Source organism: Thalassophryne amazonica, chromosome 8 (assembly GCF_902500255.1).
Source record: "Thalassophryne amazonica chromosome 8, fThaAma1.1, whole genome shotgun sequence".
NCBI classification, from domain to species: domain Eukaryota; kingdom Metazoa; phylum Chordata; class Actinopteri; order Batrachoidiformes; family Batrachoididae; genus Thalassophryne; species Thalassophryne amazonica.
Window position 1 is genome coordinate 33,398,600 of NC_047110.1, and position 72,089 is coordinate 33,470,688.

General features: G+C 44.3%; 1 non-coding gene across 1 annotated transcript; it reads right to left on the reverse strand.

Moving 5' to 3' along the window:
• Positions 1-36,245: 36,245 nt before the first annotated feature.
• On the reverse strand, positions 36,246-36,316 carry trnag-gcc. Its single transcript has one exon. It is a non-coding gene; the product is annotated as a tRNA-Gly (tRNA).
• Positions 36,317-72,089: the final 35,773 nt, after the last annotated feature.

A 72,089-nucleotide genomic window follows, 5' to 3' on the forward strand; every position in this document is an offset into this window, starting at 1 on the left:
GTAGACAACAGGCGACCACATTTGAGCTGTTTGTGAAAAATGTCTAAGTGCCCCACTAGTGTGGCGTAATCTAGCAACACACGTGACTGTGTCGAATGCCCCCCGACAAACACACGGCATGAATCTAATATTGTCAGCTGTGGCTGAGGGCCCTGGAGTCCAGTTACTCTTCAATGCAGTGCGCTGCTGGAACAGCTGACCACTGTGGACGGCAACTGAGCTGGTGAACACACAATGCACATGTGTGGGCGAGTGCTCATGACCTGATCACATGCTGATAATTACATATCGACACGATCACATGCGGACCAGCCAGCGTCTGAGCACGTGGCATGGTGTAGAATTAATGAGTCAGCCGGGCAGGCTGATGACACTTCCACCATGTAAATTGTAATTTACATGACAGACAGAAAGAATGGAGATTAAATAACACAATAAGGGTAAAGGTATGAACTCATTAATTTGTGATCGCTTTGCTCATATGCTTTGCTGTGGACATACGGTGTCTGTCAGTTGACCACCGACTGTCGGATGTGACCGTGTATGCAAGGTGTTACATTACAAACAAAGCCCGGCTCTTCATGAGACGGGAGCTAACCCTTCATGACATGGGAGCCGGCCAGCCCTCTGTGAGACAAGTGTATCAGGTAATTCATGTAAAACATAAAAGGGAGAACAGTAATCCACATCATTTCATTACTTCCTGATGTATGTCTAAGTGGAGGCTAACTCCTCTCTTTATAAAAGCAATTAAGCATTATGAATTGTGGTGTTTTATTAATTTTTTGCTCCGATGCTGTGTGTGTGACTTTCCACATGCTCGCACTGTGTTCATGCATGCGAACACAAGCATGCATGAAACCATCGCCATGAAACCATTCTACCCCTTGGCCCTTCCCCTTACCCATTCCCCTCCGTTTTGCGCAGGCACGAGAGACAGAGTGGTGTCTCAATTCTCTTTTAGTAGTGAGGCGGAGGGGAAGGCGAAGGGCTACAAACCCCTCCATTTGGCGTGAATCTGGATGCACACTCCGTTGGGAGGGGTAGGAGGAGCTTACTGCTCTCTCCGAAAAAACAAACATGGCGCCGAAAGAGCCGCATAAATGAAGCGGCTTTCATTACAAATTACGCTGTTTAGAAAGTTATAACTTGCCAAAAAACTTTACAGACAGTTGTCTGTGACAGCAACATGTATGCTGCTGGATGCATGTTGCGTATATTGTCATTCTGAAGAATATCGTAACGTCGCTCGTGTGCTGAGGCATTAAAATGCACATACACAGGAACGCTACGATAAGACACTTTTATATCTCACAATGGAGAAAATCATGATAAAGGATAAGCACGTTAATTTGTATGTTCATAAATCTTTGCATAATATCAACCCCTGCTGTTGGATTTCAAGGTCTCTAATGTGTGTGTATTTAGTAAACAAACAGGAGCCCTGAACACATTCGACTCCTAATAAGAGAATGAGGCAGAAAATGAGGAGAAGTTTCATCAATGGAAATAAGTTGGAAAATATATACAGACGCACATGTATATGTGTAACACATAACCTGACGTCCTAATAGACTGCTATTATTTGTCAAGGAAATTTCTAAAGGAAATAGGGCTGGATGCAAAAAATGGGAGAATTTGAAAAAGAAATATAAGGTTAACAGAACTAGATGCAGCCCATAACATACATACAGGTGCTGCTCATATAATTAGAATATCATGAAAAAGTTGATTTATTTCAGTAATTCCATTCAAAAAGTGAAACTTGTATAATGTATACATTCATTGCACACAGACTGATATATTTCGTGTTTATTTATTTTAAATAAATAGTGTTCCTGTTTTATCATTAGTATTTTATGATTGTGTGTCTTTTTTATTATTTTTATTATTTTACTTATTTTACTTATTTATGTTTTAAAATTGTTTTATTTTTTTATTTAAAATTTTTTATTGTGTTTTAATCTTATTTCATTTTATTCTGCTTTTAAATTATGTTTGTGAAGCGCCTTGAGGCGATTAGTCATGATATAAATTAATAAATTATTATCATAAATTATTTTAATTACTAATTCATTAATTACTAATCAATCAATTAATGATTAATTAAAGAATATTAATTATTATTATTGATTAATTACTAGTATCATTAACATTAATAAAGTACTAATCACTTAATTAGTAATAATATGTATTATTATTATTATTATTATTATTATTATTATAAATTACAAATTAATTAAATTAAATGACATGACATGATTGCAATGCGTCAAAGAAATCTGCGACTTCTATTTCTTTGCATTTACACAGAAAGACGAGAAAATAAAAAGAGCAAACAGGCTACTGCAACCAGTTGCATTTCGGTTGCCATGTTAACAAAAAGTGAAGACGGCAGTTTGACACCGGCAGTTTTTTTTCTCCTAAGGCGGAGGGGTGTCTCAATTCATAGGGCTAGAGGCATACCTCTTCACCTTACCCCTTGTTTTAAAGGGGTAGGCGTAGGGGTAGGGGTAGGGCCAAGGGGAAGGGGAAGGGGTACAAAAGAGAATTGAGATTGGGGGACAGTATCTGTGTATAGGCTGGCTATGATGTCCAGTGAGTAGTCCAAACTGGGACCGGACTGAAGGAAATGCTTTGGAAAATCAACATGGGCTGCAAAGAAGCAATGCCAATATTTACTCTTGTGTTTTATGAGTACATGCAGGGCTACATTGCAGTCAATAGTTCACGTCTTGGGCATGAAGCCAAATGTTCCAGTCACTGAGCAGCAAGAGGCTCAAACTGAATCCTATTAAGAATAATCCTTGTTAGTGCCTTCCACTTCACAGAGCAGTGTGGCACCCTTATGTTAATTACAATCCATACTCTCTCTCTTTCCTTTCCAGATTCAGACAACAAGATTCTGACAAATCCTTTATTCCAATCTGTACAGATTATACCAGCCTCCCAGACTGAAACTAAATGTAATGTCATGAGAAGAGCAGCTTCACCTGCCTGGAGGAGCTTAGCTCCAACACCACACATCTCTGTAACTTTCCCCGCCTACAGCTATTTCAAGGTTCAAAGGTTCAAAGGTTCAAAAGGTTTATTGTCATATGTACAGTAAGAAACGTATTTCCCTGTGCAATGAAATTCTCTTCTTTGCTGCTCTCACCGGGTGTCTATAATAATAGTCAAAATAGGCATTAAAAAAAAGCATTAAAAAAAGCATTAAAAGCATTAAGCAGTAAAAAGTAAAGTAACAATAAAGGTGCAGTTACAGTATGAAGTGAAATGAAATAATGTGCAAATAGCAAAATTCAAGTATTAACAGTTAACAGTAAAGTAACAGTAAGGTGCAGTAACAGTGTGAAGTGACCCCAGGGGGTCTGCTCAGTCCTTAGCAGCATTCAGCAGTCTGATGGCAGTGGGGTAGAAAGAGTTTTTGAAGCGGGTGGTTTTGCATTTCACACTCCTGAACCTCCGTCCTGAAGGCAGCAGTGTGAACAGTCCGTATTGGGGGTGTGTAGGGTCTTTTATGATGGCGGCAGCTCTATTGTGGACTCTCCGATGGTAGATGCTCTGCAGAGATGGTAGTGGCGTCCTCGTGATCTTTGATGCGGTCTTCATTACTCTCTGCAGGAGTTTGCGGTCATTCACCATTGAGCTGCCATACCACGCAGTAATCGAGGTGGTGAGAATGGACTCAATGATGCAGCTGTAGAAGTTGCTGAGAATCTTGGGTGACATGCCAAATTTCCTCAGCCTCCTCAGGAAGTATAGCCGCTGCTGAGCCTTCTTTACCACCTGTGTGGTGTTGAGTGTCCAAGTGAGGTCACTACTGATGTGGACCCCCAGATATTTAAAGCTGCTCACTCTCTCCACCTCGCGGCCTTGGATAGACAGTGGCTGATGAGGTTCCCTCTCCCTCCTCATGTCCACTATCATTTCCTTGGTTTTATCTGTGTTCAGGGTGAGGTTGTTGACTCCACACCATGTCACCAGGCCTTCCACCTCCCTCCTGTAAGCTGCTTCGTCTCCGCCGGTGATGCGTCCAATCACAGCAGTGTCATCAGCAAACTTTATGATGGTGTTGTCGGGATGAGAGGCGGCACAGTCGTAGGTGAAGAGGGTGTAGAGAATAGGGCTGAGGACGCAGCCCTGCGGGGTACCGATGTTGGTGGTGATGCTGGCTGAGGTCCTATTCCCAATCTTGACAGACTGTGGTCTGCCAGTCAGAAAGTCCAGAAGCCAGTCACAGAGGGTGGGGTGGAGTCCAAGGGCAGACAATTTGTAGGTGAGTTTGTGAAGGATGACCGTGTTGAAAGCAGAGCTGTAGTCAATGAAAAGTACTCTGATGTAAGAGTCTTTATTTTCCAGGTGGGAGAGGGAGGCGTGCAGGGCGGCGGCAATGGCATCCGAGGTTGACCTGTTGTGCCTGTAAGCATACTGCAGGGGGTCTGTGATGTCCGGTATGCAGCCCTGAATGTATGACAGTACCACTCTCTCGAAACACTTCATAATGATTGGAGTGAGTGCCACTGGCCTATAGTCATTCAGGCAAGATGGGGGGTTCTTCTTGGGGAGGGGGATGATGGTGGTGGTCTTGTAGCAGGTGGGAACAGTGCATTGACTGAGGGAAAGGTTGAAGATGGAGGTAAGAATGTCAGTCAGCTCGTTGGCACACGCTCTGAGGACACGACCAGGTATGTTATCCGGGCCAACAGCTTTCCGGAGCCGATTACTCCTCAGTGCTCTGTGTACCTGGGCTGGTGTGATAACGAGAGGGGAGGAGGGAGGTTGGGCAGCCGAAGTGTGTGTATGATCTATGGATGTGGTACAGGTGGAGGTGGAGCTCTCAAAGCGTGAGTAGAACACATTGAGGTCTTCCAGGAGGCTGTCTGAAGAGCTGATGGTGGTGGTCCTGGAGCCGGTTCTGAAGTCTGAGATGTGGTTCAGACCTTGCCACATCCTCCTGGGGTCAGCATTGGAGTAGAAGTTCTCTGTCTTCTCTCTATGCTGCCTCTTGGCCGCTCTTATGGGTTTCTTCAGTCTATATTGTGCGGCTTTGCGCTCAGCCTCGTTGCCAGATTTAAATGCAGCAGTGTGAGCACGCAGTAAGCGCAGTACCTCGGTATTAATCCAGGGCTTCTGGTTGCGGAACTTCTTGAATTGTATGGTGGGTATGATGTTCTCAACACAGGTGCTGATATACCCAGATACATACTCAGCATATTCTACTACGCTAACAGAAGAATCCTCCTGGATGGCCGCGGTTCTAAACACATCCCAGTCTGTTTTAGCAAAACAGTCCTGCAGAGTGCTCTCAACCTCTGGTGACCATAGCTGCACCTGTCTGGTGACAGGATTCGATTGTTTAAGTCTCTGTCTGTAAGCTGGGTACAGGAACAAAGAGATGTGGTCAGAGCTGCCAAATGAGGGGCGTGGTGCTGCCCTCAGAGCGCCACGGATATTACTGTATGCGTGGTCCAATATATTTTTACCCCTGGTGGGAATGTCCACATGCTGGTAGTATTTGGGGAGTACAGTCTTTAGGTTGCCCTTGTTAAAATCTCCGACGATTATGCAAACGGCGTCTGGGTGAGCGGTCTCTGTCGCGCTGATGGCGTCATGCAGTTTACTGAGTGCTGTTGTGTAGTTAGCGCCCGGGTGGATGTAAACAGCGGCTAAAAATACACTGGTAAACTCCCTCGGTAGATAAAAGGGGCGACATTCCAGACCTTTCACGACCTTTACGATGTCACCAAGAAATGGTGGTTTACAATTGACTAAAGAATCAGTAATAATTATCCTGGCATCAGAAATGTCTGACATCCCAGCAAGAGGGTCAGCCACATACAACCCCAATTCCAATGAAGTTGGGACATTGTGTGAAATGTAAATAAGAATAGAATAGAATGATCTGCAAATCCTGTTCAACCTATATTCAAGTGAATACACCACAAAGATAAGATATTTAATAAAAAAGAAAAATAACTGGTGCAACACAGAAATAAGTGCCGGAAAGTTTAATAAGGTGCTGAAAACAAAAATATACAGCGGGACTAACGTTTCGATGTGAGAGCCACATCTTACTCAGTGTCCTGCAAAGACAAAGATGGTACAGCTTAAATACTAAAGAAGCAGGTGTCCTAATACTTTCAAAGGGGCATGATCATCCGTCAGACACAACACTCACTCAGTTGGTAATCAGTTCATGATTAGAAATACACTGTCCCAAAACACACAAAACTAAATCAAACTAAAAAACAGATATTAAAGAAAGCAAGTAAATTTTAGATCTTCATTCAGACGAAGAGGTTCCAAGGTGCCCAAAGTGTAAATCCAAAATGTTTCTCTACATAAAAGTTTTTTAATGATATCACCACCTCTGGGTGGAGCTGTGATTCTCTCAATCCCTCCAAATTTTAAGGATGCTGGGTAGCCATGACCGGCCTGTTTATTGTGCCTTGCCATGGCATAGGTTAGATTCTGAGTAGGGATTGCTGTTTTATGTTCAGCTATCCGTAATTTAAGAGGATGTTTTGTTTGGCCAATATATGCCAATCCACGAGGGGATTTTAAAAGATATACTACATGTGTGGTATTACAATTGATAAATGAAGAAATAGGATATTGCTTACCAGTGCGAAGATGAGAGAAATATGAAGCATTAGTGGAATTTGAACAATGTGCATAATTACCAGATCTAAAGAAAACTTTTGGTGGGCTGGAGGGCCAGGCAGTTGAGACGGGAGTAATCATATCTGAATGAACAAGTCTATCACGAATATTTCGGGCACACCTAAATAAAAATGTAGGCGGTTCAGCACAGATGTCTTTATGTATGGGATCACTCTTCAGAATGTGCCAATATTTATAAATTATGTTTTTTATTCTTTCCGCAAATGTAGTATAGCAGGTAGAAAAAAAAAAAAAAAACAATTTAGATGTTGAAGAAGATTTAGATTTTTTCTTAAGTAAAGAGGCACAATCAGTATTTAGAGCTCTGTCCCATGCTTTACCAATGTTAGTTCTACTATAACCACCTTGTTCAAACAGAGTTGCTAGATAGGCTGCTTTTGACATGAAATCCATGACTGAACTACAATTTCTTCAAACTCGCAAAACTGACCCACTGGTATGTTACGAACTAAATGGGGCGGATGATTACTATCAGCTCTCAATAAAGTATTTCTGCTAAGAGGTTTACGGTAAAGAGTTGATTGCAAAAAAATATTGGCATCCTTATAAATAGTGAGATCTAGAAAATCTATGAAATGAGGATTATACTTCATAGTAAAAGATAAATAATCAGTGGTGGAATTAATATAATTCAAAAATTGATGTAACTCGTCATATGTGCCCCTCCAAATTAAGAGGACGTCATCAATGTATCTATGCCATGATGATATTTTTGAGTGAAAAGGGTTATTTTCAGTACTAAAGATATGTTTCTCTTCCCAAAAAACCATCACTAAACAGGCATATGATGGAGCAAAAGCACTCCCCATAGCAGTCCCCTGTAGTTGTAGATAATATTTATCTGAGTATTTAAAAAAAAATATTCGATAAGACAATCTCAACCAATTTAATCCAAAAATCTGAAGGTGGAAGCACATCAATAGGACGTTCAGCAAGATAGAAGAAAATGGCTTCTAAGCCCGCGTGGTGAGGTATGCACGTATATAGGCATTTTACATCCAAAGACACAAGGATATCATCACTTGCACAATTCCAATTATTGATAAGATTTAGAGCATCAGTGGTATCCTCAAGATACGAAGGTAATTTATGAACAAACTTTGCCAGAAAGAAATCAACAAATTGTGAAAGGGGCTCAGTAAGACTCCCTATTCCAGAAACAATAGGCCATAACGGAGGGTCATCCAACTGTTTGTGAATTTTGGGTAAACCATAAAATACTGGACAACGATGGTATTCACTTAAAAGGAAGGCCGTCTCTTTTTCTGAGATGAATCAATAAATTCATGAATCATACTATTAATATTAGAAGTGGGATTGGAAGGTAAAAGTTGATAGTGTTTAGCACTATCAACTTTTTGAACATAAGATATTTAATGTTCAAATTGATAAACTTTGTTTTTGTGCAAATATCTGCTCATTTTGAAATGGATGCCTGCAACACGTTTCAAAAACGTTGGGACAGAAGACTGGGAAAGTTGATGAATGCTCAAAGAACACCTGTTTAGAACATTCCACAGGTGAGCAGGTTAATTGGAAACAGGTGAGTGTCATGCTTGAGTATAAAAGGAGCATCCCAAAAAGGCTCAGCCATTCACAAGCAAAGATGGGGCGAGGATCATCACCTTGTGAACTACTATATGAAAAAATAGACCAACAGTTTTTGCAAGGAATTCAGGTACTCCATCATCTACAGGCCATAATATAATCAGAAGATTCAGAGAACTTTCTATATGTAAGCAGCAAGGCCGAAAACAACATTGAATGCCCGTGACCTTCAATCCCTCAGGCGGCATTGCACTAAAAACCGACATCACTGTGTAAAGGATCTTACCGCGTGGGCTCAGGAACACTTCAGAAAACCATTGTCTGTTAACACAGTTCGTCGCTAAATGCCGCCGCCTTCTCTGGGCCCGAGCTCATTTGAAATGGACAGACACAAAGTGGAAAACTGTGCTGTGGTGTGATGAGACCACATTTCAAATTGTTTTTGTTACCAGCATTAAGTTCAAAAGCCAGCATCTGTGTTGGTGTGGGGGTGTGTTAGTGCCCATGACATGGGCAACTTACACATCTGTGATGGCACCATCAATGCTGAAAGGTACATCCAGGTTTTGGAGCAACACATGGTGCCATCCAAACAATGTGCTTTTCAGGGACATCCCTGCTTATTTCAGCAAGACAATGCCAAGCCACATTCTGCACGTGTTACAACAGCGTGGCTTCATAGTTAAAGAGTGAGGGTACTAGACTGGCCTGCTTGCAGTCCAGTCCTGTCACCCACTGAAAATGTGTGGCACATTATGAAGCACAAAATGCGACAACGAAGAACCCGTACATCAAGCAACAATGGGGAAAGAAATCCACCTACAAAGCTTCAACAATTAGTGTCCTCAGTTCCCAAACACTTATTGAGTGTTGTTAGAAGGAAAGGTGATGTAACACATTGGTAAACATATCACTGTCCCAACTTTTTTGAAACGTATTGCAGGCATCCATTTCAAATGAACACAAAGTATCAGACCTTTTTATTTTTTTCAAAAACCATATGGATTTGAATCATGTGTGATTGCATCAGCCAACCTTGAACCTTTGTGCGCATGCGTGAGTTTTTCACGCCTGTCGGTTGCGTCATTCGCCGGTGAGCAGGCTTTGTGTGAGCAGTGGTCCACCCCTCTGTCAGGTCCTGACTGTTTATGTATTCCGTTGCTGGGGTTTTGGATTGTTTTATTTTCTTCTTGCTTTTGTATTTCTTTTCTGTGTTTTCTGGGTTTGTGAGGTTTTGTTGCTGGGGCCTGTCTGTGGTTCTTTCTCTCTCTCAGGCCACGCCACTCTTCTGGTTCTTGCTGTGCACACCTGTGTGTAATTCATTGATTACCACCTGGGGCTTTATTAGCTCATAGCTTCTACCAGCTGTTTGCCAGTTTGTTGCGCCCTGTGCCTTCATACCAGCTCTTGTTCTTGTATCCTCTAGATCGGCCTGCTTCTGTGTTGACTCGACCTCCTGCATGTTTATACCAACCTCGTTTTTGCCTGATGTTTTTGGTACTGCTGCTGTATTTTTTGGACTGCCTTCCCGTGCACCGACCATTGCTTCCGTCCTCATTAAAGCGTATTTCCAATCTGTGTAAGTGTGTCCTGCAATTGTCTCCTACCTCACCAGCCCGACAGAACAAACTGGCCCACGATGGAGACAGCAGACACAGACCCGTTCCACCTGGCAGTTCGCCACCACAGCCAGCAGCTCGCACAACAGGGGGACAAGCTAGATACGTTAAGCTCTGGGTTTAGTGAGCTTGTTACTCGCCAAGAGACCTTTATGGCATCAGTTAGCGATCAAATGAACAAAATACTGTCCCGCCTCGATCATCAGGCTATGTCAGATGCAGCCACCAGCAATCCCAGCCAACCACCGGGACTGCCAGCTGTTTTGTTGGCCACCGTTCCGCCGCCAGTTGTGTGCAACCAGCTGTCACGTCCAGAATGTTTTTCAGGCGACTCAGGGGACGTTAGACCGTTCCTCACCCAATGTGAATTACACTTTAAACTCATGGCCTCAATGTTTCTGACTGACAGATCCAAGATAGCTTACATCATCACTCACCTTTCTGGTCGAGCAGCAGCCTGAGCCACAGCCGAGTGGGGGCGTCAATCACCCGCCTGTGCTTCGCTCCCGGCGTTCTCAAGAGCCTTCGAGCAGGTTTTCCAGCACACAGCCCCAGGACGTGAAGCAGCATGATCCCTCATCAAACTGAAACAAGGAAGCCGCCGAGTCGCAGATTACGCCGTAGACTTCCGGATCCTGGCGGAGAAAAGCGAATGGAACCCAGCTGCACTCCACTCCGCTTTTTTCCAGGGTTTGTCTGTAGACATCCAAGACCAGCTCGTGGCCGTAGACTTGCCGGAAGAGTTAGACGATCTGATTGCGCTCACCATCCGCACAGATCACCGCCTACAAGACCATCCTCGCCGTGGGAATCGCCATCCAGACTACTCCAACACGCCTCCTGTCCATTCCACCTCTTCCTTCCAAGCCCGGCCTGAGTCTTCCCAGCACAGCACTGAGGAGCCAATGCAGCTCGGGCGCATGCACCTCACTCCCGCTGAGCGACAGCGACACCGAGTGGACGGCCTCTGTTTTTACTGTGGTCAAGCAGGACATTTGATAGCCGATTGTCAAGCCAGGGGTTCCACCAAGCGGTCAAAGGCTGAATTGTGGGTGAGTCAAAATTCCAGCTCCGCTGTTCCAGCCAAATTAACGTCTGACCGTACCTCCATATCTGTTTCGGCTTTTATTGATTCTATCTCTGACGCCAACCTGATTCTCTCTTCTCTTGCCAGGTACCTGCGTCTGAAACTATATAGGATCACTCAGCCTCTGGTGGTACGTGCTGTGGACGGTCATGTCCTGGGCAAAATCACACATCATACTCAGTCTGTCAAATTACTGATTTCCCATACACATTCAGAGTCAATCAGTTTTCATGTGTTGGATAACATGACTCACTCACTAATCTTGGGGCATCCCTGGCTGCAACGGCACAGCCCGAATTTTGATTGGATCAAGGGCGAGATCACGTCCTGGGGTCCAGCCTGTAGCTACTCATGCCTGCCTAAACCCGAACGTTCTCCGCAGGACACTAATACTGACCTCGCGGGGGTACCCGAATGTTACCACGATCTAGCTGCTGTATTCAGTAAGGTAAGAGCCAAGTCCTTACCTCTGCATCCCGAATATGATTTTTGCCATAGAACTCCTCCCGGGGCGAGTCCGCCATGGGGAAAACTCTTTTCTCTGTCTGCACCTGAACGCCACGCGATGAATGATTACATACAGGAATCACTGGCAGCAGGACTAATTCGTCCCTCTTCCTCTCCTGCAGGGGCGGGGTTCTTTTTTGTTGAAAAGAAGGACAAGACGCTCCGTCCCTGTATCGATTACCGAGGCCTAAATGACGTCACCGTTAAGAACCGTTATTCGTTGCCACTCTTCTCCTCTGCATTCGAGTTGTTGGAGGGAGCCACAGTTTTCACTAAGCTTGACTTGCATAATGCTTATCATTTAGTCCGAATAAGACAAGGAGATGAGTGGAAAACAGCTTTTAACACCCCGTCCGGTCATTATGAATATTTAGTCATGCCTTTTGGTCTCACCAACGCTCCCGCCGTCTTTCAGAATTTAGTGAATGATGTGCTACGTAACTACCTGAATAAGTTTGTTTTCGTTTATCTGGACAATATACTCATTTTCTCTCAGGATTTAGCTGCACATCATGATCACGTACGCACCGTTTTACGAATCCTCCTTAATAACGGGCTCTTTGTGAAAGCAGAGAAATGTGAGTTTCACAGATCCACAATCTCCTTCTTGGGTTTCATTATTTCACAGGGTGAGATCAGGATGGATCCGGAAAAGTGGCAGCGGTGCGGGATTGGCCAGTACCCGTAACCCGTAAAGAGGTTCAACGTTTTTTAGGGTTCGCCAATTTCTATCGGAAGTTCATTCGGAATTTCAGTACAGTAGCAGCGCCACTGCATGTGGTCACCTGGTCCCTGCGTCCACTTACCTGGACCCTGTGTTGGGAAAGTGTAGGAACACAGACCCACAACAGGGGGCGCAAATGAACGGACAATGGAATAGGTCAAATAACAACACTTTACTGTTGCGAACGTGCACAACAAACACAACAAATTACAACAATGGACAAAGTTCAATTCACAAAGGTGTCGTGTGGGCAGGCTCGAAGATAGGAGACGCCTCTCCAAAGTAGAACCGGAACCACACGGTTTCCTCCGCCACAGGACCCCGGGAATACTGGAGCCGCCAAGTTCCGAACTCCCAGGTGGCCACTGCCTCCGCGTGTCGGACCTGGTACTGCTGACGAGGAACAAGAACACAATTAAACGTGGGCGCGTTTGCACCCAGCAACCTGCACGGCAGGGAAGCTACCTCCACCTCTCGTTGGAGAAAAAAGTCTGCAATCACTCACAAAAATCACAAAGGTTACTGTCAAGCAGTCAGCTGAGATTATTACCTTCCAGGTAGAACGATATCTCGGCGATGAGGTGGAGATGCCGTCCTGCTGATATACCCCAGTGATAATTGCCGTCAGCTGTCTCAGGTGATGGGTGACAGCTGTTACCGAGGCTGCTCCTGTGGGGCGGCGGCGCCCTCTGGTGCCTGGAGCCCGCACTCCAGGCAGGGCGCCCTCTGGTGGTGGTGGGCCAGCAGTACCTCCTCTTCAGCGGCCCACACAACAGGACCCCCCCCTCAACGGGCGCCTCCTGGCGCCCGACCGGGCTTGTCCGGGTGGCGACGGTAGAAGTCGGCCAGGAGGGCCGGGTCCAGGATGAAGCTCTTCTTCACCCAGGAGCGTTCTTCGGGACCATACCCCTCCCAGTCCACCAGATATTGAAAGCCCCGGCCCATCCGACGGACGTCCAACAACCGGCGCACTGTCCAAGCCGGCTCGCCATCGATGATCCGGGCAGGAGGTGGTGCCGGACCGGGTGTACAGAGGGGCGAGGTGTGATGGGGCTTGAGCTTCGACACATGAAACACAGGATGGATCCGCAGTGAGGCTGGAAGCTGAAGCCTCACTGCGGCGGGATTGATGACCTTGAGGATTTTAAACGGTCCTATGTACCTGTCCTGTAGTTTAGGGGAGGCCACTTGTAGTGGGATGTCCTTTGTGGACAACCACACTTCCTGCCCGGGGCAATACGTAGGGGCCGGGGTCCGCCGCCGGTCTGCATGGGTCTTCGCCCTCATCCGGGCCTTCAACAAAGCAGAACGGGCGGCGCGCCACACCCGACGGCACTTCCGCAGGTGGGCCTGGACCGAGGGCACACCGACCTCCCCCTCAACCACCGGGAACAACGGGGGCTGATACCCCAAACACACCTCAAAGGGGGAGAGGCCGGTGGCTGATGACACTTGACTGTTGTGGGCGTACTCGATCCAGGCCAGATGAGTACTCCAGGCCGCCGGGTGCGCGGCTGTCACACAACGCAGTGTTTGCTCCATTTCTTGATTGGCCCGCTCTGCTTGCCCGTTGGTCTGGGGGTGATACCCGGACGAGAGACTGACCGTGGCCCCCAGTTCCCGGCAAAAGCTCCTCCAGACATGCGAGGAGAACTGGGGACCGCGATCGGAGACGATGTCTGATGGTATCCCATGCAGGCGGACGACATGGTGGACCAGGAGGTCCGCTGTCTCCTGGGCCGTAGGGAGCTTCGGGAGGGCCACGAAGTGGGCCGCCTTGGAGAATCGGTCCACTATCGTGAGGATCACGGTGTTTCCCTGGGACGGCGGGAGGCCCGTGACAAAATCCAGGCCGATGTGGGACCAGGGGCGATGAGGCACGGGCAGCGGCTGTAGCAGTCCCGGAGCCTTGCGATGGTCGGCCTTGCCCCTGGCACAGGTGGTACAGGCCTGGATATAGTCCCGGACGTCGGCCTCCAGGGACGCCCACCAGAAGCGCTGCCGGACAACTGCCACGGTTCTTCGCACCCCTGGGTGACAGGAGAGCTTAGAGCCGTGACAGAAGTCCAGGACTGCAGCCCTTGCCTCTGGTGGGACGTAAAGTCTGTTCTTTGGTCCAGTCCCGGGGTCCGGGCTTCGTGCCAGGGCCTCCCCGACGGTTCTCTCTACGATAGTGGACTCCGGGATGATGGGTTCCGGTGGATCCGACAACTCCGCTTTGACCTCGTCTTCGTGTACCCGGGACAAGGCATCCGACTTCTGGTTCTTGGTCCCGGGCCGGTAGGTGATGCGGAAGTCAAAACGGCCGAAGAACAGTGACCAGCGGGCTTGCCTGGGATTCAGCCGCTTGGCGGTCCTGATATATTCCAGGTTCCGGTGGTCAGTGAAAACCGTGAATGGCACGGACGTTCCCTCCAACAGGAGTCTCCACTCTTCAAGAGCCTCTTTCACCGCAAGGAGTTCTCGGTTGCCGACGTCATAGTTCCGTTCAGCCGGGGTCAACCTGCGGGAAAAATAGGCACACGGATGAAGGACCTTATCGGTCTTCCCACTCTGGGACAGCACAGCTCCTATCCCTGAGTCCGAGGCATCCACTTCAACCACTAACTGGCGACTAGGATCGGGCTGCACCAGAACGGGTGCAGACGAGAAGCGCGGTTTCAACTCCTTGAACGCGGCATCGCAACGATCCGACCAGGTGAAGGGGACTTTTGGTGAGGTCAGGGCTGTCAGGGGGCTAGCAACCTGGCTGTAGCCCTTAATGAACCTCCTGTAGAAATTCGCAAAGCCGAGGAACTGTTGCAGCTTCCTACGGCTTGTGGGTTGGGGCCAGTCTCTCACCGCTGCAACCTTGGCCGGATCAGGAGCGACGGAGTTGGGGGAGATGATGAACCCCAGGAAGGACAAAGAGGTGCGGTGAAACTCACACTTCTCGCCCTTAACAAACAGCCGGTTCTCCAATAACCGCTGCAGGACCTGACGTACATGTCGGACATGGGTCTCAGGATCCGGAGAAAAGATGAGTATGTCGTCTAAATATACGAAGACGAATCGGTGCAGGAAGTCCCGCAAGACATCATTAACCAATGCTTGGAACGTCGCGGGAGCATTTGTAAGACCGAACGGCATGACCAGGTACTCAAAATGACCTAACGGGGTGTTAAATGCCGTCTTCCACTCGTCTCCCTTCCGGATCCGAACCAGGTGATACGCATTCCTAAGATCAAGCTTGGTGAATATCTTGGCTCCATGCAGGGGCATGAACACCGAATCCAACAAGGGTAAGGGGTATCGGTTACGAACCGTGATTTCGTTCAGCCCCCTGTAATCAATGCATGGACGTAATCCGCCATCCTTTTTCCCCACAAAAAAGAAACCCGCACCCATCGGGGAGGTGGAATTCCGGATCAACCCGGCAGCCAAAGAGTCCCGGATGTAGGTCTCCATTGATTCGCGTTCAGGTCGTGAGAGGTTGTACAGCCTGCTGGACGGGAACTCAACGCCTGGAACCAAATCAATGGCACAATCATACGGGCGGTGCGGGGGAAGGGTGAGTGCCAGATCCTTGCTGAACACCTCCGCAAGGTCATGGTACTGCACCGGCACCGTCCCTAGATTGGGCGGGGCTCTGACCTCCTCCCTGGCCTGGGAACCGAGGAACCTAAACATACCCGATGGCAGGTCTCGCTCCACTGGACCACTACCCCGGACGGCCAATCGATCCGGGGATTGTGTTTCAACATCCAGGGAAAACCTAAAATCACACGGGAGGTGGCCGGCGTTACAAAAAACTCGATCTCCTCCCGGTGATTCCCCGACACCACCAGAGTTACTGGTGGTGTCTTGTGGGTGATTGGAGGGAGTAGGGAGCCATCTAGTGCCCGTACCTGCACAGGCGAGGTAAGCGCCACCAGAGGGAACCCTATCTCCCTGGCCCATTTGCTATCAAGCAAATTCCCTTCTGAGCCCGTGTCCACCAGTGCTGGGGCCTTCAGGGTTAAATCCTCATAAAGGATTGTAACTGGGAGTCATGTGGCGATGTGGGTGTGTCCCACGTGAACGTCTCGGCCCCCCCCTAGCCCAGTGTCTAGGGGCGGGCGTTGGTGTTTAACTGCTCGGGGCAGTCTCTTACCTGATGCTCAATCGAGCCACAAACAAAACACGCTCCACGGGCCAGCCTCCTTTGTGTGACCGGTGCCCTAAATGTTGCCCTACTCGTGTCCATAGCTTCGTCAGCAGGGGGAGCTGTGATCGCACGGAGCGCAGGGGCCGTGGAGCGTGGGGAGGGCGGAACGCGGTTGGAACCGGAAGGGAGAGGGACGACGCGTGCCTGGCCACGCCCTTCGTCTCGTTCCCGACGGCGCTCATTTAACCGATTGTCTAATCGTATGACAAGATCGATAAGCCCATCCAAATCCCGCGGTTCGTCCTTAGCCACCAGGTGCTCCTTGAGGACCAATGACAGTCCGTTTACGAAGGCGGCGCGGAGGGCAGTGCTATTCCAGCCGGACCTCGCAGCCGCGATGCGGAAGTCGACTGCATAGGCAGCTGCGCTCCGGCGCCCCTGTCTCATTGACAGCAGCACGGCTGAAGCGGTCTCTCCTCTATTAGGGTGATCGAACACTGTTCTGAGCTCCCTCACAAACCCATCATATGTCAGAAGGAGCCGTGAACTTTGCTCCCAGAGCGCTGTAGCCCAAGCGCGTGCCTCACCACGAAGCAGATTTATCACATAAGCTACTTTGCTAGCGTCGGTCGCGTACATGACGGGACGCTGTGCGAAGACGAGCGAACACTGCATAAGGAAATCCGCGCACGTCTCCACACAGCCTCCGTACGGCTCTGGGGGGCTTATGTATGCTTCAGGGGATGGTGGGGGGGGGGTCGTTGGACAACCAGTGGAACGTCGCTGTCACACACAGGGTCTACGGGAGGGAGAGCCGCAGCGGCGCCTGGAGGGCGCGCTTCCACCTGCGCGGCGAGAGCCTCCACCCTGCGGTTCAGGAGGGCGTTCTGCTCGGCCATCAAGTCTAACCGAGTCGGGAAAGCGGTGAGGATCCGCTGCAACTCACCGATTACCCCTCCTGCGGACGCCTGTGCGCCTTGTTCTTCCATTGGCCGTTCAACAGCCGGTTGACGCCCCTCGGGATCCATGACGCTGGCCGAGATATCCTGTTGGGAAAGTGTAGGAACACGGACCCACAACAGGGGGCGCAAATGAACGGACAATGGAATAGGTCAAATAACAACACTTTACTGTTGCGAACGTGCACAACAAACACAACAAATTACAACAATGGACAAAGTTCAATTCACAAAGGTGTCGTGTGGGCAGGCTCGAAGATAGGAGACGCCTCTCCAAAGTAGAACCGGAACCACACGGTTTCCTCCGCCACAGGACCCCGGGAATACTGGAGCCGCCAAGTTCCGAACTCCCAGGTGGCCACTGCCTCCGCGTGTCGGACCTGGTACTGCTGGCGAGGAACAAGAACACAATTAAACGTGGGCGCGTTTGCACCCAGCAACCTGCACGGCAGGGAAGCTACCTCCACCTCTCGTTGGAGAAAAAAGTCTGCAATCACTCACAAAAATCACAAAGGTTACTGTCAAGCAGTCAGCTGAGATTATTACCTTCCAGGTAGAACGACATCTCGGCAATGAGGTGGAGATGCCGTCCTGCTGATATACAACCGTGATAATTGCCGTCAGCTGTCTCAGGTGATGGGTGACAGCTGTTACAGAGGCTGCTCCTGTGGGGCGGCGGCGCCCTCTGGTGGTGGTGGGCCAGCAGTACCTCCTCTTCAGCGGCCCACACAACACCCTGGAATGCGAGAAAGCATTCAAGACCTTAAAACATCGCTTTACCGCGGCCCCCGTGCTTCTCCTCCCTGACCCCGTTCGGCAGTTTGTGGTGGAAGTCGATGCCTCCAATATTGGGGTGGGGGCAGTGCTTTCATAGCGTAACCCCACAGACAATAGGTTGCATCCGTGCGCCTACTTGTCTAAAAAACTGTCGCTGGCGGAACAGAATTACAGCATCGGCGACCGCGAACTGTTGGTGGTCAAAGTGGCCTTAGAGGAGTGGCGGCACTGGTTGGAGGGGGCACAGGTACCATTCATTGTGTATATGGATCACAAGAACCTTGAGTACCTCCGGGCAGCTAAACGTCTAAACTCCTGTCAGGCCAGATGGGCTATTTTCTTTAGCCGATTTAATTTTACGCTGTTCTATCGACCAGGCTCCAAAAATGGGAAACCAGATGTATTATCCCGTCAGGGGGATTCAGATGACGCGCCGGCTGATCCCGACACCATACTACCCAAGTCCTGTTTTGTGTCCGCACTTACTTGGGACATTGAGTCGAGGATTAAATCAGCATTAGGTACGGATCCCACTCCCGCGGGGTGTCCATCGGGTCGTCTTTATGTTCCCACTGCGCTTCGGGGTGAGGTAATCCGATGGTGTCATGATAGCCGGTTATTCTGCCATCCGGGGATCAAGAAGACCATCTCTGTGATACAGCAGCGGTTTTGGTGGATAGGACTTGTCAGGGATGTGACAGAATATGTGAATGCCTGTCAGGTTTGCGCTACACAGAAATCTGCCAACCGTTCACCTGCAGGTGCACTATTACCGTTACCGGTTCCTACCCGTCCATGGTCGCACATCACCTTGGACTTTGTTAGTGGTTTCCCACCCTCAAAGGGTAACAAAGGGTGATTTTAAAAGTTGTCAATTGCCTGTCCAAGATGGTTCATTTTGTCCCGCTGCTACGCCTCCCGTCCGCTAAGGAGACGGCAGTAGTCATGTTAACACATATTTTCAAATTACATGGATTGCCACAGGATGTTGTGTCTGACTGGGGTCCACAGTTTGTGTCACATTTCTGGAGGGAGTTCTGCTGCCTTCTCGGGGTCACGTCAAGTTTAACCTCGGGCTACCATCCGCAAGCCAATGGGCAGTCGGAGCGGCTTAACCAGGAGTTAGAAAAGGGTCTCCGCATCCTCGCTTCCAAACATCCTGCATTCTGGTCATCACAACTTCCTTGGATCGAGTTTGCGCACAATAGTTTGCCTTCCGCGTCCTCCGGTTACTCCCCGTTCCAGGTGGTTTTCGGTCACCAACCTTTCGTTTTTCCCTCAATTAACAACAGCTCGTCTGTTCCTTCGGCCCATAGTCTTATCCTCCATTGCCAATGAACCTGGGAGCGGGCTAGGCGTGGTTTATTGCGTTCCTCCCCAGCCTATAAGACCGCCGCAGATTGCAAGAGGTCTGCCGCACCACCGTACGCTCTTGGACAGAAGGTTTGGTTGTCGACGCATCACTTGACCCTACGAGGGGTTCCCAAAAAGCTGACTCCCTGGTTCGTTGGTCCCTTCTTGGTGTCTAGGGTTGTTAATCCTGTTTCTGTGCATCTCCGCCTTCCCCGGTCCATGCGCGTCCATCCCACTTTCCACGTTAGTCAGGTCAAGCCGGTCCAATATAGTTCACTGTGCCCTCCTGCTGGTCCCCCTCCCACCGCCCAGTTCGTGGATGGTGGCCCGGTTTACGCTGTGCGTCGCCTTTTGGCCTCTCGCCGTTGTGGGCGTGGTTTACAGTATCTGGTTGATTGGGCGGGTTATGGCCCAGAGGAGCGGTCTTGGGTTCCCTCCCGGTTTGTTTAGAACCCTGGTCTCATTCAGGCCTTTCATGCGGCTCATCCATCCTCCCCTGGGCCGTTGGGGGTCGGCCGTGGGGGCGGGGGTACTGTCAGGTCCTGACTGTTTATGTATTCCGTTGCTGGGGTTTTGGATTGTTTTATTTTCTTCTTGCTTTTGTATTTCTTTTCTGTGTTTTCTGGGTTTGTGAGGTTTTGTTGATGGGGCCTGTCTGTGGTTCTTTCTCTCTCTCGGGCCACGCCCCTCTTCTGGTTCTTGCTGTGCACACCTGTGTGTGATTCATTGATTACCACCTGGGGCTTTATTAGCTCACAGCTTCTACCAGCTGTTTGCCAGTTTGTTGCGCCCTGTGCCTTCATACCAGCTCTTGTTCTTGTATCCTCTAGATCGGCCTGCTTCTGTGTTGACTCGACCTCCTGCCTGTTTATACTGACCTTGTTTTTGCCTGATGTTTTTGGTACTGCTGCTGTATTTTTTGGACTGCCTTCCCGTGCACCGACCATTGCTTCCGTCCTCATTAAAGCGTATTTCCAATCTGTGTAAGTGTGTCCTGCATTTGTCTCCTACCTCACCAGCCCGACACCCTCTCATCAGATTTTTATTGCGAATAAATGTCTGAACAATTTGGAGCTTTGCTGCATCAAATTTTTCCAGAAACTGTGAGAGACCTCCAGGTGGACACCATTCGGAAAATTCAGATGGCTTTCAGGGACGATTTTATGGGGATTACACAGATTAAGGAGTGCCTCAGCCAGTTTAAAGACCGCCCACAGCTGCTGAGAGCGCACCACACTCCAAGTGACGATTGACAGGCTCAAACCCCGCTGAATCAACCAGATCATTTCCAACGTGAAGGCTTTGTTGATCGTGGACATCGTCTGACTTCCACAAAAAGGCAGAAGGCGTGGACATCAGCACTTTTTCGGCACATTCCACTGTTACAGGAGTTTTTTTTTCATGGAAAGAGGAGCGGAGGGATGCGCCACCGTGCCGCTCATGGCGCAGCACAAAACCACCTCCGTGTTGGTCTCACAGGACGGTTTTCAGATGGCTTTCAGACGGCTTTTCAGTTATGTGACTATCCGAGAAATTGTGCATGAGGTAGACATGCCACAACATGTCCTGTGAGGCTTCATCACGGCATTGCTTTGCACCATGCAGCTCCGTCGCGATGCGCAGAATTCCTCTGCTCCTCTTTCCATAACAAAAACTCCTGTAACAGTGGAATGTGCCATTCATTTCCTAACTGGACGCTGTGTTGATCCTGGATGTCTTCTGACTAGCACAGGAATTGCGGAAGACGTGGACATCAGCATTTTTTCAGCACATTGAGACAGACATGCACAGGAATTCCACGCGTCGCGACGGAGCTGCATGGAGCAAAGCAACGCCGTGATGAAGCCTCACAGGACATGTTGTGTCATGTCCAGCTCATGCACAATTTCTCGGATAGTCACAGGACTGAAAAGCCGTTTGAAAGCCATCTGAAAACCGTCCTGTGAGACCAACACGGAGGTGGTTTTGTGCCGCGCCATGAGCGGCATGGTGGCGCATCCCTCCGCTCCTCTTTCCATAAAAAAAACTCCTGTCACAGTGGAATGTGACAAAAAAGTCCTGTTGTCCACGCCTTCTGCCTTTTTGTGGAAGTCATACGACGTCCACGATCAACAAAGCCTTCACGTTGGAAATGATCTGGTTGATTCAGCGGGGTTTGAGCCTGTCGATCGGAGCTCGGAGTGCGGTGTGCTCTCAGCAGCTGTGGGTGGTCTTTAAACTGTCTGGAGCACTCCTTAATCTGTGTAATCCCCATAAAATCGTCCCTGAAAGCCATCTGAATTTTCCGAATGGTGTCCACCTGGAGGTCTCTCACAGTTTCTGGAAAAATTTAATGCAGCAAAGCTCCAAATCCTTCAGACATTTATTCGCAATAAAAATCCAACGAGAGGGGTGGACCACTGCTCACACAAAGCCTGCTCACAGGCGAATCACGCAACCGACAGGCGTGAAAAAACTCACGCATGCGCACGAAGGTTCAAGCTTGGCTGATGCAATCACACGTTATTCAAATCCATATGGTTTTTGAAAAAAATAAAAAGGTCCGATACTTTTCTAACAGACCTCATATTTAAACAAAAACAATAAAGTTTATCAGTTTGAACATTTTATATCTTTGTGGTGTATTCAATTGAATATAGCTTGAACATGATTTGCAAATCATTGTATTCTGTTTTTATTTACATTTTACACAATGTCCCAACTTCATTGGAATTGGGGTTGTATAACTGTTCAAACTAGCTGGTCCAATGTGACAGTACAGCAAAAGCATCTTGTCAGGACTGAACCATTTTCTCTCATAATTGCAGTTGGATATGATGTAGGTTTGGAGGAGCAAAGTGCTTTGATTCCCCTCTAAGTATTTCGAGGATCCCTACACTACAGATTACAGATTTCGCTTAGAAATGCCTCCTTGTTCATTCTCAGGGCCACCACAGCCCGCTTTCTTAGGTCTCTTTACAGCCTAAAGCCCAATTTATGCTACTATGTATTCACATCTCTACGCTGAAAAAAGAGAATGTTTGAACCAACTTCAAAAAAGTGTTACAATTTGTTAAAACCTGAATTAAGTTGTTTAAACTTATGTTTGATAGTTAAATCAACTCTAACTCACAAACTTAAGTTCAAACAACTTAATTCATTCAGGTTTTTACAAATTGTAACACTTTTTTTAAGTTGGTTCAAACATTCTCTTTTTTCAGTGTATAGACAGCATGGCCCTCTGCATCATTGTGAACCCTCTCTGAGTCCTTGTCCATAGCATGATGTTCACCAAAAACTGTGACTACACGTCAAGATAATTGGAGACCTCATGGGCTGTGCTTGGTCTGCTAACTACATTATATCCAGAATCTCACTTTTACGGTTTTACAAATAACAGCTTTCACGGGATAGCAGGCCAGTCTTTATGAAAACATTGCACCCCATACTGTTCTGATGGTGAAATATACTGTGATACAAACCATCCGCAGAGGAGAACTTTAAATGGTTCATGACTGTGTTGAGGTGATTGCTTGGCCATGGAGATAAGGAATAGGAGAAGCAAAAACAGGCCTTAAGATTTCCAACAAGCTGTACACTAAGACTCCTCATATATATATATATATATATATGGAAATATTTTTAAAAAAGTTCAAAAGTCTATATTAATAGGGCTAATGCTTAGCAAACCCTATACACATAAAAGTAGCACCTTCTTGTTGCAATACACACTGACATAATGTACATTACAGTGTTTAACACAATGAAAAAAAAAAACATTTGATTGGTATATCTCCAGAAATAAAGTCAATGCAGGTTTCCAGGCATGGAACTGCATCATTTTTATGGGGGTAAAAGAGCTTTTAAATAACATGTAAAAACAGTAAATGTTACAGCGCTAAATTGCCTGTAATAATATAATTTTATTTATAGACCAATACTGTCCAGGGTGTATCCTGCCTCTTGCCCTATGACTGCTGGGATTATCTCCAGTACACAGGAAAAGAAAATGAATGAGTGAATGAAAGTATGTTGTTATTGTCATTTGAAACACAAATTAAATATACTTGCATATTCATTCTTAGTTTCATTCTGAAAAGGTACCAGAAGCCATCTACAGACACCATACATGCAGAAAAAGTGTGCAACTGTTACTTTTCATCCTCACTTGTACTTCATCCATTAATGAAACCCCTGTGTGTTAAGTCCTGAGAGCTCATCAGAAATGTTGTGCATCAAAGCAAATTTCAAGGTATTTATTGGTCTACAGGGATGATGAATAACCACTGGCTACACTGGTTATAAGCTGTTTTATGTAACTACATTAAAGAATTTCCCTGTCTGTATACAAACTCAAAAAACTGATGGCACCTCTTGGGTGAGAACATCAGGAAATAATGCTTTTCTCATGCCGTGTGAAGCTCACACTGACAGTGAAAGAACCTCAAATTACAACGATTGGCTGACCAGACAGCACATTGTATCCCTGCAGTGTGAACTTCACAAGAATGTGGAGACACCGCCTGTTCAGTGGAAGTCCTGTACCTGCATCCATCACATGACATCCAGGATCTATGCGCTGTATGACTCAGGATTAAATCTAAACATGCTGGTGTGGTGTGGCACTTAATCTCAGGTTGAAGTCCCCTCTGTGTGTATGTGACTAGGACAGTATCTTTCCATGGCAGGTTTCGTGGACAGTAGGTCTGTGTGATCAGTGATTCTCTCTCAGCCTGTGTCAGGGATACGTGAGGTACTGCTGTGAGGGGATACTGCCTTCCTCCACCACCCCCTCCCCGCCCCATCCCCAAAGCAGGAGCAGACAGCAGTGAGCTTATTCTTGCTGGTAGGATTGTTAATTTATTTCATTTATTTGACAGGAAAAAATGCAGTTGACATTCAGAAGTGAATAACAATTATCCAGTGCAACACATCGAGCATTTATTGATATGCGATAATATTGATTTATTGCCCTCCAGGTCATGCTGGGACTTTTCTTAAGGATTTTACTGATTTTTTAACATCTATAATTTGTCTGGAAAAGGTTTTGATTATTGGTGATTTTAATTTACACATTGATGATGACACTTCCAGCCCAGCTAGGGAACTTATATCAATGGTTGAGGCTTTTAATTTTAAGCAGTACGTGTCAGGCCCCACCCACACTAAAGGTCACACTTTGGATTTAGTTTTTGTATTGGGCTTGCATATTGCCAATGTGTGTGTGGAGGATGTTTTTCTGAGTGACCATTGCTGTGTTTTCTTTGATCTGATGGCCCCACCTGAGCCTAGATCAGTACTTACTAGGGTGGAGAGGAGGATTATCACAGACGCAGTTGCTATGCAGTTCTGTGATAAATTTGACCCTTTACTTTTTAGTGAATTTACTGAAATTGATGGCTTTATGCACTGTTTTAACAGCCATTGTGCTATTATTTTGGATCAGATAGCACCACTTAAAGCTAATAAGGTTTCCTGTGGCCGATTCTGTCCTTGGATCAATGATGCGATTATGAATCAAAGGAGATTATGTCGCCAGATTGAACGTTTATGGAAATCAACAAAATTGGAGGTCCACAGGCTACATTTAAGAGATCTAATATCCTCCTTAAATAAGATGTTAGAGGAGGCCAGGGAAAGCTATTTTTATCAGCTGATTGCCTCAAATAAGAGAAATCCCAAAGTGCTCTTTGACACAATCAGCTCTATTGTGTCACCTGCTGCTGCTGTAACTCCTGTTCTTCCTAAAACAAGTAGTGATGAGTTCCTTAATTTCTTCATTGACAAAGTCAGAGTCATAAAAGATAGTTTGCCGCTCTCATTGCCCTCTTGTTGTGATTCCCCGTATTTGGGACCTCCCACTCAATGGTGGACCTCTTTTAAGCTTGTTACAATTGAGGACATTCTATCTGTCATCAACATAATGAAACCAACCTCTGGTATTTTGGATGTAGTTCCTTTTAGATTGTTTATGAATGTTTTTGACTCTATTGGGCCTTGTATTGTTAAAATTTTCAATATGTCCTTGTCGACTGGTGTGTTTCCTTGTTCTTTTAAACATGCTGTTGTGGAACCACGGCTAAAGAAAGCAGGATTGGACTCTATGGAACTGAAGAACTTTAGGCCAATATCAAAGACCCCCTTTTTGGCTAAAGTCTTGGAAAAGGTGGTCTGTGTTCAACTTAAATCATTTTTGCAGACTAACAACATCTATGACACATTTCAGTCCGGATACCGTGAGTTTCATTCCACTGAAACTGCCCTGTTGAAGGTGGCTAGTGACATTATGATGGCCGCTGATAGTGGTAAATGTTCTGTGCTGGTTTTATTGGATCTGTCATCTGCATTCGATACCGTTGATCATGGCATTTTGATTAATAGATTGCGGGATACGGTTGGCATGTCAGGTCCTGTATTAGAGTGGTTTAGCTCTTACTTGGTTGGTAGAACTTTTAGTGTTTCTGTGAACAATGTGATGTCTGAATCTGCTGATCTTTTGTGGGGTGTCCCGCAGGGCTCAGTCCTGGGTCCGATTTTGTTCCTGCTGTATATCCTTCCTCTTGGTAAGCTGATCCAGCAGTTCTGTGATGTGTCCTACCATTTGTATGACGATGACTTGCAGCTGTACTGTTCTTTTAAGACAACTGAAGCACAGAAAATTTGTTCTCTCATTAGTTGTCTCACTAAAATTACAGAATGGCTTACTGAAAACAGCCTGCAGTTGAATTCTAATAAGACTGAGACATTGATTGTAGCTCCAGATAGTGCTATGTCTGTCATTAAGAATCACCTTGGTAATCTGAGCAGCTCTGTTAAAGGCAGCCTGTGTAACCTGGGTATCATTTTGGATGGAGGGATGTCTTTGGAACATCACACCAGGCAGCTCGTTAAGAACTGTTTTTTCCAAATTCGAAACATTTCCAAATTACGCAAAATGGTGGCTTTTAATGAGCTAGAGATGATTGTGCATGCATTTGTTTCTTCACGACTTGATTATTGTAACAGTCTCTTTACATGCCTCAGTAAGAAAGAGCTGGCCCGCCTGCAGGTAGTGCAAAATTCTGCTGCACGACTTCTTACCCGCGCCCACAGGAGAATGCATATTACTCCTGTCCTCAAGTCTTTACATTGGCTCCCTGTTTTTCACAGGATAAATTACAAAATCCTCGTGCTGACCTTTAGAGCTCTACATGGACAGGCACCGGAATACATTAAGGACCTGATTCAGCCTTATGTTTCCAGCAGGAGTTTGAGGTCTTCCAATCAGAACCTGCTGATGGTTCCCCGAACTTGTTTTAAAACTCGAGGGGACAGATCTTTTAAAGCTGTGGCACCTTGCCTCTGGAATGAGCTTCCCTGTTCTCTTCACTCACTAGACTCTGTGGATGTTTTTAGACAGCAACTAAAGACACATTTTTTTAAACTGGCATTTTAGTGTCAATTTATTTTATTGTTCTATATTTGTATGTGTTGTTTTTATTGTCTATTTATATCGTGTGAAGCACTTTGTGACCTTGGTCTGTGAAACGTGCTATATAAATAAAGCTTACTTACTTACTTACTTACTGCTAATTTCTAATGTTCCTTCTGAGATGGGCTTTTAAAATATCAACATAAAAAATGTACCAACAGAAATAACACTGTGGTATATTCTGAAAAACTGAAAAGCCCTTAGTGTGTCTCCCAAGTCAGTGGTTCAACACACCTGCAAAATCCAAGTGATGCTGTATTTGTAGCACGCACTGCAATGATGGGCATATTAACCCTCTGGGGTCTGAGAGCATTTTTTGGACAGTTCACTCGCCTGGCATAAATGTTTTATTATTGCTGTTAACAGCTCTCCCTGCATCCCACAATCAAGTTTTATGTCTCTTTTTCAGGACAACCTGTACTTTCAGAATATATATGCTATAGTTGTGTTTTCTAAGTGTAATAAAGATTTACAATCAGAAATAAGAAAGGAAAAAGTAAAGCGAAAATGTTTCTGTGAAGGCTCTCAGTTGTCCAGGTGATTTCTATAGTAGAGAAGCTTGAATCTTTGACTGGACTGGGTTGCTTGATGTGAGGACGTTTCGCTTCTAATTGCAGAAGCTTCCTCAGCTAAAATTCTTGCTCTGGTAGTCTAACTTCTGTCTTGACTCTTGTAGAGAGTCTCTACAAGAAAAAAAAAAAATCCACACACATTTATTCAAAACACAGCTGCTTTGAGACTTTATAGGACTGTACAACAAAAAGGTTCAAACAATAAACACAAATGCACATTTTGAACAACATATACAAAATGGTCTATGCGTTTTGTTTGTCTTCATCTCAAAGAAATTTCTGTCTGCTATTACACAAAAGTCACATCACAAACTTCTACTTCTACTGTGTTTTGGAGTGTTCTGCCCTGCTCTGAAAGCAGCTTTGACACTTTGGCCCATTTACACCCTGAGGAGCAGCCCCTTCCCCCTTGCTCCGTTGATATGGCAAACAGTGCTTTACACCAGAGTGAGAGAGCTTGCCACAGGCTTATTCAATAACATTCCCAGGTAATGAGGAGTGGAGCATCTCTAAAACTCACACACTCTGTGTTTGAGCATGTGAGAATATCATCAGAGGCCCTCTGTCTGCTCACTTTCACTGATCGTTGTGTGTAATGGCGCAGGGCGCATTGGAGCAAGCAGCCAGATGGCTATTCAAACGGGCCAACTAGTAACACATCACTCATAAAACAATCTTTGGCTTATCATGTGAGGTAAATCTGCCCTATGATTGGATTTTGGAAAACCATGTGATGGTGAACCAGTTCCGATTGGACACTCACATTGCACATGTCATCACACAGCTTCTATGAGGAGTACAAAGATGGCCGATGGCTGGCTCGAAAGTCCGTGGAGTTAACTTTTCAGCAAAAAAAAAAAAAAAAGTAAGTTTCTATCTCATATCATTAAAAAGTTATTTATAATTTAGTAAAGCTTGGTCTTAGCCGTTGTCCATGACAGTGTCGGCCCCGGAGGGTTAATAGTAGAAAGACTATGTCAGATGAAACAGTGGTTCACTGACTAATTTACCAATAAGAAAACCAATTGAGTAACCACCTTTAGCCTGTTAGACTACAAGTTGTGGTTTGCAGAGTATTGTCAGTGTATGTTGTTGTGTAAGCAGGCATTTTCTGTTTCATGTTCAAGTGTCAAGACAAATGTTTACAGGGCAAATACGTCCTAACTTGCAGCCATGATACCCTGATGTGACTGATCATGACATTGAAAGCGCATGGCCACATCGAACACAGCAGATCTGTTCATAACAAGACAGATGTTAATCAGATCTATCACAAATACATGGGCACTGAAATTAATGATAAAAATACAGACATTTCAATGTATGATTGAAGGTGACTGCTGAAATCAACTGAGAAAATAACTGAAGAGTCTGTCAACACTTGAGAGAGCACAGCAAAAAAGCAAGTAATAAACAGCTGAAGAAATGAATTTTGCAGGAAATACTCACTGCTCCAAAACAGTCAAACTTAGGAGGATGAAGTTTGGAGGCTGAGTGAATGGGTGAACAGTGCCTCTTCAAGTCAAGCTTCAGCTTCAGAAAATATGCTGCCTACAGCTGTGAAGAGCCTCTGGGAGTGACAGTAAGAAGAGAATTGAAAATCTGTGGTGAGATTGGAGAAAAGGGACAGTGGCACAGACAGTCACAGTTAAATCTGATGCATCAGAGTGAAGGCTGAGTAAAGGACATCGTGAGGCTGAGGTCGTAGAAGTTGTGGTCAAGTCAATCACTCCAGGTTTGGCTGTTTGTGATGTGCTCAAGATAAAAAGTGACTTCACACTTTCCCAGTTGAAGGCAATATTAAAGGGACTGTTTAAAGAGAATTGTTCCACAGAGTAGTGCGCACAACACAAGACAGGTGTGAGAGGCCTCCAAGCTTTCTCACTTCCCATGTGAGTTAAATGAGATGATGTTTCTTGCTCTAAGACAAGTATTGTCAGACAATAATACAGTCCTTCAATAATCCAGATGCAATTCTTGAGGTAATTTTTTACTGGGCTGTTAAGTAGAAGAAATATATTCTATTTCGGCTCTATTCCTGTTGGTGCAGGTGCTTATACCCAGATGACAGAGTGGATGACTGTCTACAACTATCCCTGGAAGGGACACCAGCCCATCACAAGTTACATCCCCAAAGCTGTTACCCGTTTATGGCTGGGTGGACTGGGACAATGCAGGTGAAGTGTTTTGTCGAAACATTCAGACAGGTAGGTCTGAGCCAAACTCTGGTACCCTCACTCTTTATACCACTGACCGCTTAAATAAATTTTTTGAAGCCAAAGATTCATAAAAAGACCTCCTGTCAGTAGTTCAACAGACATAAAGCAGTGTATCTGTTGACATACTGCTACCACCTACCAAAGAAGAATGGGTGCAAGGACAGGATGCATAAAATGTCAGTAGCAAGGACCGGGTGACCAAACACATTGTATCAAGAGTGCACAATTACAGCACTTCTCCAGAGGTTATAGAGAACAAAGGCATGAATGTCGTAATCCAGGCTGTCACACCCTCACAAACATTAGCTCCAAGTGAAGCTGAAACAGATAACAAGGTGCATAAGATTTGAGAGGAAAGTCTACCATTCATTAAATTGGAAAACCAAACTCAAGGGCGTCATCATTGGGAATAACTTCATTTTAGATTTTTTTTCAAGGAAATAGGAACTCAAGCTCTGTGAGATATGGATTGACAGGTCATGATCGATCATCTGTTTATGAATGGGATGGAGCACTCCCCAGATGTTAGACCTTCTGAGGATATTGAAGCTTCTTCCATCAGCTGTAAAAAAGTATAAAAAAATCTAAATGCATCAAAGAAGTGCAAATGATTTTGTGACAACTATAACCACAAATAATTCCTTATATCAGCTGAGCGGAAAGTTTGTGCTGGTTCTTGTGGTGAGCTCAAAATTATGTCCGTAAGTAATTGTGATGTCCAAATTAAGAATTAAAAGATGACATGAGTGAATGACTGATGTGAATAGTTGGATTCAAAATTACTGATGGAATTGTCCTTCCCATCTACATTAATTACATTAACTACATTAACTGTGTTTTTGTCATCCCAGTGCTGTGACCACAAGCACCTCGATCTTAATTTCATGAAATTTTTTTTTGGTTGTTATTCTGATGAAGAACGCAAGCAATTTCCACATAGTTTTGTGACCATATCAGGTTAACTGAGGGCATTTCTGAAGGCAAATGACCATGAACATGGTATTTTATATCATGTGGGATTTATGAATGGCTGATTACTTACTGATGTACATGCAGCCGTGTGTAGCAGTTTGATAAATGCAGATTTTTTTTTATTTTTTTTTTTTCATACTTACATGCATGTTGTTGTTGTCCATTCAGCTCCTCCCATTTTTGTGTTTGGGGTCACCACAGTGGATACAGCCAGACCTGGGTAGAAGATCAGTGCAGGGTTCAAGAGAGAACATGAATATTTATAGGGCACCTGTGTCACTGAGTTGACCGAGCTTGCAATATGCAGCATCATAACACAGATGTGTTTGTGTATTTCTGAAGCAAGAGTAAAGGAAATTAACTCAGGCATTCTCTTTGACTATGTGTGTTTAGTATGGATATTCCAGCTTCCTTTTGCCATCATTCTGCCACAGTCCGTGATCTTGGTACTGTCTGTCCACCTGGAGATAGTCCCCAGGGGCCTCATATACAAACATGGCATACGTCTGTCTCCACACTAACATTCAGATGTATCAAAAGTGAAATGGCCGTGGAAATGTGTGGTGCATCACGCAAAAATCCTGGCTGGCATATGCACGTTTCTGCACATTTCTTTTTCAACAATTCCAGGTAAAGCCGGAACTAAGCCACGCCCCCTAGTGCCGGCGTTAACAACGGTGTGTGATCCTTAAGACAGTCAAAAACTCTTCCGGGACGCTTCCGGGAACTCTTACCGTCTATGTGTAAACGGGGCTTAACAGAGTCACTGGTCCTGTCGAGGTGTCGTATTGACTAGAATGCTAACTCGATAGCTGAGTCTGGAATGGAGGAGTATGGCCAAGTTTCTGAAAAGACTAGGACACAGCAGTCTGAAGGCACCTGCAGCCTCAATTCCTCCATTTTATTCAAGATGGGTATTACATTTTCTAGTGAGGGAGACGCTGGGAAGTGATGGTTTGTGTGGCTGCTGCTGTAGTCTGGCCGGTCCTGCCCCCCACACTTTGGCTTGTGCTCCCTGCGCCACCTCCGAAAGAGAAGACACCACTGTAATACTCCTAAACTTCAATTTTTAACAGATTGTGTCGACTGTAGGTGGTGTTAGCTCAACAAAAAGTTGCTAAAACAATTAGGATTTACATAACAAACAATAAAACAAAGCACTGAAAGTGAGAGCACAGAGCCACTGCGACCAGGCGCGCCACCATCTTATTTAAGTAACCATCTGCCAGCCAACCATCTGGCATGGTGGATGGTAGTTGGCTGGTTGGTGGTTAAATACGAGGTCTATTAGATAATAAACCGACCCTTTTATTTTTTTTTTAACTATATGGATTTGAATGACATGCGATCGTGCGCATGCGTGAGTTTTTTCACGCCTGTCGGTGACGTCATTTCCCTGTGGGCAGGCCTTGAGTGAGATGTGGTCCCACCCTCTCGACTGAATTCCTTTGTTTCACACGCTGCTGGAGACGGCGCGCGTTGCTTTATCAAAATTTTTTCTGGACCTGTGAGGAATATCCGAGTGGACACTATTCGAGAAATTAAGCTGGTTTTCGGTGAAAAGTTTAACGGCTGATGAAAGATTATGGGGTGTTTCTGTCGGTGTAAGGACTTCCCACAGAGCAGGACGTCGTGCAGCACTTCCAGGCGCCGTCGTCGGCCTGTTTCGACCTGAAAACATCCTAATTTAAGGCTTAATTCACCCAGGACGTCGTGAGAGAACAGAGAAGATTCAGAAGAGGCCGGCATGAGGACTTTATGTGGACATTCCAATGTTTAAGGACATTTTTTAATGAAAGACGTGCGCGCAAATTCGCAGAGTCATTTCCGTGATGACTCGGCAAATCTGTGTGCGCCGCGACAGGAAAAACACCTCCGTGTTGAAAACCATTTGTAAAATTCAGGTGGCTTTTGATGGCTTTCAACAAGTCAGTAACTGAGAAATTGTTTAACAGCTTGGGCATGTTCCAACTTGCCTGTTAAGGTTTCCAACAGAGGTGTTTTTCCTGTCCCGCGGTCAGGTCCGGCCCGACATGCGACTCTGCCCGCACGTTCTTTCATTACAAAATGTCCGTTAACAATGGAATGTCCGAATAAACTTCTCATGCCGACTTCTTCTGAAAGTTCTCTGTTCTCTGATGACTTACTGGGTCAACAGAGCCTGAAATGTGGAAGTTTTCAACTTGAAACGGCGAGATGCTGCCGCCTCGAAGCGCAGATTGCTGTCAGGCGCCGTGGGCCGTCCTTACGGCGACACTACCAGACCAAAATCTCTCATCAGCCGTTAAAATTTTTACCGAAAACCAGCTGAATTTATCGAATGGTGTCCACTCAGTTGTGCCTTACAGTTTTGAAAAACTTTTGATCAAACAAAGCAGCAGTCTCTGAGCCATTCCTAAACAATGAAAAAATCGACAAGAGGGTGGGCGACTCCTCACTCAAAGACTGCCCACAGGCGAATGACGTAACCGACAGGCGTGAAAAAACTCTCGCATGCCCACGAGGGTTCAAGCATGTCTGATGTAATCACATGTGATTCAAATCCATATGGTTTTTGAAAAAAATAATAATGTCGGATACTTTTCTAATAGACCTCGTACTTTATTCGTGTAATTGTTCCGAATGAAATCCAGTGGGCAGTTTTGGGCAAGTGCGCATTCAACTATGTTTTTTTGTGATTGTTATTAGTGTGTTTTCTTTTTCTTGGTGGTGGAACTAGAGGGCTTCATAACAAGCCTCCAACTGTCACCCTGTGTTCAGTATTTGTCAATAAATAATGTTGTGTGAATGTCACACACTCAGCCGCAGTGGATTAATATCTTTTCACTTCAGTGTGTGTGTGCTGTACTGCTCTGGCCTCAACATTTACACACAGTGGCAATCATTTCATTTTCATTTTCCAATGCGACAAGCTGCATAGGAGAATGACAACTGAGCCACAGCTTTCATTGTTTTTGCACTCTGCCTCTACAATGTTTTAAATTTTACACATAACAACACAGAGACAATGGCAAAAGTCATCAAACACACTACACTCCACACTTATGGTACCGACAAAAAACACAACCACACTATTTAATCCATTTGCATATTTAAATAGGAGCCTGGGAAGCGAGGAGCTTCCATCAACCTGCTATGAACACTCATTTTAAATAAGTAAATAGTACTTTGAGATTGGAAGACATGCTTTACTTGATGTATCCCTTTTAAGCCAAATTAGAAAAATATATTTTTTGTACCCAGTGTTCTTTGGGGCATTCTTTCAGACATGCGCAGATCTGTCTCATTTACTTTGTGCATTCCCACCCATACACATCCATGGTGAGCCCATGTTTGGACTACCAGTGCTCTCGCCAACCTGTTTTTCACTCATTGTTGATTAACTGTCCGGAATTAGTTTGGTTTATAAATCAAAGCCATGAGTCAAAACTGCCTTGCTTTTAATGTCTTCTGCGACACGCCAGTACTGTTCCATCATAAAAGTAAATAACACTTCCTTACAGCAGAGGGCAGGGCGCTCAAAGACAGAAGCTCTGACTCATTGTTTTCGGTTTGTGATCGCCTTTGTTTTTACTCAGAAGCATTGATGGTGCTTAAATGCAAAACTGGCTTGTCAGTAGCTGAAAGTACCGGACTCAATACTAAAAGTTAGTGGTTAGCTGTAGCTTCCGCTGTAGCTTCAGGAAAGTTAAGTTGACTTGAATATGATGAATGAGCAAAACTAAAGAGAATTAAGCTATCGCTTGAGTACTGGATGGAGGAGGGTTACTTCTAAATCAATTTTCAACATCAAGCAGTACGGAGAATCACCTCATATATCACACATTCATTGAAACACAGCTTGACATGATGGCGTTTGGCAAGTATTGAGAATCTTCAGTTGCGATGGGCATTTCATCGACATGCTTGAATCAATTTATTTATAAGGACTTAAGCAATGCACAAGTGAATAAGTTGTTTGGAGACTTCTTTAAAAAGCACAGATGGAATGCAGATTTGTTTCAATATCGATTTAGAAACTGTCAAGCAAGAGACTCTTGAAGGCCACCAGACCTCCATAAGCATCAGATGACAACCATTTTGTGGTGATGCTTTGCAGGAAACATTGATCTCGTGGGACGAAGTGAATACAAGGTACAACTTCAAGGCTGGAGAAGGAAGCTGGTGCTTATGAAATAGAGGTGAACTCAGAGAAAAGGAAAATGGTCTAACCAAAATGCAAAGGAAGTTTTTGCAGAGAGAAACTGTCTCGGTCGTGAATAAATATTACTTGCTACGAGGTCTGTGAGTAAACTATCTGACCTTTTTATTTTTTCAAAAACTATATGGATTTGAATCATGTGCACTTGCATCAGACAAGCTTGAACCTTCGTGCGCATGCGTGAGTTGTTTTCACGCCTGTCGGTTGCGTCATTCGCCTGTGGGTAGGCTTTGAGTGAGCACTGGTCCACCCCCCTCGTTGGATTTTTATTGTCAGGGAAATGGATAGGCTGCCGCTTTGCTCCATGAAATCTTTTTCAGAAACTGTTAGAGACAGCCAGTTGGAAACCATTCGAAAGATTCAGATGGATTTCGGTGAAGATTCTGTCGGCGTCACACGGATTAAGGAGTGTTAAAACCTTTTAAAGATGGCCCACAGTGGCGGAGGGCGCGTGGCGCACCGAGCGGCCATCGACAGGCTGGAATGACCAGATCATTTCTAAACTGAACGCTGTGTTGATCTGGGACATCGTGCGACTACCACAGAAATGGCAAGAGAGCTGGACATAGCACTTTTGTGGCACATTCCACTGTTACAGGAGATTTTGTAATGAAAGACGTGCAGAGGATTTCGCGCGTCAGCTCCGTGCCAAAAAAAACGCTCAACATAAAAACACTTCCGTGTTGGAAACCATTCGTAAGATTCAGACGGCTTTCGGTGGCTTTTCAGTTGAATGAGTATCCGAGAAATTGTTTAACAGCTGGGCATGTTCCAACTTGTCCTGTGAGACTTCCAACACAGAGGTGTTGTTTGTCCTGCGCAATGAGCGGCTGCCTCCCAACGCGCGAATCCGTCTGCATGTCTTTCATTACAAAATCTCCTTTAACAGTGGAATGTACCGATAAAGTGCTGATCCTGACCTCTACTGAAACTTCTCTGCTAGTCACACGACGTCCTGCATCAACAGAGCCTTAAATTTGGAAGTGATCTGCTCGTTCCAGCCTGTCGATGGCCACTCAGGCCGTGGTGTGCCCTCCGCCGCTGTGGGCCATTTTTAATCCAGTTTTAATGGTCCTTAATCCCTGTGATACCGACAGAATCTTCACCGAAATCCATCTAAATCTTTCGAATGGTTTCCAACTGGCTGTCTCTAACAGTTTCTGAAAAAAATTTCATGGAGCAAAGCAGCAGTCTCTCAGCCATTTCACTGACAATAAAAATCCGACGAGGGGGGTGGACCAGTGCTCACTCAAAGCCTGCCCACAGGCGAATGACGCAACCGACAGGCGTGAAAAAACTCACGCATGCACATGAAGGTTCAAGCTTGTCTGATGCAAGCGCACATGATTCAAATCCATATAATTTTTGAAAAAAATAAAAAGGTCGGCTACTTTACTAACAGACCTCGTATTTAAACACAATGGAATTCTTCAAATTATTTTTCTGCATTGGCTGGGAATCCAACCCAGGCCTCTCACATGGCAAGTGCAAATTCTACCACTGAACCACCAATGCATACAAGTGAGTGTGTAAAAGTGGTGAATCAGTCCTATCATCATATGAATGAACACTACAAGAGCAAAAACAATTGGATTTATCACTGTCATAATCAATGACTGTTAGTGACATGTTGTCAGCCACACTAATAAGCATTTGGAGACTACAACACCTACAATTTCCATGTTTATCATTAGATTCACACAAATTTATTCTTTGTGTATCAGTAGTAACATAATAGCTGCCTTGAAATGTAATCAGTTTCAGTTGAAATTGAAGGAATGCATCTTTGACAAGCACACAGTCCTTCCATCATGTTTAATCCATTTTGGCTCCAAACTATTTAACACTTATATGTTGAGTTTGACCTTTCAATGTCCTTCAAGGTCAGGTCACAAATAGAAAGATTATATATTACATTACATTAGTGTGTAACTGTTACTAGCTGAGTGGATGAGGAGCTGGCCTGATAATATCTAGACCTGGGTGCAAATCCTACTCATGTCTATGTCCTTGGACAAGACATTTAATCTACAATTTCTCAGTCCACCCAGATGTAAATTGTGACTGGCTTTGGCTGGGGAAGTAAACTGCCTCAGACTGGCATCCCATCCAGTAGGAGGCATAGACTCTCATCCGCTTGACTCTACGGAATCTGGCAATAAGCACCAGCACCAACAGACCTATATAGGATGTACCTTTATTTATACAGTGTCAAGTCACAACATAAGTTACACTAAGAAATTTCACAAGGGCAAGTTATAATCAACAACTTGTAGGAACAGAATTTCACAACAGCAAAATAATGGGCAGGATGCTAAAGCGATCGCCACTATCTTTAATGTGTTCCTCCAGTAAGCCAATCAAAAATGTTTGACCTTTAAAAGCTGCCCATGTTCAAAGGTCATATAACCAATAGGAAGCTCATATATGAATTAACATATATATACCATAGTAACTATAGGGGTATTTTTGACCAGTTAGTTCAAATGTTCATTTTAAAAATCTCCTATATAAAAACAAACTATCAATTCTAGTCTTTGACTAGAATTGATAGAACCTTGGGTTTAAAAAAATTTGCTCAAATGACTTCATACTAGGCTGACTAATTTCAGAATCAGAATCAGAATCGCCTTTATTCTTTATTCGGCATGTATCCACAAGAATACAAGGAATTTGACTTTGGTTTGAGCTGCACTCTTTGTATGGCATTTATAAATATACGTGGGCTGTCCGTAAAGTATCGGTCCTTTTTATGTTTTTTAAAAACTATATGGATTTCATTCATATGTTTTTACATCAGGCAAGTTTGAACCCTCGTACGCATGCGTGAGTTTTTCCACGCCTGTCGGTGACGTCATTCGCCTGTGAGCACGCCTTGGGAAGGAGTGGTCCCACCCCCTCGTCGGAATTTCATTATCATCGCGGCACGGAGCGCGGTGCGCCGACCATCCTTAAAGGGGTCCTTAAAGCGACAGTTAACAGTCCTTATTCTCTGTGAAGCCCGCAAAATTTTCACCGAAAGCCAGATAAATTTTTCGAATGGTTTCCAGGTGCCAGTTTCTAACAGCTTCTGAAAAAAATCTGATGGAAAAAAAGTCCTTTTCATTCCGCCATTTCCAGACAATGAAATTCCGACGAGGGGGCGGGACCACTCCTTCCCAAGGCATGCTCACAGGCGAATGACGTCACCGACAGGCGTGGAAAAACTCACGCATGCGCACGAGGGGTCAAACTTGCCTGATGTAAAAACATATGAATGAAATCCATATAGTTTTTAAAAAAATAAAATGGACCGATACTTTACGGACAGCCCACGTAAACACTGAACACTGAATAATTCAAGGTAAAAATGTGTAAATAAAATGTGCAAGTAAAATAAAATGCAATAACAAAAAATGTGTGAAACAACAAATAGATTGAAGCTGTACATGAGGTGTATAAATTAGTGAGTTTAGTGAGTTTTTTGGCAGGATAACTGTTCATCAGTGTGATGGCCTGTGGAAAGAAACTGTTCCTGTTTCTTGTTGTTTTGACATACAGAACTTGGCAACATCGACCAGAGGGGAGGGGTTTAAACAGTGTGTGTTCAGGGTGTGAGGGCTCTGCAGAGATGTAACCAGCTCACTTCCTGGTCCTGGACCAGTATAAGTCCTGGATGGAGGGCAAGGTGGCTCCAATGATTTTTTTTTTTTTTTCTGCAGACCTGACAGTTCATTGAAGTCTGTGCCTGTCATGTTTGGAGGCAGAGGGAAACCAAACCAAGATGGAGATGCACAGGACAGACTGGATGATGGATGTGTAGAAGATGATGAGCAGTTCCTGGGGCAGCTTGCACTTGAGCTGTCTGAGGAAGTACATCTTCTGCTGTGCCTTTATCCTGATGGAGTCTATGTGGAGGACCACATCAGATCAGGAAGGTGATGGTCTAGTGGTTAAGAGTTGAGCTTGAGAACAGAGGATCCTCAGTTCAAATCCTAGCCTGACCGGAAAATCAGGCCAGACCTCTCCATTCTTTATTGGTGGGAAAACACTGGTTGGTGGGACCTTGACCTTGCAAGGTCCTTGACTCCCCTAGTTGCTCCCGGTGTGTAGTGGGTGCCTTGCATGGCAGCAGCCTGACATCGGGGTGAATGTGAGGCATTGATGTGTAATGCGCTTGGAGCGTCTGATGCAGATGTAAAGCATATAAATATAAATGCAGTCCATTTATTTTATTTATCTCGAGAGATAGTGGATCCCAGGAACTTGAAAGTGTCCATAATAGGCACAGTGTTGTTGTTGAGGATGGGGGAGGGGTGGTTGGTGGGTTCTTCCTGAATTCTACTATCATCTCCACAGTCTTGAGCAGGTTCAGCTCCAGGTTGTTCTGACCACACCAGAGGACCAACTGTTCCACTTCTTGTCTGTATGCAGCCTCATCACCATCCTGGATGAGACCAAGATGGTGGTGTCATCCGCAAACTTCAGGAGTTTAACAGAGGTGTTCAGTGAGGTGTAGTCATTTGTATAGAGGAAGAAGAGCAGTGGGGAGAGCACACACCCTTGAGGAGCGCCAGTGCTGATTGCCCGTGTGCTGGATGTGATGCAACCGAGCCTTGTCTGCTGTGTCCTGTCCGTCAGGAAGTTGGAGATCCACTGACAGGTGGCAGCTGGCACAGAGAGGTCGGAGAAGTTTTTTGTAGATAATGTCGGGGATGATGGTGTTGATTCCACCTAATCTGGTCCAAAGCTGATAAAATCTTTTTGAGTTATGATGTTCATATGCACAAAGAAACATGACAGGAAACAATATCCATGCATATGTTATTGTGTGTGGTTACAAAACAATACAGTGCTGGAATCACACAAAATAATGCCAACATGATAAGGGATGAGTCAAGTGGTGATACTATTTCTACACACACAGGTTAAGTCTCGTTCTCAACAGGTGTTTCTGTTCTAAACATTACTGCTCTGCACTTAAAGCAAGTCTGTGCCATGCCATAAACTATGGCTTTATGATTTTGTGCACCAGTTTGTGCACAGCTGAAAAGTGATATATAATTAATATTATAAAACATTTTTCTGTTCAATGCACGTTTTTTTCCATCTGTGAAGAATACAAATGTGGCAGTTAGATGTAATATTTATATGAAATATCAAAACTTAAAAGATGTAACTGAATATTGAATAATAAAACAACTCAGGAATTCTGTGGCAATGTCTAGCCCCAAAAATCTAAGTTGATTATTAATTAACTCAAAAACGATACATATAAGTCCTCAACCTGATCTCATGCTAGTTTGTGATGGCATCACTAAAAGTGATTTAATCTATTAGTTTGTGATACCGTCACGAAAACATATCATTAAATTTGGGGTATTGTTAGGGTTAGGGGTAGCTTAACAATAATGAACTAAACTTGACTGCATCACAAAAATGTGATGCATTTCATGATGTTAACACTAAAAGTGTGAGACTGGGCTGAAATCCTATAAAAGAATGTAACCTGCATGCCTTTCTCAAAATATTTTACATACATTCATGCAATTTTGTGATTCAGTGATATCATAATATTTAGTTCTATGTGGCCTTGGCATTTGACCAATTCTGTCCAAAATTGAACCACCTTATTCCTGAAAAACATACAACACTTCCACCTTATTTAATCCATCTTGGCTACACACTGTTTGAGTTAAACAACTATGACTTTGACATTGATCTCTCAGGGTCAAAGCTCACGTGAATCAGTGGGATGGGATATGACTTTATGAACAGTGAGGAAAATAAGTATTTGACCCCCAGTCAGTTTTTCAGGTTTTCCCACCAACAAAGAATGGAGAGTTCTGTTATTATTATCGTAGGCACACTTCAACTGTGAGAGACAGAATCTAAAAAAAAATCCAGAAAATCACATTGTATGATTTTTAAATAATTAATTTGCATTTTATTGCATTAAATAAGTATTTGATCCCCTACCAACCAGCAAGAATTCTGGCTCTCACAGACCTGTTAATTTTTCTTATTCTGCACTTTTTACCTGTATTAATTGCACCTGTTTGAACTTGTTGCCTGTATAAAAGACACCTGTTTACACACTCAATCAATCGCACTCCAACCTGTCCACCATAGCCAAGTCTAAGGTCACCCTAAGGACACCAGGGACAAAACTGTAGACCTGCACAAGGCTGGGATGGACTACAGGACAAAAGGCAAGCAGCTTGGTAGAAGACAACAACTGTTATGATTATTTATTAGAAAGTGGAAGAAACACAAGATGACTGTCAATCTCCCTCGGCCTCGGATTCCATGCAAGATCTCACTTTGTGGGGTAAGGATGATTCTGAGAAAGCTCAGAACTACACGGGAGGACCTGGTCAATGACCTGAAGAGAGCTGAGACCACAGTCACAAAGATTACATTAGTAACACATGATGCTGTCATGGTTTAAAATCCTGCAGGGCAGCAAGGTCCCCCTGCTCAAGCCAGCACATGTCCAGGCCCATTTGAAGTTCACCAGTGACCATCTGGATGATTCAGAGGAGGCATGGGGGAAGGGCATGTGGTCAGATGAGACCAGAATAGAGCTTTTTGGAATCAACTCCACTTACCATGTTTAGAGGATGAGAACAACCCCAAGAAAACCATCCCAACCCTGAAGCATGGGGGTGGAAACATCATACTCTGGGGGTGCTCTTCTCCAACAGGGACAGGACGACTGCACCGTATTGAAGGGAGGATGGATGGGGTCATGTATTGTGAGATTTGGCAAACAACCTCCTTCCCTCAGTAAGAGCATTGAAGATGGGTCATGGCTGGGTCTTCCAGCATGACAATGACCCCAAACACACAGCCAGGGGCTAAGGAGGGGCTCCCCAGGAAGCATTTCAAGGTCCTGGAGTGGCCTGGCCAGTCTCCAGACCTGAACTCAATAGAAAATCTTTGGAGGGAGCTGAAACTCCAAATCTGAAAGATTTGGAGAAGATCTGTATGGAGGAGTGGACCAAAATCCCTGTTACAGTGTGTGAAAACTACAGGAAACTACAGGAAACTTATGACCTCTATAATGGCAGACAAATGTTTCTGTACCAATTGTTAAGCTCTGTTTTTCTAGGGGGTCAAATGATTTGGAAATGCCATATTCAGATGATTTGGAAATGCCATATTCCACAACACTGCAACAGAAACACTTTTTTTCTGCTATTATAGGTCACACACTCAAAAAAAAAAAAAAAAAAAAAAAAAAGAAATACTCATTGGATGAACTGGATTCAGTTATGTGCAGGATTTCAATCTAATAGATATATGTAGCCCCATCTCAAATAAAGCACATCCATGTAAGATAATTTAATTAAATTTAGTTGGTACTACATATATTTATTAGATGGGAATCCAGTCTAATTAGTCAATTTTTTGAGTGCATGGTTTAGAAAGTGTCACATGACATTCTAAAATACATGGCATGACGTGCGGAGTAAGACATGCAGAGCTTGGTAAATTTTATATGAGATGATGTTACAGAAATATTCATTTGGTATACTTGCTTATTCCAATTAAGAGTCATGGGGAACTAGAGCCTATCCAAGCAGTCATTGAGTGAAGCTCCGAGCACACACTGGACTGGCCGCCAGTATATTGTAGAGCCACATAGAGACAGACAAAAAACATTCATTAATTTTTTATACCCACTTGCTCCAGTCAAGGGTCACGGGGGTGCTGGAGCCTATCCCAGCAGGCACTGGGCAAGACGTAGGGTACATCCTGCCAGGCTATAACAGGGCCACATATAGACAGACAAACTCAGAACTCAGGAAGCTGGAGTACCCAAAGGGAGCCCATACATGCAGACTCCACACAGAAAGGCCCAGGTGGGAAGTGATCCTAGGTCCTTCTCAGTGTGAGGCAACAGCGGTAACCAGAAAGCCACCATGCTGGACTATGGCAATTTTAGGGCCCTGTCCCACTGGCGTTTAGAAGGATTTGTTTATGGATTGCGCACAAAATTGGCCCATATTCGCCAAACATCCGCAATATCCATGTAACATGCCTGTATGAGTCGGCCGTCATCTGAACACGCCCGTGATCATCCGCATCATGTCTGCAGCCAGGATTTTTGAGCTGTTCAAAAATCTGAATGTGGATGACATCCACCTTACATACTCCATATACACTCAATTCATACACAATACATACTCACTCTATGCGCTGTATATCTGCCGTTAACTGCTGATATCTGCAACTGACGGGGTATTGCGGCTTGGCAGCAGACCAGAACAGTGTGTAAAACAGATATATTGTGTGCCCATCATGTCCACATCACAAACTAAAATATGTTGTAGCGAATGCATACAAATTGGCCACGAATAAAGCGTTGTTATTACATCTGCTTTGCAGCTGATTTGCGGACAATCTGTGAGTGCATAACAAACACATCACGTACACCCAAAGTACTATATGAGGCAGAAAGCGACATACCTGCCAGTCAGTGCCGGTCCGGCTGTGTAAATCCACAAAGACGTAGCTGCTGCAATCCAGGACTTTTATTTAACACCAACAAAACGAAGAGTTGTTGTTTAGCCACAACTCACTCAAAAAAAAAAAAAAAAAAACAGTCTCACACTCCAAGCAGCTTCCTCCCTCCCGCTCCCCAAACTCATGAACAGTTACCCCTCACATTGTTGGGGAAAGTGTAGTGACACGGACCCACAACAGGGGGCGCAAATGAACGGTCAATAGATGAGCCAAAAGGTAACAATTTAATGTTGTGAATGTGCACAACGAATATACAGACAATCTCAGAATCTAATAGCAGTCAATACACAAAGGTGACGTGTGGGCAGGCTCGAGGATAGAAGACGTCTGTCCTGAGAAGAGCCGGAACCACACGATTTCCGCCGCCACCGAACCTGGTGAATACTGGAGCCGCCAAGTCCCGAATTCCCAGGTGATCACCGTCCCCGACTGTCGGATCTGGTACTGCTGGCGAGGAGCACAAACAGTGAGATGTGGGTGTGTGCACACCCAGTAACAAAAACAGTCAGAAGGTGGAAAGTCACCTCCACCTCTAATCACACACTCGTGCAGCTCCTGTTAACCACTTATCTGGTTGGGGTGTGAAGCGAAGCCGTCGCTGATCACACCAAAACGCCAATCCCACAGCTAAGGCAACACCCACAGGAAAACGGCTGCAAAGAAGTTCAGACTATAAAGTCAGTGTTAAGTTCAGATACAGCAGAGAATGTTACCTTCACAGGTAGATGATATCTCGGCAGTGAGGTGGAGATGACATCCGGCTTTTATGGAGTGATGAAATGATGGGTGACAGCTGTCATGAGTTGATGTGTGACAGCTGTCACTCCCGGTTGTGTCCGTGGCGGCAGCGCCCTCTCGTGCCTGAAGCCCGCACTTCAGGCAGGGCGCCCTCGGTGGTGGGCCAGCAGTACCTCCTCTTCTGGCGGCCCACACAACACACATGACAACACTCTGTGATCAACTTGTCCAAGTCCAGCAAATGCTCCAGAAGCTGTATTGTTGGTGTGAATAGTGATGCCGATGGCCCGAGTGCGCTTCTTTTATGACCACAATGCAGATGCCGTGCATGTGCAACACGTGCGCTATGCATTCATAATACACCCGTAATACTACCGTGATAATCTCAATGTGTCGGATCAGTTTCCTCACTACATGCGTTATATAACCGTGATTGTTCATCATATATTCGCTATATATTATTAATATATCCATAATTCATACTGGGACATTTGTCATTTTTGACCATTTTTGTTGCTGACGACAATGGACTCCCGCAATTTGTATACTCAATTCATGCGCAATTAATCCTCTCCCCAGTGGGACAGAGCCCTTAGATTAAAAAAAAAAAAAAAAAAAAAACACCAAAATGGCAACATTTATCAAGACTAACCAATCCATCAGCATGAGTATTGGAATTATAGGTCTGCTGAGAGCCTCTCTGGAATGACAGTTATCATAAGAGGACAAAACCTAGTAGTCGCTTTCCAACACTCAATGGAAAAGGTGTCATTCCACTATAGTTTTTAGTTAATATTCTGAAAATAATGCTTAACTTTTGCACAAATCTGTAATGGAAAGTTAGCTGCAGTAAATCCATTAAGTTATGGGTGTGTTTTAATTGGGCAAAAAACAATTATTTCGGTTGAACCAACAATCAGTGAGGTTTTTCTTGGACCTTTGACCGTGGCAGCTTTCACATCCTTCAGACCAAATTGAAAACCCTTGAATTCAGAACCAAAATGTTGAAGTGTAAAAGCACTTTACAACCATTATATTGAACAACATCTGCTAAAGCAACTCTACCAGCCTCCCAGCGAAACTGAAATGGTTTAAATCCCTCACATTTTCATGAAAACTGGACTCTAACATCACGAACTGCAAAAAGGATGGATGCATTTGAATATCACCTCTGTGTTAGACTGCTGGACATTTGCTAGAGAGAGTGCAATACAAATGCTTTCATGAGGTGATAGATCACCATGCATGTAGGTGAATAAGAGCCACTCCTCAGAATAGTAAGACATCAAAAGCTTTTATGCCATGGGCATGTTCCCAGTATCATTATCTTTCAAAAACTATTCTACCAGTATTGACAGAGGGCAAAGAGGGACTCAGAGAAATGAGTGGACAGAAAATATGAAAGCACAAACCTGACAACCACCAGTCTGAAAGGTCTCAGCCTGTATAGCAGGGGGCTGCTGCTGCTCTCATAATTCATACCAGAGTTACCATGAAAGTCTGAGGTGTGTACAGGTGATGTGGGCCGATCCACAGCCAAGTGCAGAGCACTCATTTTAGGAAATCTCTCTAATCTACCTTTCCACTCCATCCTCCAGTTGTTGAATAATTTACATGAGAGAGAGCAAGTTGAGACTGGGCAAAAAGCAATCAGCAGGGTCTATCTATCTTGTTATATTTTCTCGCTTCAGCAGGTGAACTCATGATATGCACAGGCTAGATAGAAAATCCAAGAGTCTTTTTTTTTTTTTCTATTTCAATTGGCAAATTCCTCAGGTTGTGTTTCAGTAGGTGTTCATACACTGTCTGAGTATCTCTCAGTATATATTAAAAACCAAGTGGCTTCTGTGTACATGTATGTGTGTGTACATGCATGTGTGTGTGTGTGTGTGTGTGTGTGTGTGCATGGCTTCGATCACAGATAAACTAAGGAAACCTGACATTTGCTGTTTGGTATGCTTATGTATTTTGGGTCAAGGGTGAATGCCACAAAAACAGAAAGGTTATAGGACTAATATTTTTGGAGAAAGTAGGCATATTGGGTAATAACAGTGAACAATGGATGTTGACAATTAATTTCTGGCCTCACACACTATTCCAGCAGGGGGCGGTAAATCATCCATACATTAAAAGCGAAGTGGCCTCTGTGTACATGTATCCCTGCATGCGTGTGTGTACCTTCGAACACAGAGAAACTGGGGAGAGCTGACATTTGCTGTTTGGTTTGCTTATGTATTTTGGGTCAAGCATAAACGCCGCAAAAATGGAACATTAATAGAACTAATATTTTTGGAGGAAATTATGGATATTATGTAATAAAAGTGAACAATGGATGTTGATAATTACATTCTGGACTCACGCCATTCCAAATTATTATAGAAACTTTGCGTAATTTATTATCACCCTTGAAAAATGTCAGCTACCTATATTATAAACACTTACCAATCTGGAGCTCGTGCATCCCCATGGGCAACACGCTTGTATGTATGTATGTATCAATCAGTAAATTCCTCAAATATGTTTTAGTAATTGGGCAACATCAAACACTCCTAAAAATATTTGTTTATTGGCTCAGAAGGGCCTTTCCCATCTTATATATTTTTTTATTCTTGAGATTTTGTAAAACAAAAGCAATGTCCTTGATAACCACCAGTCCAACAATTTGGAAATGGAAGAACCTGAAATTTCAAATGACATGTATTTTCAAAACCATTCATTTGCTGACAGAGAGAGATAGAGAGAGAGAGATAGAGGGTCTGCTTCAGCTACATTCATACAAAAGCCTTCCTGCAGGGTTGTGTTGAACTTTGTCTCATAGTGCTTTATTTTTTAATGTAACTGCTATGAAACAATCTGAACAATAGTATACGAGGTTTGTCCAAATAGTAACGGACCTTTTTATTTTTTTCAAAAACTATATGGATTTGAATCATGTGTGATTGCATCAGCCAAGCTTGAACCTTCGTGCGCATGCGTGAGTTTTTTCACACCTGTCGGTTGCGTCATTTGCCTGTGAGCAGGCTTTGAGTGAGCACTGGTCCACCTCCCTCGTCGGATTTTTATTGTCAGTGAAATGGCTGAGAGACTGCCGCTTTGCTCCATGAAATTTTTTTCAGAAACTGTTAGAGACAGCCAGTTGGAAACCAGTCGAAAGATTCATATGGATTTTGGTGAAGATTCTGTCGGCGTCACACGGATTAAGGAGTGTTAAAACCTTTTTAAAGACGGCCCACAGCGGGGAGGGCGCGCGACGCACCAAGCGGCCATCGACAGGCTGGAACGACCAGATCATTTCTAAACTGAACGCTGTGTTGATCCGGGACATCGTGTGACTACCACAGAAATGGCAAGAGAGCTGGACATAGCACTTTTGCGGCACATTCCACTGTTACAGGAGATTTTGTAAGGAAAGACGTTTGGAGGATTTCGCGCGTCGGCACGGAGCCGCTCATTGCGCGCAACAAAAAAAACACCTCCGTGTTGGAAGTCTCACAGGACATGTTGTGGCATGTCCAGCTGTTACACAATTTCTCTGATATTCACTCGACTTAAAAGCCATCGAAAGCCGTCTGAATCTTCTGAATGGTTTCCAACACGGAGGTGTTTTTTTTGGGGGGGGGGGGGGGGGGGGGGGGGGGGGTACATAAAATGTGTTGCTGTGCAATATTTCAAACAGTTTAAACTTCACCTGACATGGGAACAACACCCTGTGATTCATGCAAGGAGATAGTGACACCCCACAAAAGTCGTATTAAATTTTGCAAAATCACTCTCAAATTCGGTTCACAAGCTGTCACAGCCAAGCAAGATACTACCCTTTAGCAACAATGCTTCATAAATCACATATAAATAACAGACCAACTTTTTATGCCCCTGCCTGAGAAAGCCAGAATATACTCTACTGGGCCGACTGGTGTACAAGTGTTGTCTTACCTGTCTCCAGCAGATATCACACAAAAGCTTTCTGTGAAATATGCCCAGTTCTTTCAAATAAATCACAGATGTTCACTTGCTGTATCCATCAGTCTTCCTGCTTCAATTTTACATCACTTTTTGACAAGTTCCATTACAATTGAAGGTTTGCTGTGATTATTTAGCCCCATAGTGCTGACCGTGACCAACTTTACCATTCAAGGGTTGGAAAAAAGACATCAACAATAAGATTCTTGCAGAGAATGTTTTGGTACCCTGTTGCTGTACAAAATTGTTTCAAGACAAGGCAAATACTTTAGATGAAAGATTATTTGACACAACTCGAATGACTTTGTGGTAAAACCAGCAGTAACTTAGGGAAATTCAGATGAGGGTTACCACTTGTATTGTGGGAGGAGGTCAGCTATGATATTTTGGCCATGTAGTGCCCCACCAGTGTGTAGATGCATCAGTGTTGAAGACTCCAGCAACTGAAAAAGGCCAAGTGGATGTCTATGTATCACTTGGCTGCGACATATACTGGACCAGTAGATGGCTACTTAGGGCAGGTGGAAATTTAAATAGTTGCCATCTAAGACACAGGGTATTTCAGGTGTTTGATGGATATGGCTAAGCGCAGCACCAGCACATCTTGTCAGACATGAACTGAGCTGACTCTGTTATAATTATATTTGACAGTAAATCCCATTTAAATAAAAGTAAGAGGCACATGATGGCTAGCCAGTATGATAGTTGTTGCACTTTTGAACATTTTTTCAATACTTCTCCCTGATCACCACCTTTTTGTTTGGTACTCAGAAGAAAAAATGTAAAAACAAAGAATGTAATTCACCAGCAACAATCAGCTTTTTGTATGAGTTCTTTGCTAAATACGATGCATCCAGAAAGTATTCACAGCGCTTCAATATTTCCACATTTTATGTTACAGTCTCATACCAAAATGGAGTAAATTAGATTTTCCCCCCTCAAAATTGTCCTTAAAACACTTTTTTTTTTTTTTTTTTGCAAATTTATAAAAAAAAAAAAAGAGGAAGAAATCACAGGTACGTAAGTATTCACACCCTTTGCCGAACACTTTGTTGACGCCCCTTTGGCAGCAATTACAGCCTCAAGTCTACTTGGTGCACCTATCTTTGGGCAGTTTTGCTCATTCCTCTTTACAGCACCTCTCAAGCTCCATCAGGTTGGATAAGGAGTGTTGGTGCACAGCCATTTTCAAACCTCTCCAGAGATGTTCAATCAGATTCAGGTCTGGGCTCTGGCTGGGCCAGTCAAGTACATTCACAGAGTTGTCCAGAAGCCACTCCACTGACATCTTGGCTGTGTGCTTAGGGTCAGTGTTGTGCTGAAAGATGAACTGCTTCCACAGTCCGAGGTCAAGAGTGCTCTGAAGCAGGTTTTCATTCAGGATGTCTCTGCACCTTGCTGCATTAATCTTTCCCTCAATCCTGACTTATCTCCCTGATTTCCTCCATATGTGAAACCTGACATTCATGCAAAAGAGTTCAATCTTTGCCTCATCAGATGAGAAAATTTTATTTCTTCTGGTCTGAGAGTCTTTCAGGCACCTTTTGGCAAACTCCAGGTGGGCTGCCATGTGCCTTTTACTAAAGAGAGGCTTCCAACTGGCCCATCGAGAATGCATGCCTGATTGTTTGATTGCTGCATAGATGGTTGTCCTTCTGGAAAGTTCTCCTGTCTCCACAGAGGAATGCTGGAGCTCTGACAGAGTGACCATTGGGTTCTTGGTCACCTCTCTCTCTAAGGTCCTTGTCTTGAGATTGCTCAGTTTAGATGGTCTGCCAGCTCTAGGAAGAGTCCTGGTGGATCTAAAATTCCTCCATTTATGGATGATGGAGGCCACTGTGCTCATTGGGACCATAAATCCAGCATAAATGTTTCTGTCCCCAGATTTGTGCATTGAGACAATATGGTCTTGGAGGGAGGTTTGCAGACAATTCCTTTGACTTCATGCTAGGTTTGTGCTGTGACATGCACTATCAACTGTGGAACATTATATGTAGACAGGAGTGTGCCTTGACAAATTATGTCCAGTCAACTGAATTTAACCCAGGTGGACTCCAGTTAAGCTGCAGAAACATGTCAAGGATGATCAGTGGAAATAGGATCCAATTTTGAGGAGCACGGCAAAAGTTGTGAATACTTATGTACATGTATACATACAGTGATGAAAATAAGTCTTTGAACACCCTGCGATTTTGCAAGTTCTCCCACTTAGAAAACATGGAGGGGTCTTAGGTGCATGTCCACAGTGAGAGACATAATCTAAAAAAAAAAAAAAAAAAAAATCCGGAAATCACAAATAAGGATTTGAACACCTACCAACCAGCAAGAATTCTGGCTCACACAGACCTGTTAATTTTTCTTTAAGAAGCCCTCTTATTCTGCACTCTTTACCTGTATTAACTGCACCTGTTTGAACTTGTTACCTGTATAAAAGACACCTGTTCACACACTCAATCAATCACACTCCAACCTGTCCACCATAGCCAAGACCAAAGAGCTGTCTAAGGACACCAGGGACAAAACTGTTGACCTGCACAAAGCTGGGATGGACTACAGGACAACAGGCAAGCAGCTTGGTAGAAGACAACAACTGTTATGATTATTTATTAGAAAGTGGAAGAAGCACAAGATGACTGTCAATCTCCCTCAGTCTGGGATTCCATGCAAGATCTCACTTGTAGGGTAAGGATGATTCTGAGAAAGCTCAGAACTATACAGTAGGACCTGCTCAATGACCCGAAGAGAGCTGGGACTACAGTCACAAAGATTACATAAGTAACACATGATGCTGTCATGGTTTAAAATCCTGTAGGGCAGCAAGGTCCCCCTGCTCAAGCCAGCACATGTCCAGGCCCATTTGAAGTTCAGCAATGATCATCTGGATGATCCAGAGGAGGCATGGGAGAAGGTCATGTGGTCAGATGAGACCAGACTAGAGCTTTTTAGAATCAACGCCACTTACCATCTTTAGAGGATGAGAACAATCCCAAGAAAACCATCCTAACCGTGAAGCATGGGGGAGGAAACATCATACTCTGGGGGTGCTCTTCTGCAAAGGGACAGGACGACTGCACGGTATTGAAGGGAGGATGGATGGGGTCATGTATTGTGAGATTTTGGCAAACAACCTCCTTCCCTCAGTAAGAACACTCAAGATGGGTCATGGCTGGTTCTTCCAGCATGACAATAGCCCCAAACTCACAGCTAGGGCAACTAAGGAGGGGCTCCATAAGAAACATTTCAAGGTCCTGGAGTGGTCTGGCCAGTCTCCAGACCTGAGCTCAATAGAAAATCTTTGGAGGGAGCTGAAACTCCAAACCTGAAAGATCTGGAGAAGATCTGTATGGAGGAGTGGACCAAAATCCCAGTTCCAGTGTGTCCAAACCTGGTGAAAATCTACAGGAAACATTTGACCTCTGTAATTACAAACAAAGGCTACTCTACCAAATATTAACTGATTTTCACAGGTGTTCAAATACTTATTTGCAGCAGTAACTTACAAATAAATTATTAAAAAATCATACATTGTGATTTACAGATTTTTTATTTATTTATTTATTTATTTTTAGATTATGTCTCTCACAGTGGACATGCACCTAAGATGAAAATTTCAGACCCCTCCATGATTTCTAAGTGGGAGAACTTGCAAAATTGCAGGGTGTTCAAATACTTATTTTCCTCACTGTATAAATTTGCAAAAATTTCAAAACTTATTCACATAGTCATTATTGGGTATTGTGTGTAGAATTTTGAGGAAAACAAATGAATGTTATCCATTTTGGAACAAGTCTGCACAAAATGTGGGAAAAAGTGAGGTGCTGTGAATACTTTCTGGGTGCACCGCAGAGTACCATGCGTTGAACTTTACGTTGTTTCTTAGAACAGGGCCCAACTCAGATCCAGCTTCACATCAACAGCTGGTCATTACAGATATTGGGTCTCCTGCAACAACCTTTCGGTCTTAAGACTCAGTCCCACTGAAGCATCGAGCATGGTACAGGGAGTCCTAAACAGGAAGTGCCAAATTTTGAATCCACAGTAAAACAGGAAATGTTCAAATGCCAAACACTTCCTGGATTGACAGACGAGATCCCATGGAAGCTCGTGGGAACTCAGTGGCAAGCTCACACTCAAACAGGAAGTGACAAATTTTCAGTCACAGTGAAACAGGAAATGTCAAATGTTGAACACTTCCTGGCATGGGTGGAGCTAGAGCAGAGGCCAGGGTTTCACTGGACTCCCCTGAAATCTGATTGGACACAGATGATTGGAATGTCACGGCACCGCACATGTGGTTGAAAGAGCTGTATTTTGAAATTAGTGAGTCACATTGTCTGCTAGGTTCCTCCTGTCCAGTAGTTGGTGCTGTGTACCACAAAAAGTTCTAATCCACCTTAGTAGAAGGCCTCAGATTTGAATTGAACACGTCATTTGAACTATGGACTTCTGATCACACCAAACTTATATTAATACAATAACATGCTTTTGGAGGGCGGTATGCATTTGACCCTTGAGTGGTATAGTTGGTCAGGGTCACCAGCATGGTGCTAAATGACCGATATTAACCCATGTTCGACCAGGGCGAATATCGTTCATTGCGGACGACAGAGCATGGATGGAGGGACTCTGAAAATGCATACCGCACGACAACTGCATGTTATTTGCATTATTAACACTTACTGAGATATACAATATGTGGAATCACATTAACAATATTTAATGTAATTTCAAAACGCACGACACACAGCAAACGCGAACATAAAAATTTGGCTCACTTTAAATTTTGTCGTGTTGGCTGGAACCGCGCTGCTCTCCAAATTCACCAGGTCATCCTCATCAACCTGGCTGCTTTAGCTGCTGTTCATTGTCAGACTATCCATGATAAAATCATCTGGAATATCCATATTGGGACCAACACACCTCTTGCCTTTTCATGTTATCGTCTGCGGACAATTCTTGGGTTGCGCATGATATGACGTCATCAGTTTGTGCACAATGGGTAGGTATTGGGATACCCACCCGCTACAGCGGGCAGGTATAGACAGGGAGCGTAAATGTAAATCTATGCCCAGCAATGTCTCAGTAAGTGATAATAATGATGAGTATACGACCATATTTTATGCCAGAAATGAGGTCCAGGTTGTTGAAAGCAGCATTTCTCCTTTAATTCAGGTTGTCTTATGTACACATGTTTAAGCTAACAGCAGCTGGTTGGTTCATGCTCTGTTAGCTTATTAGTGCAGCAGATAACTGAAACAATCCTTCAAATGGTGATACAAGCATCAAATTCAGCACAAATACAGTTTAGACACTACACTTAAAACAAAAACAAACAAACAAAAAAAAAAAACTGGCCACTTGAAGTTTCAATAGGTGGTCAGGTAGGGGTCAGTTGAAGAATTACACAGGGGTCAAAATTCAAAAATGCTCCAGTCATCACATTACTTGTCTGATTATAAAGATTCCAAAAAGGTATAGTTTGGGCTATCTATGACTTAATGTTATGGAGTTTTGGGGTAAAAATGTCAAGAATAGTGACAAAGGTCAATTTCAGTTTGTACAGGGGTCAAAAGGTAAAGAGTTGCTCTCATTTTGGTAAAAAATGATGCAAATTATTGGTTGAGGTAATAGGATTAATAAATGGAATAGTTTTGACAATGCTGAATGCTTGGTCTCCAAAGTAAAGGTCAAACAAGGTCACTGTGCATTGGATACTATGACATGTGACATACAGCATGTTACCCTGGAACATGAACTAAGCATGACACATGATGCAAACTGTTACTTTTTAAAAATCAGATGAACATTTGAGCCCCGTCCAGCCTCGAGTGGCTCGTGTCACCACATATGATCCATGTAGCACCATGTAATGCAACGTTGGTGCATGTTTAGGCATGGGTTTGGTTCAAACCTCCAGCCCTCCCACACTTGGTCCCTTTAACGTGTGGGTTTCAGAGCATATATTCAAGATGTTGTCACATTTTTTAAACATGGTCCAAAGAAGACACTCCTGCACAGTTCAGCCTGTATGCGCATCTGTGCGCTAAGCTGCAGTTTACCTGTGTTTCAGAGTCATTAAATGTGATTCTTCTCACTGGCTTTATTTCTTCCCCGGCTCACTGGTGATCCAACTTTTAACTTTGTGTTTGTCCGTTATTGTCTGCAAAATCGTTCTTTTGTGCTCTTGCATTCTGCATAAATGCTCGTCTTCATTTTGACACCGGGGATCCACCTTTTAACTTTGTGTTCGCCTGTTATTGTCTGCAAAATCACTCTTTTGCAAGCTGGCATTCAGCATAAATGCTTGTCTTGCAGCTGTAAAACATACTTTTACAGCTGTTTATAAAGAATGAATGAACATGCAAATGTTTTTACAATAGAACTATTACAAATAAATTTCTTTTAAGTTGTTACAAATATGTTCTCCACCTCAGAACACGAGACAGAGACAGGAAAAAAGGGTCCAGATGAAACAGTCCTCTGTGATTCCAGAAGCGTTTAGAGGTGTTTTCAACTGCCACTCTGACAGCAAAATCATTAATCCACTACAAAATAATTATTCTATGTACAGTGTCCAGCGCACAAAGCAGATGAGATTGTCACAATGAAGTTGCAAAGCCAAAATATCCTGTCCTGTCCTCGTAGCTGCCAGGTACGTGGATAATAGGCTTTTAACAGCCTTGTTCTCACCACAAACATGCCTCTAAAATCATAGTTTATCCTTGTAGTACCTCATAAACAAACTGCCCCATGTTGTTATTGCTAAATTTTGAACTTTTTGAAAATAGCGCCACACTCAGAGATGAATCTCGTTAGCCAAATATTCTGCCTCTAAGATCCTCTTAGAGCCAATATTCTTCCACGATTGTTGAATAACTGGACTCGTACCAAAAAAAAGCATGCTACGTGGCTCATTATTCATCCTTCATTATTCAGTGGGACCAGAGCTTTAGGTTCTACAATGATTCAAAATAAATTCTTGCATTCAACAATTTTCTTTCATATTCAGCGAGTAGTCCAGATATGTAGCATGACTTATGTACAATTATTCTGCTGTCATCCAAACCTATGTTCCCAGTAGTTCATAATATACATCATGACACTGATGCACTTTTTCAATTCACTTTCAATTTATTTCAATTTATTTAATTTGTATTGCGCCAAATCACAACAAAGTTCCATCAAGAGTCTTCACACAAGTAACGTCTAACCTTACCAACCCCTAGAGCAAAGACACAGGCAACAGTGGTAAGGAAAAACTCATGATTTGAGAAAGAATTCTCAAGTAGACCAGCCTCAGACGGGTGATCCTCTACTGAAGCCATGCTACTGACACAATTGACAATATGAATATGCAGGATAAGACCCAGACTTTAGATAAAGTTGGGTCTTTTCAAACTTTTTTCAGACTTTTAGTTTGAAACTCCTACATAACACATAATTATGCTGAGGCTAGCATGTTAAGGATTCACAGTTGCAATTGCAAAAATAATTGTAAATGTATTTATATAGCAAAACAATGCCATTCATTGAAGATAGTCTTCCTTTATTACTTTTTTCACTTCTTTATGGGCCCTGAGGGTGATTGGTGCCCGTGTTAAGTGCAGCATGAAACAGATGAAAGCCTGTGGGATTCTTGTCCGTCACAGGTTACTTCCTCATCCAAGGCCAATTTCTATTTACAGCTAAGTTGAGTGGGACAATGCAGATGAGGGATATTTTCCAAGGACACACACAAGTAGCTTGATTAGTCAATGCAGTAAACTCAAGTCTGCATATCGACAGCTGTTCCACTGAGCTACCTGCTGTCATTTTACATGTCTGCAAAAGTGAAATAAGCAACAAAGCTCACTCTGCATGGTCCACATGTGTAAACCCTCATCACCAAAGGAAAGGAAATGGAGTTGTTAAACCATCCACCTTTGGGACATATGTGAATCAGAGAGATTCCAAACCAGTGCCTCGAGGTGACCTCTTCTGGACCGCAAAGTACTATGAACATCTCACATGTCAAAATCACTTATGACCAGAGTCGGGGACAGAACAGATCTAATGGGGGCATACAATAACTTGGGGGAAGCACAAACTGCTGATCAAGAACACAATGTGAATATGTTACGGCCACTGCTGCATTCCCTTTCTGCTGTGTATTACTGACTGTGTCTGGTTTTGGTGTGTATGTGTGTGTGTGTGCGTGTGTTTGCGCATGAGCGCACATTTGATTTTCTGTTGTTCTGCTTTGCAGTGTGTTGGCAATAGTGATGAGTGTAAGAGTCACAGCTCGCCAAGATGCGTGTGGTCAAATCAGTGGAATCTTTACTGTGGAAACGTGACAATACTGAAGTTTATTCTTAACCCTCTGGGGCCTAGGTACACGTTTTACTAAATTATAAATAACTTTTTTCTGATATAAGATAGAAACTGACTTTTTTTGCTGAAAAGTTAACTCTGCGGACTTTCGGCCAGCCTTCCACCATCTTTGTACTCCTCATAGAAGCTGTGTGATGACGTGCGCAATGTCCAATTGGAATTGGTTCACCGTCACATGGTTTTCCAATATCCAATTGTAGGGCAGAACAGTCTCACATGGTATCCCAAAGATCATTTCTAGGTGTAATGTGTTACTCTGTGGCATGTGAATGTGGTCTGAATAAGCGAAGTGCGCATCTCAGGCCGCACGGTGCATTATGGGTAGGCTAAATTGTTCGACTACCAACCCACAAGCTATGGCGGCGGAAAGCAGTGAGGAGTGCTGTGTTTTGGATCATTTCAACCGTTGGAAAGATGACAATTTAAAGTGTTTTTGTAAGCTCTGCAGATTGCCTGTTACAACCAGGACTACGTACGGCAGTGAACAGAAGCGGAAAGAAGAGCTGGCTGTGCTTGCGTGTGCTGCATTGTTACAGAAACTACCATTGGTGCCGAAGAGAGAGCTGCTGTCGAAAATGACCAGTCATTGTTGATAGTTGGAGACAAACAAATTTCTGACCCCTTAAAGGCAACTGACGGATGGTTAGACAAAGTCCAGAGACTGAAACAGTGGATATTGCAGAATATTTGCTAAGCAGGGATGAGAAATCGCTACTCCGCCGGCTTTATAATGACGACAATGATGGTGAGTCTCACCTATAACTTCTTTGGTGTCACGTTTGTTTTGATAAGTTGACAGACATCACGTCATTCATGGCGCGACATTACAGTCATAAGCCGATGCACGAAAATGGCGGCACAGTTTCAGGATATTGACAAAATAAATGTGTGCAAGAAACTTACAATATTAGTCCGTCTTTTACGTCCATCTGGATCTTTCTTTTCTGTGGTGACATTGTGTAGAATGAATGGAGGTTTACGACCACATTTCCTCTTCTTTCTGTCTTTGTGTGGACTCGGCGGAGCTTTGCAATCGTGTCTTTTCAGCCAACTTTCAAGCCTATAAATTCGGTTTGAGCATGTGAAAACAGCACAGTGCACCCCTGTCATTATTGTATGCGTTGCTTAAGGCTTAAAGCCTTTGAAACAATCCCTGTAAAAGCCATAACTTTTACAGTCCGCTAATACTACTGTATATGAAATTCAGTGGGAGCAGTGTGAGTGTGGTAGCTGGGATTTTTGCCCCCGTTTGACCCACACATGGGCAGATGCGTTGCGCACTTCGCTTATAGCCCCCTGGCTGCTGGCTCCATGCGTAAAAGTGCAGCGCTGCGCATATGAATGAAGGAGATCAGAGTAAGAGGGTCTCTTACAACCTCATGTGGTCGAACGAAGATTGTCACTGAGAGAAATGATTCAGGGATCCAGGGAATATTGTTGAATAAGCCAATTAAACATTTGAATGAAGGGGGGAGGGGTGTTAACAGGGCCTCAAACTGTGAAGAGAGGTTGTTTACATGCTGAAACACATTCCAAGAGAGAGTCAAACTCCATTTAGGTAAAAAGTTTGTGTTGTAAGCTTTGTGTAATAGCAGGCAGAAATTGCTTTGAGATGTGGCATAAAGACAAAACGCATAGACCATTTTGTATATATTGTTCAAAATTCCACCGTTACAGGAGTTTTTTTTTTCTCATGGAAAAAGAAGCCGAGAGACGCACCACCGTGCCGCTCTTGACGCAGCACAAAACCACCTCGGTGTTGGTCTCTCAGGACGGCTTTCAGGTGGCTTTCAGACGGATTCCGGTTGCTTTTCTGTCGTGTGAATATCCGAGAAATTGAGCTTGAGCTGGACAAGCCCCAACATGTCCTGTGAGGCTTCATCACAGCGTTTCTTTGCACCGAGCAGCTGCACCATGACGCGCCGAACTCCTCTGCACATCTGTCTCAATGTGCTGAAAAAGTGCGGATGTCCACGTCTTCCGCAATCCCTGTGCTAGTCAGACGACATACCAGATCAAGACAGCGTCCAGTTTAGAAATGAATGGCATATTTCACTGTTACAGGAGTTTTTGTCATGGAAAGAGGAACAAAGGCGGAGGAGCTGCATGGCGAAACGAAACGCTGTGATGAAGCCTCACAGGACATGTTGGGGCATGTCCAGCTCATGCACAATCACAATCGGATATTCACACGACTGGAAAGCAACCGGAATCCGTCTGAAATCCACCTTTAAACCATGCTGAGAGACCAACACTGAGGTGGTTTTGTCCCGCGTAATGAACGGCTCCGTGCCGCGTCCCTCGGCTTCTTTTTCCATGAAAAAAAACTCCTGTAACGGGGGAATGTGCCGGAAAAAGTGCTGATGTCCACATCTTCTGCCTTTTTGTGAAAGTCAGACGAGGTCCCGGATCAACAAAGCTTTCACGTTGGAAATGATCTAGTTGTTTCAGCGGGGTGTGAGCCTGTCCATCGGCGCTGGGACTGCGCTGCGCTCTAAGCAGTTGTGGGCCGTCCTTAAAGGGGCAATAACACTCCTTAATCTGTTTAATCTCCATAAAATCGTCCCTGAAAGCCATATAAATTTTTTGAACGTGTCCACCTGGAGGTCTCTTACAGTTTCTGGAAAAAAAATGATGCAGCAAAGATCCAAATCGTTCAGACATTTATTCGTAATAAAAAATAGACGAGAGGGGTAGACCACACCTCACTCAAAGCCTGCTCACAGGCGAATGAAGCAACCGACAGGCATGAAAAAACTCACGCATGTGCACGAGGGTTCAAGCTTGGCTGACGCAATCACACGTGATTCAAATCCATAAGGTCGGATACTTTTATAACAGACCTCGTATATTCTGAAAAAACAGGTTGTCCTGAAAAAAAGAGACATACCACTTGATTGTGAGATGCAGGGTGAGCTTTTAACAGCAATAATAAAACATTTATTCCAGGCGAGTGAACTGTCCAATAATGCCCTTGGACGGACCCCAGATGGTTAAACGTGGCACGCAATGCTGTCTGTGGTGCTGACAGCTGTTAACTCACAGAGAGACAGGAGAGGCTCAAATAGCTCATTTCACACAATTATGATAATAAAAGACAGTTTGTGTTCGAGGCTCTGTACATTTCTGATGCAATCAGTAAACTTTTTGTCTGTATTTGACCCACCAGAACAGCGCACTGCCTCAGAATTTACCTCTTTATGAATTCAAAGTAAAGTAGATTCCCAAAACAAATGAAAAATGCATTATCTATGAAAGTTCAGTTTTAATCGTCTTTTTACAACATTCTGCAAAATCTCTTTTAAATAAACACACACACACACACACACACACACACACACACACACACACACACACACACACACACACACACACACACACACACACACACACACACACACACAGTGTACTGTGCACCCAAACTGGGGAAAAAAGCCAGCGTGCAGGCCACTTCTCTCCCTCCTCATCACTTATCCCTCATCAACCTCTCCACCTCTATCTCATACAACACATAAACATAAAAATGTGAATAGTGAATCTCCAAATTTGAATTAGATGAATTCAGACAGACCCAAACATTGCACATTTTGCATAATATTAAGCCACTGCTGGTGCCATGAAGTGAATTAAATGCATGTCTTACCTTTAGAAGAGTTGGAAGTGGTGAGTGTTGTTGCTGAACCTCCTAACAACAGTGTCTTCCACTCAGTTGTGCACTTTCTTGTCAAGTCCCTCTAAAACTCCAGCTGCACCTACTGGGCCTTTCATTTGTGGAGCATTACTCGTCTGTGGTCTGAAAAAATGTTTCTCAGAGTGGAGAATCTGTTCTCACACATGGCTGTGGAGGCTCCAAATGTTAAGGCATGTTTAAATGCAGTCAGTACACTGGGCATTGCGCGAGATGTGTGTGGTACTTTGAGAGGATGTGCTGCACAGTCCAGCACATCCAGCCAGGATTGGCTGAGATTGTTTTTGCGAGCTGAAAAACTGTTTAGCAACCTTGTACTCAGTCTCAACAACAGGTGATTGCATCAAATCCATGATGTGCTTCACAGCCTTCACGTGAAGCAAATTTGTCACTCTCTATAGGTTCAGTGCAACAAGCGCACGGGAAAACTCAGAATTGCGCTCGCTGAACCTGTGGTCCATTTCTCTCTGCATAAATTGTGCTGTAGTACAGTCTCTTCAGTTCCGTTTTGTCATCAACATCCCTTTGTGCTGTTTTCCCACAATTACATACTCGTCCATATTGGTGGCCACTTTGCGTCTCTGTTCAGAGGTCGTGGGTCCTGGTGAAGCGCTTACAGGCACATCCCACACTTTATTGAGCTCCTCATCACAGCGTAGTTTCCGCACACAAGCTGTTGCACTCGCCACAAGACTTAAACCAGTCATTCAGTCTGCATCCTCTCTCTGAAGCAGCTTGTTTGGTGGATCCAGCAGGGCAAGAGCTGTGTGCACCAAGTTGGCAATGAAGGGCAAGCTGGGCTCAGTCATTTTGTGTAGCAAGCCCACAGCATCCATCCGTACCTCTGTGCCAAAGGCCAATAGAGTTTCAACCTCAGTCAATAGCGATGTCAGGTCATTAAAGAACCTTAGGATGACTGACACAGTGGCGATATGTCCTGTCCATCTCTGCTGCAGCAGACGTTTAAGATGCACACCCTTATAGTGCACAGCAACTGTTGGCTTTTTGCAGAATTGATAAAGGGCATTACATACATGAAAAAATTCCACTACAGCTGTCTCTGCTGACATTGTGTGTACTACCACCAAGTGTAGCTGGTGGTTCAGACAGTGTACATAAGTTTTGTCACGACCGAGCTTCTGTTGTAGTAGCATCTGGACACCACCATGTTTCCCAGACATCAGCGCAGCTCCATCAAATACCTGGCTCAGAATCTTTGATGTGTCCAGTCCAGCTCCATTTAGCTCTGCCAAAACAGTGTCTGTTAAGGTCTGTGTGTCACCCTTATCAGCAGTTGCTATGGTTAGCAGATGCTCAGTGACCTCATATTACTCATTTACAAATCTGATGACCATCGATATCTTCTCACATCCTGTGGGGTCACAGGTTCCATCTACTTTCAAAGTGTAGTAGGAGTCTCCCACCTCCTCTACTATAGCTTCAGTCAACACATTGCTCAGTGTACTTATGAGTTCATTTTGCATGTAATGACAGGTGTATGTGGTGTTGCGTGGGATTGTTTTCACAACAGCTGCCAATTCTGTGTCCTTTTTAATTGTATAGTCCAGTAATGAGAGAAAAAGGTTGCTCCCTCCCTCTGACATGTTGTCAAAAGCATCTATCTTCCTTCTTAAAGGCAGCTGGTTTTCTGTCAGAAATCCCACAATATCAACAAGTGAGGAGACATAATACCTGTTAAAATATGATGATACAACAGCGTCGAGAGGAACGTCTTAAACGTTCTCTTCTGCAGTTGAGCAATGTGAATCAATGTCAGAACAGAGATTAACAGGACTTCCGGATGGCTCAGATTGGACAGACATAAATGCTTCAGCTTCAGGACCCTCAAAAGACTGGGTTTCAGGTGAGTCTTCATCAGGTACATTGGTAGCTATTTTTTCTTCCACAGGTTCTGATAAATAAGTATCAGGAAGATCTTCAGCTTCAGGCATCTCCACAGGGATCTCATTCACAGCCTGGGACATAAGTGGATCAGACATCGAGAACTCAACTTCAGGTAATTGCTTTTTAGCTGATATCTTAAAATCTTTGCTTTGAACAGGTAGATTACCTTCAAAGGCTTCAGGGACACTGAGGGCTGATGATGCAGGTGACTGCACAGCATTGATGGACCCAGATGTTTGCTCAAATTCTTTCACTCCCTCAACAGTAAACTTGGTTGGAGATCTGACTGGGCTTCCCAGGATTACTGAGTCAGGATCCTCTTCCTCCAGAACGTCAGCCATGTCAATAGGGGTTTGATTCTGGCTGCGAGTGTGTGGACGTCGCGCCCGTGCAACGGTGGGTTGGTCTTCTATTTGACCGACTGGCAGGAATCCACAAGGTAGTAACAGGTCTCGATGTAAAGTGCAAGTTGGTCCGTCTAGAGATTCTGGTTGCACAGTATAAACTATCAGTTTCTGGCACGTTTGATGACCTTGTAAACTGCTTGTTCCCATTTGTCCTGCAGTTTGTGCTTCCCCCGCAGGTGGACATTACGCACAAGGACTCGGTCACCAATATTCAGAACGGAAGGTGTTATCCTTTGATCAAATCGAGCCTTGTTCCTTGCAGCAGACTTCTGTGGACTCTCAGAAGTGAGTTTGTAACTCTCCTTGCGGTGTGCTCGAAGGTTCTTTACATATTGTGAGTGAGTGAGTGATGGAGCTTCTCGAACGGGTAAACCAAAGGCAAGGTCAACAGGCAGGCGGGGGCAACGGCCAAACAAGAGTTCATATAGCGCGAACCCTGTGACCTCGTTCTTTGTACAGTTGTATGCATGGACAAAGGGTTTTATTCTTCCCGATGCCAGCAACCTCACAAAGATCTTTAATGAGTGTTTACTCGAAGTCTGGGCCTTGATCTGAATGTATACGTTCTGGGATTCCATAATGAACCATGAAATCGTTCCAAAGGCATTTAGCAACTGTTCTTGCTTTCTGATTAGCTGTAGGGATGGCAACTGCAAATTTTGTGAAGTGATCCATGAGAACAAAAATATCTTTTATGTTGCTACTGTCTGGTTCTAGTGTGAGAAAATCCATGCACAGCAGTTCAAGCGGGCGGCTGGTCTTGATGTTAATAAGGGGAGCCGCTCTCTCTGTTTGTGCCTTGTGCCTCACACATCTGCCACAGATCTTGATGGCATTCTCCACATCAGATGCCATTTTGGGCCAAAAGAAGCATTGGCGCACCAGATTGAGGGTTCTCTCCACTCCCATATACCCCATATCATAATGAATGCTCTTAAGGACCCCAGGACGAAGATCTGGTGGTAAGACCAACTGCAGAATAACCCTTTCCCCTTCCTGTCTCCTTTGGTAGAGCACTCCATCCTCTAGCTCCAGCTTGTTCCACTCTCTCAACAGCAGTGGAAGTTCAGGTAGTTCATTTCGAGCTGTGGGAGGAACCTTCTCACCAGTGATGAGCTGATGGATGACCTCACGAATAGTGGGGTCAGCTCTCTGTTGTTCTTGGAGGTTAGTGTAAGACAGAGATGGAATTACCGGCAACCCGTGGGAATCCTCTCTGTCATAGCTGTCAGGGATGGTATTGAGAGAGGCAGACAGGGACTCGACCAGGGCAACAGGAGTATGACTTAGATACTGGGATGTTCTTACTAGGCAGATCTGACAAATGGCTTCCACAATTTCTGGAGAGATCTCCCTTGCATCGCCAAGATCACCCAGCTGTTGTGTAAGGCGATGAATACTTCAATCTTCTCTGGATCAGTTTTCACTCCTTCTTCAGATACCACATGTCCAAGATATTTAACAGACATTTGAAAAAATTTACACTTGTCTGGTGACAGCTTCAGTCCGAACTCTTTCAGATGGGTCAGCACACGGAATAGCCGCTCTTTATGCTCCTCCAATGTAGATGAGGAGATGATGATATCATCCAAGAAGACAAGAACTTCTTTTAGGTGCAAATCACTCATGCATCTCTCCATTAAGCATTGAAAGGTACTCGGGGCATTCGTGACTCCCTGCGGTATCCAATTCCATTCCCAAAATCTGAGTGGAGCGACAAAGGCTGTCTTGGCTTTATCCTCTTCTGCCATTTCTATCTGGTAGTATCCAGATTTGAGGTCCAAAACTGAGAACCATTTAGAACCTGTAAGAGCAGAGAACGATTCTTCAAGGTTTGGGAGTGGATGTACATCCTTGACTGTCTGTAAATTCAGTTTCCTGTAGTCAGTGCAGAGTCTGACCGCCTCATTGCACTTCCGGACCACCACGATTGGGGATGAAAATGGTGACTCAGACTCCCTTATTACCCCAGCATTGAGCAGGTCCCGTAAATGTTTCCGAACTGAACTAAATCGTGAGGGTGAATCGGCCTTGCTCTGTGCTTGAAGGGTGTTGGATCATTGAGTTTTATATGGTGTTTAGCACGGTCTGTGCAACCAAAGTCAAGATCGTGGTGGGAGAATACTTGATGCATGTCATTCAACTTGATGGTAATATGCTCCTTCCATTCTGGCGGGATGGATGAGTCTCCAAAGTTAAAATCAATAGTTGGTTTGTTGTCTAATTCAGAGGCTATTAGCTGGGAAAGGATGGTGGGAGATGATCCAATGTCCGCAATGATGGTGAATGGTGACAAACACAGATCTTGCTCAGACTGATTTTTCATAATAACCAGAATTTTGTAAGGTGCACTGTGTGGAGTGAGATTAAACAGTTCTGGACACACAAGCCTCCGGGTACTGACGAGGCTGGGTGTTCAACGATAGCCCACTGTTCATTTGAAGGAGTGCTAACTCTTGCAGACCCCTCCAGAACTAAGGTCTGGCCAGCTGGAATGACCACTGGTGTTGGGCTCAACAGGTGGACTGTTCCTGCACTGCTACTTTGGCTCTGCTGGTGTTTAAGCTGCAAGAGCTTCAAGACCACACGATACCCCTGGGCATCCAGCTAGAAGATAGCACCACTGCTGTGATAGTGCTGCTCATATAAAGGCTCAAGCGTGTTCATTCTAATTAGCAGTGGTGATGGAATATCAGGCCGGGAATCGGGGACTACCAGTGCTTGCGTTGACACATCATACGCAGAGCCTAGGAAGTCGACAGGAAAACTGATGTCCAGCTCCACATATCCAAGATAGGGCACCAATTGTCCAGCTGCACCTTCCACTTGGAGCAAGTTGTCAAGTGGCTTCACTAGTTGATCACTCAAGTTCTTATTGTAGAAGGACACCGAAACAGTCGTCACTTGGGAGCCGGTGTCTAGCAGGCAGTTACAAGATTGTCCAGCTATCTCAACGACTGCAAAACATTTAGATCCAATTAGGGCTTTTGGAAGTCCTGCTTTCAATCTCTGTTGGTCCCATTGAGACATCTCCGCACACTTCACCATTATTTGCTTATTCTTGGGACATTCTTGAATCCTTCTAGTTCCCGTTTGCAAGGTTGGGTAGGATTACTTTGAAATGTAATCCAAAAGTAATCAGATTACAAGTAATCCAAATGTATGTACATACATACATGTAATCCACATGTATTCTTTCAAAGTAATCCTACCCAACCTTGCCCATTTGTCCCTCAACAGGAACTTTGTTCAGTTTAAATGCTGGTTTGTGAATGTGGATCATTGTTTTTGACTGAACTTCCTTTTTGCGTGCCACCAGAGCAGAGTTGGGTTCATTTTGACACTGTGGGTGTATGTGTCCGTCTTTGCTACATCTGAAGCAGTATCCAGGTTTGCATGATTGTGGTAAAGATGGCTGACTCTTCCTCTGGGCTGGTTATCCTCGTGCTGATAATTATAAACTTTGGAAAATGATGTAGGCTGACTCCTGACCACCAAGTCTCATAATCTGCCTCATTAGCTGACCTCGGTAGTCATCCAGAAAACATCATGAGTTTCTGTTGATATAAAGCACTTTGATTATTTTTAACAATATGCTCCACCACATAGCGCTGGATTCCGGGTGGGTTGATATCCGGGTTAGTGATGAGCTCTCTTGCTGCGGCAGTGTGTGATGGAGTCATGTACGGCTCACCTCTAGGGCTATGATCGACATTATCTGAATGAACCGTGGTTATAATTGATGGCTTCCTCACCTGGGACTCTTGGGTTGGTGCTTTGACCTCAGTGACTGCAGGGGCGCTTTTTGATTCAGTGTTTGGATCCAGATTGGCGACAGACTGTCCAATCTGAGCCATCATGGTCTTTAGCACCTCTGCAAGGTCTACACCAGACAATTTGGAAATAGCCTGTAGTTCAGTCAAATAAGATATTGTTTTTTTCTTTGTCGCCGACTCAGCAAATGCAGATGACATTTCGGAAATAGTGTACATTTTATTTTGATCAGAGGACACTAATGAGTACGGAAGAGTCGGACGCAATTCAACTACAGCTACACCGCTGCTAAATTCAAAAATAATTATTCCTTCAAATTCAGAATCAGAATCTATAATTAATTCAGTTCTAGAAAATTTCCTATACCGTTTCAAAAATTCATAAACTTCCTCTGTGCCAACTGCTTGTTTGTCTGGTATACCTTCAACCAATACACAATTTGGTATTTTGATGTTAAGTTTATCAAACACATCCATTGTAAATCCATTGTAAATTACTGCAACCTCAATCAAAATTAAAACGTAAATATGAATTAAGCAGAGGCCAAATCCCTCCTGGCTGGCTCACCATTCAATGTAACAACTCCTTTAGTGAGTATTTACTTTTATAAATTATATTTTCCCCTTTCCTTTCAGAATAAACACAGACTTGAACCAGAAGATGTAAATTTGTCTCACGAGAGGGAGGTGGTCAAGGTGAAGACACAAAACAAGGTAGTATGGTGCAGCAGGGTATCAAAGTGTGTTGATAGTTACAAAGAGTATTTACAACATATATACAATATTTACAAAACAAAAAGAGAAAAAGGAAAAAATAAATTGTCCATGGACTGATTTAGTCCAAAATCTGAATTTATATTCAGAGCTCCAGTTTGTATTTGGATATATTCCCTTAAATTCAGAAACCAGTTTGAAAGTCTATAGCCTAGTATTTGGTGTTGTGTGGGGGACAGACTACACCACCTTCTACCGCGCAGTAGATTTTGGAAACACAATGGATTTGATCACAGTTCGGATGGGTTCCAGCTCGCCAGCAAAAATCCAGAAAGTGGGGATTTGGAGCAGTCATAGACCCAGTGGAAGTGGATCCAACAAAACTAGGCCGGGAGTCAGATTTTGAATCCAGGTGAGATAAGATTGAATGCAAGAAGCTGGCCTGTATAAACAGGACCAAAAATCAGTTAAATTGTTTAAACAAAATAAATTCTAATAATGTAGTACATGTACTTTAAAGCTAAATCCATTCAGAGTACTCATAGTTATCCATTAATTCAATACTGCACCATAAATCACAATCCAAAAATATTTCAAATATGTGCACAATAAATATTTAAATGCAAGCAACACAACACAACAATAAGGTATAACACAATTGGCAGTAAACATTCAATGTGTCTCAGGCTATGAGCCAGTAAACATTTCCCAAAAGCTTAATTTAATTAACAAAAATACGACAAGGGCAATAAGTTAATGCCAGTGTAACATTTTCAATTCAACAGTAACAAGCAACAGTAGTCTTAAGTTTAAACAAGAATTGTTTGTGCCCGCACAAACAACAACAACAAAAAAATACAAAGACATCACAGAGGCTAACCACTAACGACTAACATTAGCATGGTAATAGTACAAGTAGGTCAACTCACCAGTCCCTCTTTTAAACACATTATGGGCACCAACAACGTGTCCTGTCTCGAAGGTAGGGGCACCTACAAGTTGAGAGGCATACCAGTAAATCACAGTGCATGAAAAGCGCAAAACCACATTTAAGAGTGGGTTAAAAGTGCATACCTGTGTATCCGTCCTGAGCTAGCCTCACACACCAACACTAATACTCAAGTGAATGGAGCGCACCGTAATAAAGGAGGAAATCGCGCCAAACCAGCGTGGGAGGTCTCGCACAAAATCTCGCGATAACGACCACAATATAATAGCATGAAAAAAAGACAAAGAAAACACAGGGACCCGGTAAAATTAACCTGGGTTACACACGTCCACTGTGAGAGACATAATCTAAAAAAAAAAAAAAAAAAAAAAATCTGGAAATCAATGTATGATTTTTAATAATTTATTTGTATGTTACTGCTGCAAATAAGTATTTTAATACCTGTGAAAATCAGTGTTAATATTTGGTACAGTAGCTTTTGTTTGCAATTACAGAGGTCAGATGTTTCCTGTAGCTCTTGACCACGTTTTCACACACTGCAGCAGGGATTTTGGTCCACTCATCCATACAGATATTCTCCAAATCCTTCAAGTTTGGAGTTTCAGTTCCCTCCAAAGATTTTCTATTGAGTTCAGGTCTGGAGACTGGCCAGGCCACTCCAGGACCTTGAAATGCTTCTTAAGGAGCCCCTCCTTAGTTGCCCTGGCTGTGTGTTTGGGGTCATTGTCATGCTGGAAGACCCAGCCATGGCCCATCTTCAGTGCTCTTACTGAGGGAAGGAGGTTGTTTGCCAAAATCTCGTAATACATGACCCTATCCATCCTCCCTTCAATACGGTGCAGTCGTCCTGTCCCCTTTGCAGAAGAGCACCCCCAGAGTATGATGTTTCCACCCCCATGCTTCACAGTTGGGATGGTTTTCTTGGGGTTGTTCTCATCCTCTAAACATGGTAAGTGGAGCTGATTCTAAAAAGCTCGATTCTGGTCTCAACTGACCACACGACCTTCTCCCATGCCTCCTCTGGATCATACAGATGGTCACTGGTGAACTTCAAATGGGTCTCAAACATCTCAAATATTGTAATCTTTGTGACTGTGGTCCCAGCTGTCTTCAGGTCATTGACCAGGTCCTACTGTGTAGTTCTGAGCTTTCTCAGAATCATCCTTACCCTACAAAGTGAGATCTTGCATGGAATCACAGACCGAGGGAGATTGACAGTCATCTTGTGTTTCTTCCACTTTCTAATAAATAATCATAACAGTTGTTGTCTTCTACCAAGCTGCTTACCTGTTGTTCTGTAGTCCATCCCAGCCTTGTGCAGGTCTACAGTTTTGTCCCTGGTGTCCTTAGATAGCTCTTTGGTCTTGGCTATGGTGGACAGGTTGGAGTGTGATTGATTGAGTGTGTGAACAGGTGTCTTTTATACAGGTAACAAGTTCAAACAGGTTCAACTAATACAGGTAGAGTGCAAAATAAGAGGGCTTCTTAAAGAAAAATTAACAGGTCTGTGTGAGCCAGAATTCTTGCTGGTTGGTAGGTGTTCAAATACACTCAACAAAAATATAAATGCAACACTTTTGGTTTTGCTCCCATTTTGTATGAGATGAACTCAAAGATCTAAAACTTTTTAAACATACACAATATCACCATTTCCCTCAAATATTGTTCACAAACCAGTCTAAATCTGTGATAGTGAGCACTTCTCCTTTGCTGAGATAATCCATCCCACCTCACAGGTGTGCCATATCAAGATGCTGATTAGACACCATGATTAGTGCACAGGTGTGCCTTAGACTGTCCACAATAAAAGGCCACTCTGAAAGGTGCAGTTTTGTTTTATTGGGGGGGGGGGGGGGGCGGATACCAGTCAGTATCTGGTGTGACCACCATTTGCCTCATGCAGTGCAACACATCTCCTTCGCATAGAGTTAATCAGGTTGTCAATTGTGGCCTGTGGAATGTTGGTCCACTCCTCTTCAATGGCTGTGCGAAGTTGCTGGATATTGGCAGAAACTGGTACACGCTGTCGTATACGCCGGTCCAGAGCATCCCAAACATGCTCAATGGGTGACATGTCCGGTGAGTATGCCGGCCATGCAAGAACTGGGACATTTTCAGCTTTCAAGAATTGTGTACAGATCCTTGCAACATGGGGCCGTGCATTATCCTGCTGCAACATGAGGTGATGTTCTTGGATGTATGGCACAACAGTGGGCCTCAGGATCTCGTCACGGTATTTCTGTGCATTCAAAATGCAATCAATAAAATGCACATGTGTTCTTCGTCCATAACAGACGCCTGCCCATACCATAACCCCACCGCCACCATGGGCCACTCGATCCACAACATTGACATCAGAAAACCGCTCACCCACACGACGCCACACACGCTGTCTGCCATCTGCCCTGGACAGTGTGAACCGGGATTCATCCGTGAAGAGAACACCTCTCCAATGTGCCAAACGCCAGCGAATGTGAGCATTTGCCCACTCAAGTCGGTTACGACGACCAACTGGAGTCAGGTCGAGACCCCGATGAGGACGACGAGCATGCAGATGAGCTTCCCTGAGACGGTTTCTGACAGTTTGTGCAGAAATTGTTTGGTTATGCAAACCAATTGTTTCAGCAGCTGTCCGAGTGGCTGGTCTCAGACGATCTTGGAGGTGAACATGCTGGATGTGGAGGTCCTGGACTGGTGTGGTGTGAGGCTGGTTGGATGTACTGCCAAATTCTCTGAAACGCCTTTGGAGACGGCCTATGGTAGAGAAATGAACATTCAATACACGAGCAACAGCTCTGGTGTCAGCATGCCAATCGCACGCTCCCTCAAATCTTGTGACATCTGTGGCATTGTGCTGTGTGATAAAACTGCACCTTTCAGAGTGGCCTTTTATTGTGGGCAGTCTAAGGCACACCTGTGCACTAATCATGGTGTCTAATCAGCATCTTGATATGGCACACCTGTGAGGTGGGATGGATTATCTCAGCAAAGGAGAAGTGCTCACTATCACAGATTTAGACTGGTTTGTGAACAATATTTGAGGGAAATGGTGATATTGTGTATGTGGAAAAAGTTTTAGATCTTTGAGTTCATCTCATACAAAATGGGAGCAAAACCAAAAGTGTTGCGTTTATATTTTTGTTGAGTGTATATATATATATATTTTGTGCAAATATTTGCTCATTTTGAAATGGATACCTGCAACACGTTTCAAAAACGTTGGGACAGTGGTATGTTTACCACTGCGTTACATCACCTTTCCTTCTAACAACACTCATTAAGCATTTTATTAGCGTTAGAGCAGCTTCTTAGCTCAGTGGAGTTAGATGTTATGGGCACTCCAGATGAGGTTAGTGTTGGGCCGTCTAACGAGCCCATTAGCATCACCTTAGAAACGCTGGCTTTGGAAGAAAGCTTTCGGACTGTGGCTAGGTGGAGGAAGCTCCGTAGGGCTTGGTGCCCAGTTGTGGCACCCCAATCACACTTGCCAGTGCGAACTGTGAATTGGTTCTCCCCCTTTGATTTGCCTCATGTGAATTCTCTGAGCCCACAAGTGACTTCCACTCCTGTCTCCAGGCCGAAACACCGGACTTTAGTGATAGGGGATTCTATCATCTGCAAAGTTAGGTTGCAGATGCAGGCTGACATTAAATGTATTCCTGGGGCCAGAGCTCCCGACATTGCATCTCATCTTAGGGTGCTGACGCTGCAGAAGGGAAGACAGACGAAGGAACTTGACATGAGATATAGTCACATAGTTATTCACGTTGGCACCAATGATATCAGGATGAAGCACTCAGAGGTCACAAAAGTGGACATAGAGAAGACTTGTGACCTTGCCAGAAAGATGTGTCGGCATCAATTAATAGTCTCTGGTCCCCTCCCCTCCCGGGGTACTGATGAACCGTTTAGCAGGCTGACATCGTTAAATATGTGGCTGGCGCAGTTTTGTAGACAGCAAGGCTTTAGCTTTATTGATAACTGGCCTTTGTTCTGGGGTCTCCGTGGCTTGCTGATGCTGGACGGCCTCCACGCTACTGGAGAAGGAACTGCCATCTTGTCTGCGAACATAGCTAGAGCTCTACAGGGAGTGTAACATTAGTAATCTACAGCAGGCCACAGAGCAGGTGATTAGAGACCCTGCAAGGCTTATGACAAATGTGTCTGTGGAATCCATTAGCTTAGAGTGAATTTAGTGCAGAAAATCCACTATGGTGACAGTGCAGTTTGTTTGCCAGGGAGAGAATTTCAACAAGTTGAGACTGTGGCCTGC